The 72,089-nt window shown below is 40.6% G+C and overlaps 2 protein-coding genes and 1 non-coding gene across 5 annotated transcripts; 2 read left to right on the top strand and 1 right to left on the bottom strand.

Moving 5' to 3' along the window:
- Positions 1-426: 426 nt before the first annotated feature.
- Positions 427-12,780, bottom strand: LOC124143489 (low affinity immunoglobulin epsilon Fc receptor-like). Its single transcript, XM_046512491.2, has 5 exons — positions 12,290-12,780; positions 6,214-6,486; positions 5,543-5,634; positions 4,530-4,614; positions 427-1,068 (listed from the first exon to the last, which is right to left on the bottom strand). The coding sequence occupies exons 1-5, from the start codon at positions 12,684-12,686 to the stop codon at positions 845-847; spliced, it is 1,071 nt and encodes a 356-aa protein (XP_046368447.2). The 5' UTR covers positions 12,687-12,780; the 3' UTR covers positions 427-844.
- A 13,857-nt stretch (positions 12,781-26,637) lies between these two features.
- LOC124143488 lies at positions 26,638-66,442 on the top strand. 3 transcript variants are annotated; one of them, XM_046512488.2, is made up of 19 exons: positions 26,700-26,789; positions 31,941-31,994; positions 33,076-33,138; positions 38,344-38,611; positions 40,537-40,678; positions 42,261-42,382; positions 44,958-45,134; positions 47,641-47,838; positions 48,569-48,823; positions 49,676-49,870; positions 51,244-51,435; positions 52,617-53,042; positions 53,481-53,636; positions 54,778-54,939; positions 57,938-58,063; positions 58,799-58,972; positions 62,247-62,462; positions 64,249-64,422; positions 64,706-66,442. In XM_046512488.2, exons 1-19 carry the CDS (start codon positions 26,718-26,720, stop codon positions 64,855-64,857), a joined length of 3,324 nt encoding a protein of 1,107 aa, XP_046368444.2. In that variant the 5' UTR covers positions 26,700-26,717; the 3' UTR covers positions 64,858-66,442. The 3 variants fall into 3 exon arrangements, with proteins under 3 accessions (XP_046368446.2, XP_046368444.2, XP_046368445.2); XM_046512489.2 differs by lacking the exon at positions 31,941-31,994 and having other exon boundaries at positions 26,703-26,789; XM_046512490.2 differs by lacking the exons at positions 31,941-31,994; positions 33,076-33,138 and having other exon boundaries at positions 26,638-26,789.
- Positions 66,443-71,209: 4,767 nt separating this feature from the next.
- On the top strand, positions 71,210-71,402 carry LOC124143532. Its single transcript, XR_006862298.1, has one exon. It is a non-coding gene; the product is annotated as a U2 spliceosomal RNA (small nuclear RNA).
- Positions 71,403-72,089: the final 687 nt, after the last annotated feature.

The raw sequence follows: 72,089 nt of genomic DNA, 5'->3' as shown, positions 1-72,089 counted from the left end.
TCGAAACGCGAGTTTTCCAGAGTGTTGGATAGTTTGTAATATCCGGGACATATGTTTCAAATATACCAGATTCCTGATGCCTTTGAGGATTTATATCATCATAATTTGATTTGTGAACGGCAGATATCTGTAACGCCATTGAGCCTATATAGCCACAACTAATATGACTATGTACTATCCCCGTTGGTTATACCCCATGAATAAACGATTTCCTTGATATTTGATGTCAAAATCATTCAAGCGATAGAACGATAGTCAAGCAAAAGCTACATGTATATGACTAGTTGTAATAACATTATGTATATCGTTGCTTTGGACATGCATCCTCGTCTTTAAACAAAAAATATATAAACATTTTACAAAATAGGAAAACCAAACTGACATTGACTTAAGGCAATAGTACCGTCAAAAATGAACAGCAAAGCTAGGGTTTTGTGTAAGCATTTTGTTCAGTGTGTTCAACGTAATATGTCATCGGGAATATATTTACCCTCATAACGTGTTTAAATTATTTAAAGCAGCGAGATATATGATGTGTAAAATGTGTATGTTTGTGGCAAATGTGCGTGCGTGAATGGGTGAATGAATTGAGTTTAACGCCGCTTTGAACAGTTTTATGTCATGGTTTGTCAGCTTGATTTAGGTGGAAAGCCCGAAGTGGTGTTTCTCACTTTGGGGAAACCCACGAACATACATAGAAATGTAATCAGGCCGAATCGGATTGGAAACCAAGATCATCGGTTTCTGGCACATCAAAGGGACGCAACTCTGTTTCGAAAATTGAGTCTAGGAGAGGAACATGTACAATGAAATTATTAATGATAGGTGTAGGCTGATTAAGAAATCAGTTTTTGATTTTGAACATTCTGCAAATATATCCAAGTTCCCGTCCACAGTTTTTGTCATCAAGGGAACGCGTTTCGGGGAGGAGAAAGCCGCAATACTTCCTGCCTCGCCCGCTCAGGTGGCGACCTCCGAATACATCAAAAGACACTTCGCTTTTACTTCCTTCCCAAAACCACGTTCCCTTCCGTCCAATTTTGGCACCAGTCCATATCTCTGATGTATCTGCAAAACAGGAATTGAATTAAACCAGTTATGAAGGGAAAAAGTAAACCGTGGACGAATCAGGAAATCGAACCAACGATAAACTGAAAATTATATCAGGGTTGATATACATAACATAATACCTCTTAACAATTTATACATTGTGTGGATGTACACGAAGAGATATCATGTGTTCAGAAAGGGGACTTGTATCAGATGAACACTATCAGTTTGATGTTAGTCGACATCGACATGTACAAATGATTAGCTGGGTAAATTATTCGGGGGGGGGGGGGGGGGGGGGCAACAAACCGACCCGACCCTTTGAGATACTGATGAGATGATGATAGACTAATGAGGCTGGGGTTTTTAAATTTGAGACCTGTCCAATTGTGAGTCATGATGCCCCGACGGCGTGGATCCCTGCCCACATTGTCAAATATTGGTTTGCCGGACCCATGCTCGATAATCTCATTTTACCGATCGGCCTGAAATAGCTGTTGGATATGGCGTAAAACAACATTCACTCCCTTCCATCAGAGCGAGAGTGAGCGCTTCCACTAAAACAACTGCACAAGAGCATATACTAGTAATATTAACCTACCATATAACATAATCGGTCGTGGTATTATCAAGCATTGCCATATAGAGGACGGTAGTGTATCCTGAAGAATAATTTCATGACTTTGTACGAATAAATAGGACACATAGGAGTTTCTGATATACAGTAAACTACGTATATAACGTACACGCTTATAACGAAGTGACGGTTATAACGAACTATATTTTTGGGTCCTATCCATTTGCTGTATATATTCCGTACATTTGCTTATAACGAACTACGGCTATAACGAATTAAAATTAGTGGTCCCTTTGGGTTCGTTATAACCGTAGTTTACTGTAGTAGTGATCGCCACGGTATGCCCATGTGGGGAATTGGCGCGAAGAATGAACGGTTAAAACTGATACACTACCAACCACGATATATATATGTATAGAAGTGAACGAGTTAGAAGACTTGATTTATTGGTAGGTGAACTGGCCAACTCCAAACATTAGAAAAAGTTGTAATTTTACATTCTAAAGTGTTTGAGCAACCCATTTTTCTAAAATAAAACATTCATTAAGAAAATCCTGAAAACCCCTTCTCACATAGCTGCACCTATTTCAATGGCAGTGCAGGCAGCTTCGGGTGTATTATTACCAGCCGTACTGTTTGAAATAAAGGAGTTGATCAAACTATTTTATATTCAAATACTATTTTTTCAAGCGCAAAACGGCTCTACAGACACTATTGTAATACCGTTATGACGTGCCACCATTGTGGACGTTATATTTATGAAGTCATTTACAGCGGCTTCCTTTGCCAAACACACTGCAAATAATTTAGTGTGGACACTAACGATGTTATTCCTTCTTTGAGAGGCATCGCTCCTAATTGTAATAAAGAAGTTGTGTATTCATATATATTACCCACTCAGTACTATTAGATATAGTACTAAGTTTGTAAGGTTTATGAATGAACATCTTCTTTGGTACAATTTTATCCTTACTTAACGAGACTATTACATTCATACGAACGTTGCGAAATAATTCATACATTTCTATTGCACTCAAAGTACTCGTTCTTAAACTCGTAACGTCGCATTACACATACGGATGGCATAATTTCTATTTTACTACCTAGCGCATGTCAACTGTCATCTCCTGATTTCGTGAATAAATAAGGTACCCAAGAATGACATCTTCCCGAGGCAAGGGCGTTAACTGACTACAAAAGTCCAGTCCAATCAAAATCGCGCTACGAAATCGAAATCCGGTTTGTGAACTGTCATGCAGATTTCCGTCGATTGCAGGATTTGCAAAGCACCGCCAACCCGTTGTTAACAGAACTGATATTTTGCTTATCTTTTCATGTTTTAAATAAAGGTGCTCACGTGATTTGATGCACTTCGCGATGTAAGATTTATCACAATATAGGTCTTGATTATCAATCAGATCGTCTTGACTGGGCGCTATCATTTTGTTTGAAGCAAATGCAAGTGATACGAGAGGTGGAATCTGATTGGTCCATAGGAGAGGCATAGAAGGGACATAACTCGTAATAGCCACTGGTGGCACTACGATCGAGTCCAGGAATTCTAGCCCAGTTCGGCAATGGTGGAAACTGGACGTTTAAGTCAGTTTACTCTCTTGCCTCGGGAAGATGTAATGACAACAGATTTGCTAAACATTCAGACGTGTTTGAGGTTGGTAAAGACTGGATCATGATGAAAAATTGGACAAAACCATGATAAGCATGTTCAAGAACTACGGCTTACAATAAGTAAAAGTGGTGAGCTCGAATGCAAACGTTGAAGGAAATTAAAGAAAATAAAAGTAAATTAGAGTTATGATGTTGATTTCAAATATGCAAATGAGTGAATGAGTATGGTTTTACGCCGAATTTAACAATATTCCAGCAATATCACGCCGGGAGACACCAGAAATGGGCTTCACACATTGTACGTCGGGAATCGAACCCGGGTTTGCGGCGTGACGAGTGAATGCTTAAACCACTAGGCTACCCGACCGCCCGAAATATACAAATGAGACTGGTAGACGCGTATATATATATATATATATATATATATATATATATATATATATATATATATATGATACGACCCGTGAAGATCCGGGGTAGCATAGGTCTCCAGCTACCCATGCTTACCGTAAAAGGCGACTATGCTTGTCGTAAGGGGCGACTAACGGGATCGGGTGGTCAGGCTCGCTGACTTGGTTGATGCATGCCATCGATCCCAATTGCGATGATCGATGCTCATGATATTAATCACTTGATTGTCTGGTTTAGACTCGATTATTTACAGACCGCCGTCATATATATTATAACTGAGTGCGGCGTTAAACAACAAACCAACCAACCAGTAGATGGTACGGGTCAAAATAAGGAAAAGCATCGAACATAATTGTTGTCGCTGATGCACAACTTTTGAGCAAGACACCTGATCACAGTCACCAAGGATGCATTCTTAAATGAACATGTTACACGGCCTTGCATCTTCTACACGTGCAGTTGTAAAAGTCTTTGAAGCGCTTATGAAACACCCCTTAAGTTAGTGAGTGATTTGAGTGGGTTTAACGACGCTTTGAAAATCATTCCTGTTTTATCATGGCGTGTCAGCTTGATGTGGAGGAAGGCCTGAAGTGATGCAAGTCTCAAACGTTTACCACAATGGTGAAACCCATGAGCACTAGTGCCAGACCCGGAAACAAAATCCGGGATTCGAACCGACGATCATAGGTTTCTGGCGTGCCCAAGGGTCGCAACTCTGCACTTCGAATAGCAGCGCCTTAGACAACATGGCGACACATGCTCACTAATAACCCTTTACTAAACATTAAATTGTATTAAATCTATCGTATATTATTTTCAAAAACCCCTACTTTGTTTTAACATATATGTTAACTTGAGCAATTACCGTTTCCTGGTATGTTTGACACAAACTCGGCCTCTTCTTGTGAATAGATTTCAACCAGGAAAGCGTTCATCTCTTTACACATAAACTGAATAAAGAAAAGAAACATTTGTTAGATGTATTGTATAAGGTTAAACATCAATGAACGTAAAGTTGAAATACTGTATCACACGACCTGTGTTGGTCGCGAACCTTGTGGAACGAAGTATGTATTACGAGACTGACCCGACCTCATGGTGAGCACAACAAGGATCCCCTGCGAATATGGCACACTATGAATAGCATTGCGTGTTCAAAATGACGGAGGTGAGGTGAGGTAAAATTGGTTTTAAAGTCGCGTCCAAGATTATTGCACTTATATAGCGACGTGCATGCACGTTTGTGTGTGTGTGGCTGCTTGTACTAGTCCGGACTGCTGCCAATTTATAGTGCTAGCTCACTTATACCATGCCGCAGTTGAATACTCAGACACAGTATACTGACTCCGAGCCGACCAGTCCTTGTTTTAGCCCCTTAATGCCGAGCGCCAGACAGGGTAACAATAGGTACCATCTTTTAACGTCTTTTGGTATGACGCGGCCGGGGATCGAACCCCGGACCTTCCGCTCTCCTCCAATTGTCGGAATTCACTTCAATTAGTTATATGTACCACATGAAACTGTGATAATGAAACGTTTACGTTCGATTGTAGTACTGTGTTTGTTCACAGGCTGTTATATATTATACCAGCACCAATGTTTTACATGAACACCTAGGTAAGAATAGGTTTTAAGCAACCCATGTTTGCCGTAAAAGGCGACTATGCTTGTCGTAAGAGGCGACTAACGGGATCGGGTGATCAGGCTCGCTGACTTGGTTGGTGCTTGTCTTCGTACCCCAATTGCGTGGATCGATGCTCTTGATATCGATCACTGAATTGTCTCTCCAGACTCGATTATTTACGTGCCGCAGTCATATAGCTGGAATATTGCTGGGTACAAACAAACAAATATGATCACTTGAGCGCAAAATCTTACCTTTGCTATTTTCCACGAGGAGGGTTCAGTCACATGCAAAAAACACGAGTTTCGAAACCTCTTCCAGTGAAGGGGGCAATCGTTTTGGATACCTACAAAATAGACATTATATTTTCCTGTAACCCAAGGGTTTTTGCACAATGCATACGTGTCAATGAAACAGTACATTTACACTATAAATGCAGGATTCGGGGGCACGGGTGGCCCAGTCGTCTAAGGCGCCGCGATTCGCTGTGCAGAGTTGCGTCCCTTGGGCATGCCAGAAACCTATGATTGTGGGTTCGAATCCCAGTTCGCCCCGATAATGTTTCTAGGTTTGTCAGCACCCTACCCGTACCCGTGGGTTTCACCGAAGTGGTAAACGTCTGAGACCTGCATCACTTCGGGCTTTCCTCCCACATTAAGCTGACACGCCGCGATATAACTGGAATACTGTTAAAAGCGGCGTTAAACCAAACTCACTCACTCGTAAATGCAGGTTGCAATAAAATAATGTCGATAATGTCAAATAAGTACCTAAACTTATGTCTCAGGAAATATTATGGTAAGAAGAGAAAGAAATGTAAATCTAGAGAAAAGCCCAAACCGATAAAAATCTAAATTACTCTTTTCTGAGATTTAATATATATATTGAATGTGTAATATCCGTAACAATATAAGTATGATATTACCTATAGAATTAAGTTTCTCTTTGAGTATTGCTATTTCTTCGACAACGTTTAACATGGCTGTGTGGAGGGGGCGCACTGCGTACTTGACCACAACAGTCAGATCCTTGGACACATTGGTGATCTTAGTGGACAGTTCCTCCTTGTTGATGTCAACCTGTTCTAGGACTGACATCACGCTGGCCTGAACATTCCATAATGTGGAGGTCCTCCTCTTGAAATCTTCGTAATCATGTTTTATTTCCCCAATGGCATCCGCAATGGCTTCACTTGTTTCTGTTGAAAGATAACATTTCATTATTTATTGGGTTCAAGATGAGCGTGCTGTAAATCAATACATTGCACACGCGTTGTAACTAATACGCTACCAACATCGACGTTGACGTAATGCAAACAAACATTTTGGCGTAAAACGAACACACGACGTGATAATGACGTCATATGAGTAATGACGTTGTTGATGACGACAAAGAAGCATACTTCGTCACTCTATATGTGATATATATATTTTTTCATTTTTCTCATTCACAACGACCGACTCCTAACCGTTGCCTAATAGATACAGCGTCTGTCTGAAGAACGGAAGGTGGGTGATTCGATCCCCGGCCGCGTCATAATCAAAAGACTTTAAAAGATTGTTCTTGTTGTTACCTCCCCGGAACGCGGCATTAGATGGATACACTTAGGGCTGGCCGACTCGGAGTCAGTATACTGTGTCTGAGTGGGATATCCATATCAAAACTGCATGGTATCTCAGTAGACTAGTACTGTAAAACCTGCAAAAGTCCTTATAAGTACAAGCAGACACTATATACTGTATACTAATACTGAACGCTGACGTTACACCCCATTTCACCCGACCTTACCTTCTTTTCTGGACCGATTGCTATTAGCGGCATGTCTCAAAGACACTAAACGTTAAGATAAAATTACTCAGGCTCAAAGACATGTAGCGCACAGCTTTGGCAAAGTGACTTACAGCGTCCCCCCGTCCCAACCCCCCCCCCCCCCCCCCCCCACACACACACACACACACACACCACCACCTTCAGTTATGAGCCAGAAGGATGTTTGAATTTTGTCATTTGAACACTGAGTGAGTGGGTTGGGTTGAACATCATTCACGTCCACGGTGTATCATCTTGATGTGGAGGAAAGCCCGATGTCATGCTGATCTTGGGCGTTTTGTACACGGCAGAAACCCTCGGGCATGGCTTTGGTGCTGACAAACCGCGAATTGTGGACCCTTTGACGACTGGGCAACCCGTGCCCCCGTCATCGGAGAAAATTTAGAACTGTTTTCACATCAGTCTTGGTTGTTTGTTTGCCATCTAACACCGCACTTAATAACAATCAAGCGGTGTGCTTGTCACATGTACGTGGAGTGTTTACGTGCATGTTTTCTTTTAACAGTGTTATGTTTCGTGGACATGACATTATAACTTGAGTTGCATATCCTGTTACCGTTCCTGGGATAGTGTGTAGCACCACATGCCATTAACGTACTCTCTGTAATATGCGTTGTTAAGAAAGTTGTTGACATAAAATTGTTTGTTTACGCCATTACAGATAAGGTTCAAGTACATTGTCGAGTAATGTATGACACGAGAGCCTATGAAGCGCGGATAAATCGTTCGCTCGTCACAACGATGGCCCGGGCTCGATTCCCAACAATGCGTGAAGCCCATGTCTGCTGCCCCCCGCTGTGACTTTGCTGGAATAAGGGAGGCGAAAACCAATATGTTTTCTCACTCAGTCACTCACGATTTGCTTTTAGTTCCATACTGACGCCATTCCCTTCAGAAATCACTACCAAGGCATATGAATTTACTGTCCGTCAACCTGTTAAGGCGACTAACGGGATCGAGTGGTCAGGCTCGCTGACTTGGTTGATGCATGTCATCGATCCCAATTGCATGGATCGATGCTCATGATGTCAATCACTTGATTGTCTGGTCCAGATTATTTACAGACCGCCGTCATATAGCTGGAATATTGCTGAGTGCGGCGTTAAACAACAAACCAGCCAACCAAACACCTGTATGGTTTAAAAACTCGGCGCTCTTTATTGTTAACGGTGATCGTGTTGGACACATATTTATCAAACGTCTTTCTTTTGGAATGTTCTCCTGTACTGATCTTTAACTGAAGATGGAATCACTATCTTCTGAAATACTTTTGGTCCGATCAAAATGTCCGCAAATAACTGCCAGATTTCTGAAGTGGAATTAAACAATAATCACTCACTCAGTTAATCAGTCAGCAGGTAAACACGAATAATGCCTTGAACTTTCCAGGCTCTTCCCGCTGTTCCAAGTGAAATGTCCAGTTGTTAATATTCTCCTTTAAACACACAGCACTTTCAGTGAGTGAGTATGATGTTGCGTCGCTTTTAGCAATATTCCAGCAATATCATGGCGGTGGACACCAGAAATGGGCTTCACACATTGCACCTACATTTGTAGGTCGGGAATCGAACACGGGTCTTCGGCGTGACGAGCGAATGCTTAAACCACTAGGCTACCCGACCGACCACTTCAGGATTACTGCACTTTTAAATTCATGTTCCCATTTCTGCGGTATTTACTTATCTCGGTATGTCTCAAAATATGTTTGATGATCAATCTGGAAAGTGAGTAAGTGAGTGAGTGAGTTAGGTTTAACGCCGCTTTTAACAATATTGCAGTTATACCACGGAGTGTCAGCTTAATGTGTGAGGAAAGACCGAAGTGATGCAGGCCTCTGGCCTCACTTCGGTAAAACCCACGAGCACGGGTATGGTGCTAACAAACCTAGAAACATAATTTGGGCGAACCGGGATTCGAACCCACAATCATAGGTTTCTGGCGTGACAAATGGACGCAACTCGGCACAGCGAATCGCGGCGTCTTAGACGAATGGGTCACCCGTGCACCCCAATCTGGAAAGGGACATACTTATATCATCCTAATTATTTTAGTTTTCAGCTATCAATAATTCTATATCTATAACTTAACGTTTTTAGTTTGACTGGCTCTAATACTGTTCTTGTTATTCTTGTACAACATTTAGAATCGAAACCGGACCATAATAGGCTTGACGAGCGAACGCTTTTACCACCGCGCTACCCCACCGCCCAATCACGAACAAAGGGATGATTCACAGCAAAAAAGGGGCGGTCGGGTAGCCTAGTGGTTAAAGCGTTCGCTCGTCACGCCGAAGACCCGGGTTCGATTCCCGACATGGGTACAATGTGTGAAGCCCATTTCTGGTGTTCCCCGACGTGATATTGCTGGGATATTGCTAAAAGCGGCGTAAAACCATACTTACTCACTCTCTCACTCACAGCAAAAAAAGTGTAGGTTTCCGTCTGCTGGAAACCTTCCGGAAACCTTCCAAAAAAAATGTCAAAACTTGGGGGGTGCATTTTGTTCACTTAAGTGTTAAACACATAAAAGATTATCTGGAAAATACCAAGAAATTTGAAGGTCGCGCTACACCACCGCCCAATCACGAACATAGGGATGATTGTGTCATTGTTTAAGAATGACATTCACTCAGGTTGTTATATTGCATAACTGACTCTTGTCTCACAGTCGGACAGACCATGTGTGCCGACCCTGTGACGTGAAGTTGACACAAATCACTGGCTCCCGCTGTGTCATCTGGCTGGGTAGGCTTGCATCATGGGTATCTGGCTCACAGCAGGAGTGACAGTGCGTTAAGCCGCACATGTGAAACATAACATATCTGTTATGCAGGTGAGGTGAGGAGAAATGGGGTTTAACGTCGCGTTCAAGATTATTGCACTTATGTAGTGACGTGTGGCTGCTTGTACTAGCCCGGACTGATGCCGATTTATAGTACTAGCCCACTGAGATACCATGCCGCAGTTTAACATGAATACCCCACTCAGACACAATATACTGACTCCGAGCCGACCAGTCCTTGTTTTAGCCCCTTTATGCCGAGCGCCAGACAGGGTAACAACAAGTACCATCTCTTAACCACTTTTGGTATGACGCACCCGGAGATCGAACCTTCCGCTCACCGGGTGGACGCTCTACCACTAGACCACGGAGGCGGTCTCTGTTATGCAGAGGTCAGTTAGTGCATTACCTGCATTGAATATAGTTTAAGAATATTTATATTGATTTTAAGATATACGTTGATTTTGTTAAATTTTGTTTAACGCCGCACTCAACAATATTCCAGCTTTATGACGGCACGCTGTAAATAGTTGAGTCTGGACCAGACAATCCAGTGATAGACATCATGCGCATTGATCAACGCCATTGGGATACGATGACATTCATCAACCAATTCAGCAAGTCTAACCACCAAATCCCGTTAGTCGCCTCTTATGACAAGCATGGTTTTGCTGAAGACCAATTCTTTGCCGGATCTTCACGGGTCGATTTCACATTAGCCGATGATCTCAATATGTTATGCTAATACACATAATAAATAGGTTTTCATCTGCCAAATATTTAATGTTTTTTCATCTTGTTGTGTTTCGGGTTTAGTACAGGTCCACAATTTTTATTTTTTTAAATTTTTATTTTTATTTCAATTCAGTAGACATAAATGAAACATTGGCACATGAGGTATATAAGTGTAGCAATTTATAGAATCTTATAACATGATCAGATATGGATATGTACATATATTGGATTGACTGAGAAATTATTTTAAGTATGCTGGTAATGCCTTTATTAATACTACTATTTTTGATGGCGATTAATTTTTCTATTTTACATACATCTTTCAATATTTTTTATGACGAAAAGAAAGCATAATGAAGTTTTCTTAATGCTGGACTACAGGTCCATAATTGCCCATGTTTGTCGGAGAGTGTCGGAGAGCTGGTTCTCGAGCTCTCAGTCAGTGGTTTATCGCTACGGCGATATGGTTGGAATATTGCTGACTGCGTTGGAAAACAACATTCACTCACTTACGAATGAGTGTGAGTGAGTGAGTTTGGTTTTACGCCGCTTTTAGCAATATTCCAGCAATATCACAGCGGGGGACACCAGAAATGGGCTTCACACATTGTACCCATGTCGGGAATCGAACCCGGGTCTTCGGCGTGACGAGCGAACGCTTTAACCACTAGGGTATCCGACCGCCCCACTTACGAATGGTTTGATGTGTTGAACAACTGCGTGAAAATCTATGTTGTTGATTTTTCCTCCGCTTATAAGCACTGACGGGCTTCATTTCGAAGGAAATATTTTGTATTAATGTATAATATAACAGTTAATAATTGTGTATTCGATCCATTTCCTGTTTCAGCTTGGTATTTGATATATCGTATAGATTACAGCACCATATCACAGACGCAGACGGAAGTGATCACTTAAATATACGCCGTTACACGCCCAGAACACAATGTGAGATATGTGTACCAGGATATATGTTTATAACCCCGGCTACTCGACATATGTCGCCACAGCCGGTAGTGTGTACATCTGGTGTTGTGAATGAAGAGTTAAATAGTTACCTAAACCACACTGAAACGAGAGTCAGTGATAAAGTTTAACATTTAACATCGCATCTTGCAATTTTCAAATGACGAGGTAATTGCAGTTACGTTTATTTCAATGATGTTTGTTTGTTTGTTGTTTAACACCGCACTCAGCAATATTCCAGCTATATGACGGCAGTCTGTAAATAATCGAATCTGGACCAGACAATACAGTGATTGACATCATGAGCATCGATCCACGCAAATGGCATACGATGACATGCATCAACCAAGTCAGCGAGCCTGACCACCCGATCCCGTTAGTCGCCTCTTACGACAAGCATAGTCGCCATTTACGGCAAGCATGGGTTGCTGAAGACCTATTCTACCCCGGATCTTCACGGGTGCCCGAGGACACGTACATTGTGTCCTTCACGCTGCATATATGACTGATTGATCAGTCCCTAAATATAATTTAAATGCCTTCCCCCCACCTACAGCTGCGATAGGTTTTGGCGATCCCACTTTCGCCGTGTCATTTATTCATGGCAGCGCTATCCATAACACGCCCCCTTCCCTCCCCCCTTCCCCCAAACATTTGTTTCATATTATGGCGTTACCCTTTTCACCGACCTTGTGTTCTGCTAATCCCGGCTTGCACTGTGGCGGCGTCCTTCTGCATACCATGCATTTCACCCTCTACTCTTGCGAAACGCATGTCAGTGAGTCGCTCCGCTTCTTTGACGTGAGCGTGGGAAATATTGAGTCCAGTGTTGAGTTTATCTTCAATTTCGCCTGTTTTGTCTTGAAGTTGGTCGAGGGAAGTGTTTAAGCCGCTGTTGATATCCTCCAGTTTGGAATTGAAATAATCCAACCCTTCAGCGAATTTCTCAAACGCACCTTTCATTCTTTCAGAAAATGTGTCCATTTCAAACCGTAGACTCTCAAACATTGGTTGATGTGAGCTGCAGATGTTTGCAAGTCCTACAATGATGAGCATGAACAAGACGGGCTTCTGTGAGACCTCCATTCTGTGAGATCCCCGCGGATGCACGTAGACACTTGCCCGGGCTTCAGAAATGAATGCTCTTTACATTAAATATACGAGAGTTTCCAGACCCGGAAGGAGTTTGTTACGATTAGAGTCCCGACCCGGTAGTTCGGTTAGCTCAAATTCACAGTCATACATGTAGGGGCAATGAGCTACTTATTCCGGGGAAAGAAATAATGCTTCAACACTTGTCAAAATGACCATTCACGTATCCCTATCACATGAAAGCTTAAAGGCTCATGAAAGTGTTTACATACACTTGTTTGTAAAGTTTACTAACTTAGTGAATTTCACTGTCCACTCAGACACTAACATCTAAGTAGATTTTACTAACCAGTTAGTATTTTGTTTCCCCACAAAAAGGTTTAATGGGAAGTAATTTCTAGTGTAAGTGAATTTCGCTGCCCACTCAGACACTAACATGTTAGTAGACTTTACTAATCAGTTAGTATTTTGTTTCCCGAAAAAAGGATTTAATGGGTAGTAATTCAGAAAAGTTTCATGTATGAGAGAAATACTATGCCCCATCAGCTTGGTTTATTTGTACATTGTTATGTTAATATTGTACCATGTTCGTTTTAAGTCCTGGTCGAATATGTGTTATGCAAGTGCCGGTGAATCTGATTTGCACATTTTGATAAATATAATTTATTATACTCTTCAAATAAGGAAACGCACAGGTAATATGTGGAACATTGAAACTAACTACACAAAAAATCCGGTATATAAATTGAATATGCGTTATTGGATATGTGTTGGTGGCTTGATATTCGTCAAATGGTGAGTCAAAACGCAGCCAATATCGATTTTGATGTCTTAAAGAGCATTGTTTTCACACTTGTTAAAAAATGTCATGAAGGAAAAACAGTAAAGCAAAATGCACGTGCAAGTTATGGCATTCGTAACTCGTGGTAGTGGCTATAAAAAGGCAAGCACAAGAAAGTTATGGTAGTGGTAGTGGTTATAAAAAGGCATGAGCCAATAATTTGTCAACATTTTTCAAGTTCGAAAATACCGGGACTCAACGCTTCCGATCGGAACATCGCCAAGGACGTATCCAAAGAGGGGAATCGCAGTCTTCTGTTGCAGCAAATCGCTACATGCATCAAGTTCGTCAGCCTCACCTTCTTCCAATCATTGACCGCGAGAGGGAGCTGTTTCAACAGAAAAAAACACTCCACCGCACACAGCTCGTGTCACGGTAGACTACCCTCATAATGCCAACATCAATGCCTTGCCCTGGTCGTCGAGATGTCCAGATCTCAACCCAATCGAACACCTCTGGGATGAACTCGATCGACGTCTACGTCAACGTCAGAACACGCCGCAGACACTCCAACAACTGGCCAACGCGTTACAAGTAGAATTCCACAGGACAGAATTCGTACACTTATCAAGTCAGTGCCGAGGAGATGCAGAGCCGTTATTGCTGCCCGGGGCGGTCACACGAGATACTGAGTTCAGAGAAACCTTGTTGCCTTATGTGACATGACAATAAACAGTTTTAATGCCTTTGTACAACGACAATATGTGACTACCGAGGGCCAAAATTTAATATTTGTATCTATGATATTAAATTAAATATATCGACTTTATTGGGTACAATACGTTTACTTAAAATCTACCTGTGCGTTTCTTTTTTTGAAGAGTGAATCTGTTATACATCTCATCCATATTTGACGTATAGCCTGGTTACATGCAATTTATTAAACATGTTTATATTCTTAACGTGTTTAAAAGTGTTAACTTTGAATTCTAAACATGCTGGCAGGTGTTTAAATGCTAAACATGTTTAAAGGTGTTTAAATTCTAAACATGCTGGAAGGTGTTTAAATGCTAAACATGTCTATGATATAAGTATGTCCCATTCCAGGTTGGGGGGCACGGGTGACCAAGTCGTCTAAGGCGCCGCGATTCGCTGTGCAGAGTTGCGTCCCGTGGGCACGCCAGAAACCTTTGATTGTGGGTTCGAATCCCGGTTCGGCCCGATTATGTTTCTAGGTTTGTCAGCACCATACCCGTGCTCGTGGGGTTCACCGAGAAGTGGTAAACGTCTTAGACCTGCATCACTTCGGGCTTTCCTCCCACACTAAGCTGACACGCCGTGATATAACTGGAATAATGTTAAAAGCGGCGTTAAACCCAAATCACTCACTCACTCATTTTACAGTGTGGAATATATTACTGAAATGCCTGATATTTACCTATCTTTAGCATCTTCGTATAATCTACTAGGCAGGATAGTAAAATCGCTGTTTTCTAACCTTCTGGCCGCTGTTTCTAATTAAGTTAATCGAAGTCACCAGGCGTTCTTTTCAATGTAAATACAACCGGTCTTATAGGGGACTTCCGTATGTGTATCGTTCATGGGTAACTTACATAATTAACGAATATAGATGACAACCAGAAAAAATAAACTTCCACTTTTGATTAAAGAGTGATCAATTACACGATTAATTGATGTTAAACAACTAAGGTCCGAGATACTGTTAGCACACGTTAGTTCCAATAGTTCCCAGTTTTATGATCGCAACATCCATCATAAGGGGTATTTATCGACACACTTATACAACTGTCAGACGAATCTGCAAACTTATATATAAGAACAAAAGAAGAACATGTGAATTTGTGCTGCATATTTGAATATTTAGCATTGTGCCGTTTGAGTTTGTTGAAAGCCATTAACGTTACGAATGAAAGCCATTAATGTGACAAGTGCTATATGTCAAATGAAGCGACTCTCGACGGAGGTGATATTTGTCTTGCGCTATCATCCAACATTTATATAAGCACGTTTTTATACAAGAAAGGATCTTTTATGACGTCATCATCGAAGTACAACCATTTTAAGTTTAGAAATAAACATAGGCGAGGAGTATATTGTGTAACAATAATGGTTGACTTCTCTCATGATTATTATACTTCTTGAAGTCTCTGTTTGTTTGTATGTTTGTTGTTTAACGCCGCACTCAGCAATATTCCAGCTATATGACGGCGGTCTGTAAATAATCGAGTCTGGACCAGACAATCCAGTGATTGACATCATGAACATCGATCCACACAATCGGGATCGATGACATACATCAACCAAGTCAGCGAGCCGCCTGAGCACCCGATCCCGTTAATCGCCTCTTACGGTAAACATATGGCAAGCATGGGTTGCTGAAGAGCTATTCTACCCCGGATCTTCACGGGTCCTTCCTGAAGTATTCAAAGTCGTATTCGTTAATAAGACGTCAAACTTCATACTACAAATACGATATTAATAGCCCAGTGTGTCATGAACATTCCACGACACAAGACGCTGATATACTGATATACATTCAGCCTGCCTGGATCAGACGCGATTATGTTCAGACTGCTAGCGTAAAAAACAAAAAAAACGCTCACAGGCCGTAATGTTGACTCTGCCATGGCGTTTCTTCGTATTTCTTTCCGGAATGTATACGTATTACAAAAAAGCATCGAGCACATATGTTATTCTAGTTTGGCATTGTACCGGAATTCAGTGGTGTTTATGTGACTGATAAGCTTGATCATATATTCATTGTTAAATTATACTTCATGTGTCGCATAGATGTATATGGAAGTCTGTGAGACATTCGAAAATATAGTAAACTACGGTTATAACGAACACGCTTATAACGAACTGACGGATATAACGAACTTACTTTTTGGTCCCGACTACTTGCTGTAGTCATGCTGTATATGTACATATAACGAACTACGGTTATAACGAACTAAAATTAGTAGTCCCTTTGAGTTCGTTATAACCGTAGTTTACTGTATAGCGATTTATCCAAAAGCAAACTCATAAGCGCTGAAACGATTCTGTTGAGACTAAAGATTCGCCCTGAAATCCGGTTCATGGGGTTTGAATCATATGAGTGGAGATTTACTGTGTGTATTACAATGTAAAAAATGTGTTTAGAATGTAAACACAGACAAGACATGTTTAAATCTAAACATGATCTGGACCCACTTGCACAAAGCGATCTTAGCGCTAAGATGATCGTAACTCCCATACTTTAACATAGGCTTACAATAGTGTTCAAATCTTAAACCGAATACACAGTTGGTGGGTTCTATCTAAACGCATTTAGGCCTAAACACATGAAATGAGCTTTCGTCTCACAGCCTAAACACCACCTAAACGCAACATCCCCATAATCTAAACATGTTCAGAATTTAGATTTTAAACATGTTTAGATTTTAAGCATGTTTAGGAGTTAAACACGTTTAGCCAATTTTTTTATAATTATTATTATAAACCTGATGCAATGCAGAGCATATCATTAGGCAATAAGTCAAATATGTATATTAATATATATTAGATAATGGTAATGCATATGTGGAAAAGAGGTATATTAATATATATTAATATAGACTACGAAAATTGACACTTATAACGACAACGTTCTCTAAGCACAGGTGGTGGCGTGAAGGGCTACCAAGCAGGGTTCGTATCCCGCCGAGGTTTATAAATCTATATGTTCATAAATCTGTTGTAGCTGTGTGCCTTACAGTATTTCTCTTATACAGGTGAGTGAGTGAGTTGGGATTAACGCCGCTTTTAACAGTATTCCGGTTATATCACGGCGTGTCAGCTTAATGTGTGAGGAAAGACCGAAGTGATGCAGGTCTCAGACGTTTACCACTTCGGTGAACCCCACAAGCACGGGTATGGTGCTGACAAACCTAGAAACATAATTGGGGCGAAACGGGATTCGAACCCACAATCATAGGTTTCTGGCGTGCCCAAGGGACGCAACTCTGCACAGCGAATGGCGGCGCCTTAGACGACTGGGCCACCCGTGCCTCCTCTCTTATACATGAAGCTGACAATGAAATCATATATAAATACTACGATATACCCGTAATTTCATTTAGTAACTAACTCCCACCCGCCCCTAAATTAATCCATTTATACTGCTAAAAAGTTTTACCCTTGACTTTAAACACGTTCAGCTGTCAAACACAATCATGAACATGTGAAGACCTAAACATGTCAGAATTATTGGACAAGGAGCGTATCTTATTTTGTGTTTAAGATCTAAAGACATGTTTTACAGTGTACTTGCCTTGAAACAGAATATCTAATGCCATACTACGGCAGCTGTGTTCCAGAAAATAGAGGTTATCACGCGAGTGTGTGGGATGGTAAATATCCTGTATTAGGAATAAACCTTCCGGTTTAGCGTGCAGAAGTGTTTCCGAGTGAGGTGTTTTGCAATAAACAAAAGGGTTTTTTTTGCAAATTGTGTGCGTGGCGGGTGCTGTCGGTGGGACAGGGCATGCTGACCCTTGGCGAGAACATCTGGTGTCCTGGAATGTGCTCATTAAGAAAAACGTCAAATGGGAAGCAATTTGTCATTCGAACAGTGATTAGGTAATGGCATTCAAACTGTTACTTATATTTCAGACCCTGACGTGACTACCGCACTGGCAAAAGGACAAATGTCTGTCCATCATTTTTCAAAGCAATTGTTAAAGAACAAAAAACTGCGATAAAATATACGAAGTAAAATTGGTACATATTTCGGCCAAATCCAACTAATTCGTGAAAAGCCCTAGCCCGCACAGGTCTACTTGTTGTAGGTGAAGGTGAGGTGAAATTGGGTTAAACGTCGCGTCCAAGATTATTGCACTTATATAGCGACGTGCATGCACGTGTATGTGTGTGTGTGGCTGCTTGTACTAGTCCGGACTGCTGCCGATTTATAGTGCTAGCTCACTGAGATACCATGCCGCAGTTTAACATGAATACCCCACTCAGACACAATATACTGACTCCGAGCCGACCAGTCCTTGTTTTAGCCCCTTAATGCCGAGCGCCAGACAGGGGTAACAACAAGTACAATCTTTTAACGTCTTTTTGTATGACGCGGTCCGGGATCGAACCCTGGACCTTCCGCCTACTTGTTGTAAGAGGTGACTAACGGGTTCGGGAGGTCATCGTGCCAGGATCCAGGTTTGCCAACACCATACCCGTGCTGACATACTGTTCAAAGCGGTGACATTTGACGGCGGTCTGTAAAATAATCGAGTCCAGTCGAGGACCAGACAACCAGTAATTGAGATCATGAGCATCCATCTACCCAACTGGGATACGACCATGCATCAAATCAGCGAACCTGATCACCCGATCCCGCTAGTCGCGTCTGTAATAATACACTGCTGTGGGATGTTTCTTAAATAAAATTAATATATCTAAGTTTCCCCCTTTGTTTGGTTCTTATATCCACAACTACGGTCTTTATCAGCTGCCACGTGTTGCGTTACATGTAAACAGTTTTCGAAGGTCTTCCTGGCACCACATCTGTTATGTATCTGTATTCTTGGAAAGCTATCTTCGAGACCGACCAATTGATATTCTGGGGGGGGGGGGGGGGGGGGGGGGGGGGGGGATAATTGTGTCGCGGGGTTTGCAATGCTGGCGGACATGCAGTATGGCATATCGCTTCCAGGATACCGAATAGTTGTTCCCATCGCCGAAGCTGAAATCGGATTCACATCCACTGTGATAACGTATTCTTCAAGATTATGTTCAGGGATGGTAATAGTATCCGTTAGTTAAAATTACATCACTGTGCAACCATGGGTCTAAAGACATCATTACATAGCTTTCCGAACAGGCTTTTCAAAATCAATGTTCCTTTTTCTGCCACATGGTGAATATCGATTTCATTGGAACTTTGTAATTTGACGCTTACATTCTCTCAAATCCTTTCGGGCATCTATTTTTTAAGGGGCGGGCGGGTAGCCTAGTGGTTAAAGCTTTTGCTCGTCACGCCGAAGACCCGGGTTCGATTCCCGACATGGGTACAATGTGTGAAGCCCATTTCTGGTGTCCCCCGCCGTGATATTACTTGAATATTGCTAAAAGCGGCGTAAAACCATACTCACTCACTACCACTCTACTTTTTAATCCCACAATTGTTGGACTGATATAACGGTGTAAATGCATGATTTTCGAATCATGATATCATCGAGTCCGTTGTTTGTTTTCTCGTGGCACCATGATCATCCTCAAATCGTCATCGTCAACTGTTTTGTCATTTTGTACAGAGCTATCAAACGACATTCATGTCAATCACCACGATAAGGATGATGTCTTAAATAGGCACATTACTTGATTAATCAACCCAGAAAGTTGGTCTAGCTTAGTTTGTTGCTTGCGGCCTATATTGTTATAGTACTTGAAATTGTTAGTTTTGAATGTGCTATTTGCGATGGTGTAGTCCGTTGTCGTAGATAAAATTATGTATCTACAATACTGTTCTCGACATTATATGGCTGAGATACCGCTGATGTGACTTTGAGTTGTAACTCATCCCCTCACTCGATTGTAGGTCTTCAGCAACCCATGCTTGCCGTAAAAGGCGACTATGCTTGTCGTAAGAGGCGACTAACGGGATCGGGTGGTCAGGCTCGCTGACGTGGTTGATGCATGTCATCGTATCCCAATTACGTGGATCGATGCTCATGATATTAATCACTGGATTGTCTGGTCCAGACTTGATTATTTACAGACCGCCTTCATATAGCTGGAATATTGCTGAGTGCGGTGTTAAACAACAAACCAACCAACATCACCCCATTTATTTATTAATAACGAATTTAAAATACTTCTATAACTTCATAAATCACATCTATACTATTAAAACGGGAGTTGAGGAATCAGCTCGCTTAGCAGATGTACCACTGTACACGACCAACCCAAACAACAACACCAGACCTGAGTGAATAAACATTCACTTTATTGGACGGCCACAAAAAATTATATATAAACAGTATATTATATATGTAATCAGTCAACAGTAGAAATGTTAACAATCAGTTATTAGAGCATGTTGACAATCAGTTGTAGAAGTACATATCTGCGAAGAACATTAGATAAACATGACATAGAATCATTACGGAACATATATACTACATTAGTTACGTGTGAGTGAGTGAGTTGGTGTTACGCCGCTTTTAACATTATTCCAGTTATATCACGTGTCAGCTTAATGTGGGAGTAAAGCCCGATGTGATGCAGGTCTCAGACGTTTACCACTTCGGTGAAACCCACGAGCACGGGTATGGTGCTGACAAACCTAGAAACATAATCGGGGCGAACCGGGATTCGAACCCACAATTATAGGTTTCTGGCGTGCCCAAGGGACGCAACTCTGCACAGCGAATCGCGGCGCCTTAGACGACCGGGCCACCCGTGCCGCTCCCCCCCCTCCCCCCCCCCCCCCCCTACATTAGTTACGATACAAAGTCGAAGGTACACACGTAATTAAACAGTTTACATATGACTGAATCTGGTATACCCGACACACTCTAACCAATACAATACCCGAGTGGGCATCCACACTAGATACATTCAGTTCAGCCACAATACATATTCCAAACGGTAAACAACGTAATACAATTACCAGAATTGGCATAATCTATACACAGAAGTAGTACAATGGGAATGTCTAAGGTATACACACAAGTATGACACGTTCAGTCACCAATTAAACTGTCAGGGATCGTCAAGGGTAACAGCATATAGTTAAGGTTTTAACGTAGTACAAGATATTAACGTTTCTTACCTGAGTGAATAAACGGTCAGTTAGTTAGACAGCCACAGAAAGATCTGTGACTGCCTGGCGTCCGTATTGATACCTATACTAGCTACTACAGATAGACCCGTGGAGATCCGGGATAGAATAGGTCTTCAGCAACCCATGCTTGCCGTAAATGGCGACTATGCTTGTGAGAGGCGACAAACGGGATCGAGTGGTCAGGCTCGCTGACTTGGTTAATGCATGCCATTGTATCCCAATTGCGTGGATCGATGCTCTTGATGTCAATCACTGGATTGTCTGGTCCAGACTCGAATATTTACAGACCGCCGTCATATAGCTGGAATATTGCTGAGTGTGGCGTTAAACAATAAACAAACAAACAAATACTACAGATAACCTCATTTACCGATTGAACCTACGACAAAGTGGTTATTGTAAAATTTACTGGCGCTATCTTGACAGAGTTACATTTAGTTGGACCGACGCATTGATGATACAGGTGTTTATGAGTGAAGCTTAGTAAGAATAACAGCTTACCAGCCGCTAGTATGCCACGAATGTATACGTGTTACGTGTGTTTTGATAAGGGTGGGCGATAAACAGCTGTAGATAGAGATAAAAAATTAACGCCTTACTTGTGTTTACCTAACTCAACCTGACCAGCACAATGATAGATGCTGGTCCCGTCCGGTATGAGTTAACGTTTTGACCCTTGGCAGTTTAAAGATAATGGAACGTGGTCGTTATTTGTAATATTCCCTTATTTCAGAAATTTCCAATTCTTAATATGAGACATTTAACGTGATAAAATATTTGTCGAACTTTGTCCATTTTCCCCATTTTAATAAAACCAAATACAGCCAAACGTTCGCGCAAAGTTGGTTGGTTGGTTAGTTTTCTAACGCCGCACTCGGTAATATTCCATCTATATGACAGCGGTCTGTAAATAATCGAGTCTGGACCAGACAATCCAGTGATTAATATCATGAGCATCGATCCACGCAATTGGGATCGATGACATGCGTCAATCACGTCAGGGAGCCTGACCACCCGATCCCGTTAGTCACCTTTTACGGCAAGCATGGTTTGCTGAAGACCTATTCCACCCAGGAATATTCACGGGTCGCGCAAAGGATACGTCACTTACGGTCGCCACATCTGTTTACAGGAAGCATCGTCACCTTCAGTTGAGGCCAATGGTGATTTGAAACATCCTGGCTGAATATGCATTACTCTACACAGACGCTTTCAACATGTTTGCCTCGAGAACAAAACTTAAAGTTAAAGCTCAAACATAAACAAATGAAGCTGTGTTATTCAAAACTGCATATCACAATAATAAAAGCGACACAACCGTTTCCACAGCAACAAGGAATATGTGCAAAAGGCAGAGTCGACTGATCGATTCCGGCTGTATGCAGAACATGTGTTAATGAATAACTATCAAATTATGATGATACCAGCCGTTTGCGAAAAGCTGGCACCAGTCACAAACACATACAAAGCCAAGTCAATTGTTTACTTGTGAAAACGCCTGAAAAAATCACATACATGCAAAAATGGCTAAGTAGTTGGCACAAACACATACAAAACCAAGTCAATTGTTTACTTGAGAAAACGCCTGAAAAAATCACATACACGCGAAAATGGCTAAGTAGTTGGCATGTATGAAATCTTTCAGATCAGGTTTAGAGCCAGATAATATCTGAAAGTATTTGCTATGAGCTTTCAGGGGCAATGTTCAAAATGGCCGTTGGGATTCAAGATGGAGAAATAAGACTGAACAACCTATTCTTGTCTTAAGAGTCAGATAAATGGATCCGGCGGTCAGGCTCGCTGACTGGTTAATTTCATGTCATCGTATCCCAAGTGCGTGGATCGATGCTCATGATGTCAATCACTGGATTATCTGGTACAGACTCGATTATTTACAGTCCGCCGTTATATAGCTGGAATATTGCTGATTGCGGCGTTTAACAACAAACAAACAAAGGTATGAATGTATTTCCAGCGATGTTCTACTGCTGATGTCATACCGCCTTGTGGCTTTATGCAAGAGGGTTTCAATGAAGTGACGCCATAGCTTAAGAGCTGTAGGCAATATATAAAACGCCGTACCGTTGGTGTTTTGATTTCTTGTATTAGGGATCAGGGCAATGACAGATTTCCCTCCACTAATTATGCAGACTGCTTCCCCACCAATTATTGCCTTGGCGTGACGATTGCCCACCACCCAACTATGTCGGTATGATCATGAGGGTATACATGTACGTACCATCAGATCAACAAAGGTTTCTTGTTAGTTCACTTAGTTGGGCAAACAATCTGGCATACCTCCTACCTATGATATATTATATACTAACGGGATACACTAACGACCTAACAAAAGCAGGCAAACAAATAACCTTCTTGTGGATCCCCGCCCACGTAGGAATTTACGGCAACGAAAGCGCCGATAAAGCAGTTAAATTATCTCTCAAAATACCAGAAATAAGCCTAAACCTGCCCATCTCAAAATCAGAAATTAAAAGTGTAAACAAACAAAAAATGGCATAATCAAATTCAAAACTCAAATAGCCAAATAAAAAAGTACTCAGAAAACCACTAGCCAAACCTAAAATCCTACACCCTTCTAAAAAAAATGACAGATTAATTACAAAACTCCAAACAGGACACACGAACGTAAATAACCACCTAAAAAAACTTAAAAGACACACCACAGGCAACTGCCCCCACTGCAAACAACCCGAAACCACAGAACACGCACTCATCCACTGCACCCACTACCAAACACACAGAACCACACTATAAACCACCCTCAATCTAAATAAGGTTCCTACTCTAGATGAAATACTATACCCTCAAAATAAAGTAGAAAAAAACTTCAAGGCCCTAGGCGTATTTCTAATCAAAACAGATCTAATTAAGCGCATCTAAAAACTCATTAATCTATCAATCCAAAATCCAATAAACATACAAACACCCACCTCACCCGGCTTCCTTAGTTCCCTCCTCCACCCACTTCGGCATTTATTCCAAATTAAAAAAATTCCAAATATTCAATATAAGCAACCCCTAAAAGCCCCCTCTTTGGCTGCACACACCACTTTCACCCTTTTCGCAATACACTAAATGGCCCGGCCAGGCCCGTGTGCGAAATACTCTACAGTCGGAAAGCGCACGTTAAATCTCCTATATCAGTCAGTACACTCGACATATGGGTAATTATATCCTGGTCAGTAGCTCAAATTTATTAGTGGGGGAGCAATCTGGCATACCTCCACCCCTGATATATACCAACAAACTGGATCTATTGGCAAGCATACAATTACCCAGATGTTGAATGTATATCGTTGCATGGACAATGCACCATGGGCTCTAACGTTGTTGTGAAACCCTTGACCATAACTTTTTTGTTTTAATATAATTATCAGGGATGGGGTGTATGCCAGATTGCGCCCAAACATAATCAGACACTGAAACATTATTCGCCCTACGTGTGAATGACAAGTCTTTAACACAGCCCACCTAAGAGCGATGACATAATTGTATCACCGCCATTCGACACAAAACCAAACATTTACATTGATAAGATCTAACATTACTTCCATATTGTACAAAACATTAATATATCTTTCAATATGTCATGGGCCACAGCGACTTTCTTTAGATGCTATCTTGGAACATCATATTATAAATGTATTTATTTATAATACAAACATTGACGAGAATGCAGTTGAGATTGTTGCCGTATTCCGTGATATATTAAAAAGGTCTAGCTGGTTCTTGGACAAGTATGGCAGTGAAGATATAATTAAAACTCTGCAAACATATATGTTTATTTCTAGTCGATTTGAGAGAACGAAACGTATATACTTTCTACTTGGAGGTTCTTGTTGCCTGTGAAATTGTAAAAAATAATAATAAACATACTGTAAAATACCATGAAGATCGAAATCTCAATACCACGGGTGATGTCGACTCCATGTGCTAAGACTCATCACTTCCATACTACGTCTGTGGGATGCAGGTATTATATTCCATTACCCTCGTACATACTTTTCTTATCACAATGTTGAATCAATTACACACAACGAGGTATTGAAACATGTGTTTTCTATTTCAAAACAGTTGTGCTCGTATATGGATAAATCTACAGCTCTGTTTGTCACAACTGCTGGGAATGGATCGAAACATATATACTGTTTCAAAATATTTTTAAAAAAACATATACTTGAGATTGTTGAAAAAATAGAAATTGTCAGGCACAACAAAGACAAAGACGCTTTTTGAATTTAATGAACAGAATATTTAGGCTCACAGTTTTATTAAAGAAAATATCTGGGTTTTTTTGCAGGTGTTGCCGCAGCTGAAAATTATCTAATCTACACACAAAGTGCCAGACCCCCTCCGAGTGTTGCATAACAAGGTAAAAGGTCAGCAACCACGTATATGTACACACGTAAGTTCCGGCGAGGTAGGGAGTAGATCGCGCTGGGGATAAGACGACTGTTTGATGAATAAATAAAACAGACAGGGAGGACAGAGTTTTAGCACTTTGCATATATATTTGAAGCCATTGGATATTTTAGATAATAAAGTTTTAAAGAAAACTATTCAAGTGGTTTCCACCATGACACTCCGACGGAAAAATTCCAAGCTCGCTCGGATTCCTTAACGTTTATATTACATTCTGTCGGTCGCGTATAATCAACTATACTGCAATATTTTAAGAATCACAACACTGAATTTTACAACGTTCCAATGCTCATGGTATCCATCGATTAATTAAAAGAAGGATGTCGCTGGACCTATAACAATGCCTCTTCTCACACCTCTCGACTTGCAAAGGCTGCTGTGCAACAATGAGGGTTGGAAGAGCTTCTTCAGCCTCCATACTCGCCGAACCTGGCGCAAAGTAAATTCAACCTGTTTCCTAAACTGAAGTAACACCTTCGAGGAAGGCGTTATGCCAACAACGATGACATCAAAGCTGCCGTGAATGGGGTTTTCAGAAAACCTCTTCCTAAATGCAATTGAAAAGCTTCACTATCGATAAGAGAAGTGTATTGACAAGCAGAGAGATTATGTTATGTCACAATTGTTGGTTTTGTTTGTTAGGCTAAGAACTTTTTGACAAGCCCTCGTATAGCCTATACATTACTGAATGCGGCGTTAAACAGCAAACAAACTCAAAGTGTGAAATTCTTAACAATCAGGATGGTAATGTCAAAAACAACAGCTTTAATCTATAATTCTGTTTACAAGAACGATAGTGTGTTTTGTCGGACAGCCGTGACGTGCAAGCTACTCACTTTACCAATGTAAGTCGTGTGCATGCTGCGTGATATCAGGGAGAATTAGCCACGCGCAGATAGCGGAGATTGGGTTACCTAACAGTGTGGTATAAAGGCGAATGTGCGAAACGCCCCCCGACGTTGTGACGATGGCCGGGGTATCAACAACGTTGGTGTTGTTGTGGATATGTGCTGTGGCTGTTGTTTATTCTCACATAGAGGTAAGAGTTTTAATGAATAATTCAGCAACTTGATGTAATGTGTTGCGCCCATTAGATATGTCAGCATCCGTTTGCCAGGCGCCTTGAATAATGACTAATTTATCAATGTGTTAAATGCCATAAACTGCGAGGCGGGTCGATTTTCTACCACAGCACGCTCACTTATAACCGAATGCTGCTCAAACCAGAGTTAAACCTCACTCACTCACACACTGAGAAAGAAAGGTATTTGTTGTCTAGTGTATCTAAATGACAATACAGTGAAAAACAGATCGATCGTCCGGAACCCGTTAATCCTGTTAATATACAAAGTGACATTACTCCATTGCCATGGTTCACTAAACCGGATATTTGTTAATATTGACCATTTTAGTGGGAACACCTTACAGTCCGGGTTACCTTGGTCCACGGTATTCCCAGTTAGGCAAAATAGACGTATGACAATAGAGAACCTATCAATAAGTAAGGATCTCACAATTTGCGTCGAGTAGAATAGCTTTCAATCATAATGAAATACCAGAACTCTTATCTCTCTCAATACATTTGTACTTGCATGTGCCTTAGATAATTTTACGCTATATTAACCAAGTACACATATTAGGTTTTTGTCAATCTGTTAAATATTATAATTCCACAGATACACATAATTCATTGTCAAAATGGTTTGGGAGAAATCTGAGAAAGTATGATCTATACCTTTAATATTTAATCAACGTACTAAATATGGTCGGATAAACTGTTGTTTATCATTCCGGGGGCGAAGTGGTAGCTAATTCTTATACCGTTTGTTCGTCACGCCGAAAGTCCGTATTCGATTCCCCACATGGGTACAATGTGTGAAGCCTATTCCAGGTACTCGCTCCCTCGAGGGCAGATTGGAAATATCTGTCCTTAGTGAATTTATGTTGTTAGTTCCAAACCTTGGCGCTATTACCAATAGTCTTTGTAATGGAGAAATAATGAGAATCTGTTAATTCCGAAATAGTCATGGCGCTCTACACCAAGAATCAACAGATTCGAGAAATGACTCCGACTTCGATCATGACTTACATTGTAGTCCTAGGCGACGCACAACAGTAGTATTTGTGGCGTCCCAATGCCTATGATGTAACAGTGAGAATAGAGGGAGAAGTAAAACGTAGTCCTAGGCGACAGCCAAAGTTATGCTTTTGACGTCATAAAGCAAATGACGTCATAGTTAGTGATAATTGTGAGGGTCATGAATACATTATGAGTATGAGGTATGAGTGCACAAATACACATTGAACTACATGGGGCAGTTTTGAAAATTATACTTCTGAATTAAGCTTAGGTTTCAAAAGACTAATGATCATCTGTTCTTTTTCCATTCGTAAATGTTTGTCATTGTTAAACAATTTATAAAACGGAAGGACAGTAAAATGACCACTCCCGCATTCATCAATGCTTACATTTATACAACGTACATTTGGATCTCGAATTTGTTGTCTGTGTACAGAGATTCGGTCATTTAGTTGCGCACCAATTTCTCCAACATAATGCTCACCACATCCCACACATGTTAAAACATATATAACATCTTTACTGCGACATTTCATGTTGTTTTTGTCAGTAAATAGTTTATCTTGGCAAAATTGAAATTTGCAGTCTTCATTATTATTGGGAAAGTTCCACATCGAGGTTTGTTACACTTTGTTACATTGAAGGTATTTGTATTTTGTGAATATGTGGATGGACAAAGAATTTGACGATTGTTAGGCTGTCTAGTGCTGCGCATAAGTTTACACTTAGATAAACATGTTTTCATGGTTTTACTTTGATGTGAAATTGGAAGATTGGCTTTTATATATATATGAGGGACATCATTTTACTGTTTCTAGGAGTGTAGGTACACACAAATGGAAGAATGTCCCATGTCTGTATCTGTTTCTCATGTCTTCGTTAACGTTTCTAGTGGCATTTTCATTACATATACAGCGTCTTGAACCACTCCACACGCCAAATGCGGTGCCGTTTTCGCCAGAGAAATCGGTGACGTTTTGCTGAGGTGCCGTTTTAGCCTGCACCCCACACGGATGTCCTTGTAGTTTATTCTTCTAATCTTCGGTTTCGTCTTGTGTCCACATCCTTGCTTAATAACTTTCACGTCCAAAAACGAAATCGCATTGTGGTCACATTCCATAGTGAATTAAATCAGGGGATGGATCGAATCCAGAATCTTCCGGAAATTGTGTAACTCTTTCACTGTTGAAAGCCAAACAATAAAACAGTCGTCCAGATATCTTCTTCATGTTTTACTAATGTGTTTAGCTGTATTTACATCCATCCAGTGTTCTACTTTGGAATGTAACATTTCTTCTATGTATCCCATTACCAGAGTGGCGTATGGGGGTGCTACTTTTTATTCCCATGGCTGTTCTGTTTATTTGCTGATAAAACTTGTTGTTGAAATAGAACGTGTTGTTCTCCTGTATAAGATTCAGGGAATGTTTTGCGACCGTTTTAATATGTTTTGCGAACGAGACTCAATCGCAAAAATTAAAAACGCAAAAATAAGTATAAATAATACATACATACATTATTCATTGCAACACGTCATCAAATGTTGGAATAATCAACCAGAACTACAAGTTACTCAATAAGTTAAAAACACAAATGAATGCAAGAATGGTCACACAATACATCACAAATGACAGTGTAAACATACCAATTAGTGTCACTGTTACCTCACAGTAATCCTGCCTTCTTCCAACCTCGCTTGATTGCGTCAGAAGAAGAAGAAGGAGAAAAAGATTTTATGAACGTCTCACTTATATACCACATTTTTGTTCAAACAAATTCAAAATATAGTTACATTAAAGTTGTATACAACCAATCGCACAGCGATTTATGAGAGACGGTACATTGTAAACAGGCACATAGTAAAAATAAGCAAAAGCTAAATATTAAAATATACATACATTAATATACAATACAGTTTAAGACTCAATGATATAAAATATTCATCCGGGTATATAAAATGTCATGGCAGGTTCTGGCACAGTAAAAGTCAGTGTCCTTTCAGAATCAAGCATTGTTCAATGTCATGGTAGAATATGGACAGAAATCAAACAATGCATATGTACCTCATTAATACCAACAACAGTTTGTGGGTACAGCTGACATTATGGCTGATGACTAAACCACCAAAAGAAATCATCATTTGAAACTTAGTTCAACTTGTTGCATAATACAAGGAACACTGCATAATACAAGGAAAAAAGTAATTTTATTTCTAACGATCCTTATCCAACGCGACGGACGGACCGCGTTTCTACATCCCCTGCCAAACTTCGTTCGGGTGGGGATAATAAAACGTTGTTCGTTATTTGTAATTTTCCCTTATTTTACAATTTCCAATTCTGAATATGGGACATTTAACGTGATAAAATATTTGTTAAACTTTGTCCATTTTTCCCATTTTAATAAAACCGAATACAGCCAAACGATCGCGCAAAGCTGGTTGGTTGGTTGGTTAGTTAACGCCGCTCTCAGCAATATTTCAGGTATATGACGGCGCCTCGACGAGACAATCCAGTGATGGACATCATGAGCATCGATCCACACAATTGGGATACGATGACATGCATCAACCAAGTCAGCGAGCCTGACCACGTTAGTCGCCTCTTACGACAAGCATAGTCGCCTTTTACGGCAAGCATGGGTTGCTGAAGACGTATTCTTTACGGGTCCATAATAAACACAATCCATTGAAGTTGATGTGTTAAAGTTAAAATTTTGTACTTAGGTATACAGTACATACTCAATACAGAAACGGCCCTTATTTTTCATGCAATTAAACTGCATATAATATAACTATTACACTTCCCTTGTTATCATCCATGTTTCATGATATAACCCTACATCTGTGTATTTGTTATCATTCAACTGATGCTCAGAAAATGAATTTATTACCGGTATAATTAGCGGTAGCACCACTCAGATTACCTAACAAAGGTTCACATTTGGCATTTCTTGTGTCTGGGGTATTGTGTGTGGTGAATGTATTACTTATGTTGTAATATGCACTTGATAGCGCAGCAAGAGGAGAATGAACAGTTGTTAACCCAAACACCCATCCCCGCCCACACCCCACCCGAAGCGAAAAAATATTTTAAGCAAATGGTAATTAAAAATGGAATCACTTATGTCAGATTTAAACTCCCACTAACGCAAATGTCAACTGATAAAAGGGTGACCACGAAAGCAATATCTCCTAGGATCTCACATGAGCGATATCTCTCTTGGAAGTCAAAAATGAATAATAAATAAATTTGTTATCCAAAAATAAACGAGGTTCTGAAATACAAATGCAGAGGTATATATTCTTCTAAATTGTGATAAAGATATCATTATACAAAACATATCAGAACATTTGTTCATGAAGTTATTATAATCGCTTTCGACAGTAATAGTATTACATGCTAAGACAATGAATGTTTATATTTTCGAAATATATTGTTTGGATATTTAGCAAAACAAAAGTCAAGTAAGGGTTCATATCAAAGCACTAATAATAAACTACTTATGAAGTAATGTCTGATACCGACATAATTAAACTATTTTACTCGTCACTTGGAATAGAACTACGAAATACCGTTATTAGTCACTACGCAGATAGCATTTTACCGAGGCAAGTGAGTTAATATAAAAGTCATGTGGGAACTGGACTTTTGAAGTCAGTTAACTCTCTTGCCTCGGGAAGATGCGCAGATAGCTGCGTGTGAGATAGTACTTAGGAAGTGAAAACAATTAAGTCATTCCGGCGATAAGGAATATTACCTACAGTAATGAAAACTATTCCAAGTGCACTTTTTAAGGAAATGACTTTTTAGCTGGCGATAAACATCATCATTGCGTTTTTATCTCTTGGTTACATTCCAGATCCGGGTCTGTTTCAAATATCGTGGACTGCAGTGGTCAAACTTTAAGCCAAAAACCCGTTATTGTGTTTTTTGCATATGTGTCTCGTTTCCAAAAGTCGAGATCGCGAGAATGTCCCAACAGTATTCCATACCTTTCCCTTCACAAATACACTGGCTCTTTTTGTTGCTATTTCATGTTAAGTTCATCTCGATGTTGACATAGGAAATATATTAGCTCGTTACTAAAAATATTCCTGCACACTTACAGCATCATCATCCCTATCAACCCAGAACGCAGACAAGAGCTAGGCAACATCAAAACGTGTGTATATTTATTCAGAGCATGTGCTTCTGTACTGAATAAATGCAGTTAACTGGAAGCGTATTCGATACGTATGCCAATGTTAGAATGCACAGTAACTAATTCTAGAGTTTATCATTTGTAAAGCTTCGGGAGTGTATGAAACGTTTATTCATAATATCTTACAGATTGTTTGAAAAAAAACATGTGATGCATAAAACAAACTGCAAATAGGCCAATTAATATAAAACTTTAATTAATGTTCCGATTTTCCGGAGTGTCGACTACCTTGAAGGACCATAGAGATATATCGTTTGAAACGCAGTTTCCTGGTATACGATATTATCTTGGTTTTAAAAATGTTTATTTTCGTGTAGCTTTTATACATATTACTGTTTACTGTTTTTAGTTGTAGACTCATGATATATTAAATTGTAATTTTCAAAAGAAAACAAATCAATCGATAAAAAACACAATCTTGGTTTCTAAGCTGTATGAAATAAAATTATGTTTCCTGATGTAAAAAGTAAGAATGTATTTCCTGGCGTATATAATACGCCTATGTTGCCTGACGTATTAAGTAAGTGTTTTTTTAAATGTTTTAGTTTCCTGGATTAAAAAGTAAGGTTGTGTTTCCTGGCGTATAAAGTATGCTGTGTTCCTGGCGTATAAAATTAGGTTATATATCCTGACTTGATGCTCTATGTTCTTCGTCGTATTACAGGTTCCATTAAGCGTCATGTCATAGCGACATGTTACATAGCCATCAGAAATTCCTAATGCGCAAAATGCGACGACAAATCTGTAAGATACTGTGAATAATACATGTATGTTTTTGTGTGCGTGTATGCTAGCGTGCGTGTGTATGTGTGCGTGCGTGCGTGTGTGTGTGTGTGTGTGTGAACGGATTCTAACCCTCGAGGTTGCAGTTTCCAAAGTTGCGTGTATGATTCTTTACAGAGACAGCACAACTACCAAGGTATGTGTGCGTGCGTGCGCGCGTGTGTGTGTTTGTGTGTTTGTTTGTGTGTCTGTGTGTGTGTGAACGGATTCTAACCCTCGAGGTTGCAGTTTCCAAAGTTGCGTGTATGATTCCTTACAGAGACAGCTCTACCACCAAGGAACACAGAGGAACCCTCAATACAGTTGGAATACACAACGACATGTAAATATAGTTGCTTATATACATGCACGTATTAGAGTCTTATATATTCGGTTGATGTCGTGTATCGTATCGTTTGTATTTAACCTCGTGTTGCACCGTTGCGTCGGTTACCCTTTTCAACTTTTACAAATGTGTATTGGATATGCCTTGTTTACAATATAATCGGTAATTGTGTACTATATACATATAAGGACGTTTTTCAGTTATCAGCAATGTCATTTTTCTGAATCGCTCATCGTCTAATTGAAATGTGTACATTGTCTGTTCAGGGGACTATGGACTAGTTTCAGTTAAGGCTTTTCTGTCAATTTCAATTATTGTATGTCTGAATCATATCCTGCCAAACATAAACGAAGATGTATTATCAAAGCTGGTGACCACGCCACCTATTTCTGCAATGAAGGTCGTCTGAGACAGTTATCTTAAAAGTGAAGGTCAAATCAAAGGCTGTGAAAGTTGCCGTGCCAGATACAGTTATGTTAAGCAGTTATAATTTTGGTTAACATGAAAGGCTCCAGAATTTGCTGTGGTTAACGTCTAACGAAGAGGGGTTAGTACTGGTAGATTAATCCATGTTAATACAGTTTGGGCAGTTCTGTGTATTCTTCGTATGTCGGGATTACTTTGTCCCTTTCCTGGGCAATGACAAGAAAAATCGATTGGCGTTGGTGAATTTTATAGAGTGAGTGAGTATGTTTGTACAGAACTTGTAGCATTGTTCCATCAACACCACGTGGCGACACCGGCAATGGTGTATCCTCGGTGAAACGATCCCGCGCGAATGTTTATCATTTTAGCTCCCCCGCTGCCTTGCACTAATATAGTGATAGAAACATAACAGTAGGCACATAGCATGATTAATGTTAAACATATATGCAAATGTTCAAGAAGAATTCAAGGAATAAATGGATGGATTAAAAAGAGAAGTTTATTCTACGTATGGTTGTTTTGTGTCGGGTACATGAGACACGCTGATTCTGGGGCATGTTTCTATGAGTTGTATTGATTTTAGTATGTTGTGTGTGTGAGTGAGTGGGTTTTGGGTGGGTGGGTGAGTGAGTGGGTGAGTGAGTGAGTGAGTGAGTGAGTGAGTGAGTGAGTGAGTGAAACGCCACTTTAAACAGTATTCCAGTAATGTCAGTTTAATGTAGGGTTAAAGGCCGAAGTGATTCAGGTCTAAACCGTAATGTACATCCAAATAATTTTTTAATGTGACGTTTACGCGATATACGGCTTTTCCATTGGACGAGAGGTCGGTCACATGACCGCGAAATTGACGTTCATAAGTGTATGAACATATTACATATTATCAAAACAATGCACCAGTGACTGTCACTTATGAGCTCCCACTACCTTCAGTATGAATGGACTCTCCCACTATGAGAGACTGAGAAAAAACCCTTGTTAAGTGATAACAATTTTTTCATATACTTTGCAACAAGACAAACATAACAAATCGTGACATTGACATCACTTGATATGACCATGTCTCACTCATTAAAATAGCACATCACTGCGTCAGAAAATTAAACAAAATATTGATTACTTACTTACTTACTTTGGAGATTTAACGTGCGCTTTCCGACTGATGCGTATTTCGCACACGGGCCCGGCCAGGTCATTTAATCGAAAGGGGCGAAAGTGGTGTGTGCAACCCAAGAGGGGGCTTTAGGGGTTGCTTATATAGAATTTGGGAATTTTGAGATTTGGAATAGATGCTGATGGGGTTGGGGAGGAGAACTAAGGGAGCTGGGTATGGTGCATGTTTGTTTGTTTATGTGATTTTGATTTGGTAGATTATTGTGTTTTTAGATGCGTGTTATTAGTTCCGTTTCGATTAAGAATACGCCTAAGGCCTTGAAGTTTTCTAGTTTATTTTGTGGGTTTAGTATTGCTTCTAGAGTGAGAGCCTTGTTTAGATTGAGGGTGGTTTGTAATGCGGTTCGATGTGTTAGGTAGTGTGTGCAGTGGATGAGTGCGTGTTCTGGGGTTTCTAGTTGTTTGCAGTGTGGGCAGTTACCTGTAGTGTGTTTTTTTTTTTTTTTTAGGTGGTTATTTAGGTTGGTGTGTCCTGTTTGGAGTTTAATGACTACTCTGTCGATTTTTTTTGATGGATGGAGAATTTTTGGTTTGGTTAGTGGTTTGCTGAGTACTTTTTTGGTTTGGCTGTCTGAGTTTAGATATAGGTTATGCCATTTTTTGGTGATTTATTGCTTGTTTACGATTTTGAGATGGGTAAGTTTAAGCTTATTTCTGGGATTTTGAGGGATAGTTTAGCTGCCTTATCGGCGTTTTCATTACCGTATATTCCTACGTGGGCGGGTATCCACAAGAAGGTTATTTGTTTTCCTGCCTTAGTCAGATCGTTGGAGCCTTTAAGTATTTGATTTATTAATTTAGGTCGGTTTTTGGTATTATTGTTTTGGAGGGCTTGCAGTCCACCTAGGGAGTCGGTAAGTATTAGGATTTTTTTTGTGGTTTTTGGATTCTTGATTATGGAGGGCTGAGGCCATGCCCATTAGTTCTTCCCATATTGATTAAATGTCCACTCTTTTTATAGCTAAACTCCAGTTTGAGTCCTTAATCCCTATTACTCACTGTAGCTGCATGTGTGGACTAACCAGTATCGTCTTGTATGGCTGAGTCTTCATACTTGATTAAATGTTGTTACTGATATTATACATTGTTGTTAATTATATGCTGGCTTCTCTCTTCTGATGGGAAATACACAGGTAAATACATTGTAACAACAAGATCAGAGAGTTACAAGTTTTATCTTGATATGTTGTTACAGTATCTTTGTTTGAAATTTTTAACCTGTAACGAGACAGTGAGTGGACTAATCCATTTGTCAGTTAGGGATGTATTATTATGTAGGCAAATTACCACACCATGCTACAATTCATGTAGGCAAAGTGACTGTAGGCAAAGTGCACTATAGGCGATAGTAGACTCCACCGTCTTGAGTATATTAATCAATGGGAAGGGGTGCTAATTGGGATTGTTCACTTGCCAATATATTAGCAAATATCGCTGTGGGCGCCTATTACGTCGAACACGGTATACGCGTGTAACACGGTATACGCGTGTAACACGGTATACGCAGTGGAATACACATGCTTAAAGGACGTTAAACGTATGATGCAAGTCAAGTAGGGAATTGCATCGGACATAATTTGTGTCACTGAAGCGTTAAATGTGGATGTCCTTCGCAGATACAGATAATGATAAGAGTTACGTGTCTATATTCAGAGGTTCAGGACAATTTGTAAAAAAATGAAAGCAAATGCTATCTGACGTTTACTGAGAAAACAATATGTACAAGGCTGTACGACAAGAGGGATGACATCGTCTCTCCAATAGTCAACTTTCGTTTCATGTTAGACCCGTGAAGATTTCGGGATAGAATAGGTCTTCAGCAACCCATGCTTGCCGTAAAAGGCGACCATGCTTGTCGTAAAAGGAGACTAACGGGATCGGGTGGTCAGGCTCGCTGACTTGGTTGATGCACGTCATCGATCCCAATTGCGTGGATCGATGCGCATGATATCAATCACTGGATTGTCTGGTCCAGACTCGATTATTTACAGACCGCCGTCATATAGCTTGAATAATGCTGAGTGCGGCGTTAACCAACCAACCAACCAACCCTTCATGTCAAGCAATTTGTCATCCGCTCCAGTCAACCTTTGAGATACAATTGAGCATGCTCTTTCGACCAAGATTTCAAAGAGCATCAGAAGCTGCTTGATCAAGGTTTACAACATACAAGTCATACAGTCTCGGGTAGAGTTTGTTTTAGTCTGAATCTTTATGCACAAATATGAAACAGACGATGCTTGTTCAGGTGCAAAAGTCAGTGGAAGGGAACTGGCTTTAGATGGTTACTGTTTCATCGTTCTACCTAAAGCTTAAGCTTGGCCTTAACTTCTTGGCCAAATAATCTTGCTTTGACACTGCCATTCCGAAACGTGCAGGTCAATACCAACAATTCTCAGGATTTAAATATGAGAGAAAAAGACGCTTTCCATAATCAAAAGATGATGCAGAATGATTTCACAATTCCGATTTTTTCAAAGTATTTGTTTTTGAATCACTAAAATATTGTGTTTGTCACAGTAACTATGCTAAATGTAGGATCAGTTGATAACCAGCGAGCATTTGTTGTATTGCATAATTAAATAAATGGACGAATGACTTCTTTGATTTGTCCGTGACCCTGTCTTTCTTAAGTTTAGAACTTGTAGCCATAATCTACCTATTGAAACTGGGAGATGGACAAAATGCCTTTAACCGTATGGAAATGCAAACTTTGTAAATTATCTGACATAGGTGATGAATTCCATTATTTGTTTATTTGTCCACCTTTAGAAAACGAAAGAAAACATGTTTTTACACAGACTTTACTACATCAAACCCAATAGGTATAAAATGAATTTACTTTTCAATAATTCACGATTTGGAGAAGACTGTCCAAATTCTGTAAAGTCATCATGTCATTGTGCAAACCTTTCAAGTAACTCTCACTCTTGTTGAGTTGCACATATATTGCTACCATAGGAAATCTGTATAAATATGCATGCATGCTCGGCCAAGATGTTTTTGTATATATTTTATTTTCATATGTATTTGCATTACTTGTTGAAATAATTTTGTACCTCTGATGCCGCCGATAGCGGCATGAGTGTAAATAAAAAATCAGTTAAAAAATAAATAATAACAGTGATGATACCAGATGTTTATGACAAGGTGACCGTGTGCATGCAAAGAAATGAACTAATATGTGACCTAGGAGTACTTAGCTTGTTTTGCAAACCATTAGCTGAAATGTATTAATATTGTTTCGTTATGATTAAACTGATGTTATACATAAACATTATTTGAGTTCATGGCACGTGCAACTGACGCTCTAAACCAGATTAACGCAGCCTAAACGTTAGCCGGGAATTAAAATAGTGTGTGTCGTTGGGGATAACAAAATGATTACATTTATTAGTTTACAGATTTACAGAATTATAAAATCATTATATTTATGATTCCCATGAATAAGTTATGTGCTTGACAGCGACTTTAATAAATTAAAGGAATTAGATTAATTAAATTTCTTATAATTAATGTCAGATGGAATGAGAAAGAGCTTCTACATGTACACCTGTTCTAAATAAGTGAATTGTTTTTTACAACCAAAATGCATTGACTTTACAGGGAAATGGACAACAGAGTGGAGATTCGATTGACGCCAAACCCGACATGACAGCTGAGCAAAAGAAAATATTTGTAGTTGAAATCTTACCTCCCAGTGTTGGCAATGTTAATATTCCCTCGTTTCTACTGGAACGTGCACCGGCGATGGAGAGGGCATTTGACGAGGAGGGAGGAATATATGGATACCTAGAGAGGAACGGTTTGCTTGATACCATATCGAAATTTTTTCACATTGCATGGGACAAGTTGACGTACCACTTTAAAACAGGTAATTTTTAGCATAATGATGAACATGCTTGTACATGGAGCTTATCAGTTTTGGTAAATCTTAATAGTATACACACACAGATGTTCAATGATGATTTGGGGCGGTCGGGTAGCCTAGCGGTCAAAGCGTTCGCTCGTCACGCGAAAGACCCGGGTTCGATTCCCGACATGGGGACAATGTGTGAAGCCCATTTCTGGTGTCCCCCGCCGTGATATTGCTGGAATATTGCTAAAAGCGGCGTTGAGCCATACTCACTCACTCACTCAGTGATGATTGTTGATTAAGTGACTGTTACAGAAAATTCAGGGAATGCTCCCTGACATTGTATTCTGTGAGGGATCACCATTTTCTAAACATTCCAGTATCTGTTTAGTTATACAATTTTCAATTGAATACCTGCAGCCACATTTTTTATATTGTCATGTAATGAAAGGGATGTCTTCGATTAAATATATTTACTTGTTCTAAAAGTGTACAATATTTATAACCTGCAAAGCAGCATTACATTTGACAAGTTAGAAGCCGTCAGTTGAATAGTTAAATATAGTGTTGTTGTGCAATTATTGTCACGATTTTTCGGGAACTTTTCGTTAATGTGCGTAATATGAAAACAAGAACGTTGACAAGCCATGTGCTTCTAGCCGTGGTGCCAGTATCAGTGATACAGTATCTACTGATATCTCGCGCACCGACCAGTCACTCTAGATGACGAATCTTGACACTAGTAATAGCACTGGTATTGGTAGCAGTAGTAGCGGCAGCATTGATAGTAGTAAAAGTTGCAGTTTTGTTATTTTGAGTAGTAACAGTAACATAATTACTAACAATAGTATTAACAGCAACATCATTGTTTATTTGATTACAAGTAGTTATAATAACAATAGCAGCAAGAGAAGTGGTAGTATCGTGGTAATAGCAGCGATGGAAGTTGCAGCATACGTAGGTGTTATTTCATTAGCAGATGCAGCAGCAGCGTTAGGAGTAGTACTACACATACAAATATGTTGCACTGTTTTGGTCTCTAAGTTTAGTTCACATTTCCAATGGGGGCACGGGTGGCCCAGTCGTCTAAGGTGCCGCGATTCGCTGTGCAGAGTTGCGTCCCTTGGACACGCCAGACACCTATGATTGTGGGTCGAATCCCCCTCGCCCCAATTATGTTTCTAGGTTTGTTAGCACCATACCCGTGCTCGTGGGTTTCACCAAAGTGATAAACGGCTGAGACCTGCATCACTTCGGGCTTTCCTCCCACCTTAAGCTGACACGCCGTGATATAACTGGAATACTGTTAAAAGCGGCGTTAAACCCAACTCACTCACTCACATTTCTAATATGATGTAACAGTTGAGTCATGTTCGCCACCCAGCAGTAAATAGTCTAGTCGTTACAAGCAAATGTCCTTCAATGAAATGTTCTGTTCTGGTAGTCTTCAGTGGGGATTTCGAGGAAGCATATGTCCCAAGTGTTCCTTGCTGTTAAGGCCCACTAAACAGGGTGGGGAGATACAGTGACTTAAATGTGTCATCGTGCCCCGATGGTGTGGGTTGTTGCACATGCTTTCAGGAACTGGTATGTTTGATTCAGGCTCGAATATCTTACATGTCACTGTGAGTGAGTGAGTATGGTTTTACGCCGCTTTTAGCAATACTCCAGCAATATCACGGCGGGGGACACCAGAAATGGGCTTCACACATTGTACCCATGTCGGGAATCGAACCCGGGTCTTCGGCGTGAAGAGCGAACGCTTTAACCACTAGGCTACCCGACCGCCCCTCATGCCGCTGTGAGGTGTAAATACCGACTCTGGCTCGCTCAGTGTACATGTTTACTGAATGACGTGTTACGTTAGCACTGTATCCATCTCCACAATCCGCAAAACGTTTAATTGCAGGTACATATCCAAATATTCTTCTTCTTTTCGGCAGAGGTAGTGAAACCAAACATGCCACCGGTAATATCTTGTCCTCGAAGTTTCGAAGTACTTAGCGACCCTGGTAGGTCCACGGCATTCGTCACCTGGACGGAACCGGCAGTCAGTGATAGAGAGGATCCACGGGAAAGACTCAAGTAAGAAACTATATATTTGCCAGCAAATAATCATTCACCTGCGAAGCTTTACGAATCATCTGTCTCGAAAGAACAAATGGTGCCACAAGCTCGTTGGGGGAGATGATGTGTATTTCCGATCGTTGAGTGTATTATTGAACCCAATTGTTATTATAATAAGGAAATGGCGAAATATGTCGACTTTCAGTGGAGTCAATATATTGTTTTATTACTTGCCCGTGAAGAGATCTACTGTTTAATAAACATACAGCTCTATTACACATTGTGTAATACCAAAGCGCGTGTTTATGTACTGCGGGAACAAGTTCCACTAACAAACATTGAAAGCTCTCAACATCTCTTGGTTAATTCAACGACATTGCATGAGGAGATGATATATCATTGAGAGGAGCTTATGCACACTCAATGACCCCGGCATCCCCGTTGCTAGATGACGTCACATGGCATTGTTTCGCTGTGGATCATGTCATAAAATTCCACGAATCACGTCATAGAATATTGTGACGTGATTGTAAACACTGTGGTGCAGATCCCGTTCCACAAGGCGATCGGATTGTAGCACAACGACAGTGGAAAGGTTCTGTAAAAGTATGTTGAGTTACGATAACTTTGTGGAACAGACGCCTGAATTCTAAAGGTGGGCTGTTCTATGTTATTAAATTAATATGTGTCAACGTTTAACGTGTTTGGAGTATTGTTCTGTTAAACTTATTTGGATTACGTTGTGGATCGTGAAGGTGTCTGCCAATTCATACACGACAGTGGAATTCTAAAGAAAGTTAAAACGTAATAAATAAAATACTAAACTTGCTCCCGTGTAACACTAAATTCATGAAATAGTTCTGGTTTCTTCACTCGTCTCATAAAATTGATATTACACGTGAGCTCGTTTAGTTATGTAATTACCGAGACATTATCGATGATGCACTTATACATAATGTTGCAAGTGCCCACCAATAAGCTTCTACAATGTATTATACATACACATATCAGAACGTTATTACACTTTCAATATTTATGGTCGGCACTATTTATTTTATTACATAGCACGGTATCAATATTGCACTTCAGATTTCTAGGGACCTGCACCTTATCGGCAATAAGTTATAAGCTTATTCCGCATACTTCTATCTTTAATTACCAACATGTATTTCTTATTTCCATATCTTTCATAGTTTTATTTTAAAATTAATACTTCATCAGGCTTACTTGTTTACTTTGAGTTTCAGTTTTTTTTATATTCTTGTGTGAGGTGGGTATGGCTTATGGTTGGGATGTCATTGAATAAATAATCTGTTCACGAAATTGCTGGACAAAATATATATAATGTCCTCAGGTTTTACAAACCGTTATGCAGTTACTACGGTTATTACGAACTCAAAGAAACCACTAATTATAATTAGTTATAACCGTAGTTCATTACAAGCATATATATAGCAATTCGTTATAAGCGTGTTCGTTATAAACATAGTTGACTGTATTTTCAACCGACATCTTTCGAATCTTTTCCAATGTATTTCTGAATTCAAGTAGATTTTCGACAGGGTATTGCAACACTAAGTGTATTGTATTGTTTTTGCAGTTTGCAGCAAGTTTCGGGTGAAAGGAATGGTGCAAGGATGTCCGGCCACGTTAATGTTAAATACACAGTGGAGGACTCTAAAGGTCGCTCGGACTTCTGTACATTCATCGTGACGATAAAAAGCAAGTATACAATCATTTGCTCGCGTCGTTTCGTCACAGTGCACGTTCGGGATCTTTTTTCAATATTACCACTTTCATTCGGAGCAATGGTGAAGAATTGGATTAATTTGCTGTGCACCGGGCATCTGACAACCATAAAATGTCACAATACATATATGATTTCCCCAAAAGTCCCTTTAATACAGTCAGGTTTTAATCATATGAAACACTGACAGAATAATTCCATTCATTGTTATATGTTCCATTTACATAAATACATGAACCTCTGTATAACAATAGTTTACAAATGTCACATGTTTAAAACAGCATAGACGTGAACATGATACCGTGACACATCACTCACGAACACATGTGACCTGGGAAACATCACTCACGAAAACATGTGACCTGGGAAACATCACTTACGAACACATGTGACCTGGGAAAAATGACTCACGAACACATGTGACTTGGGAACCATCACTCACGAACACATGTGACCTGGGAAAAATGACTCACGAACACATGTGACTTGGGAACCATCACTTACGAACACATGTGACCTGGGAAACATCACTTACGAACACATGTGACTTAGGAAACATCACTTACGAACACATGTGACTTAGGAAACATCACTTACGAACACATGTGACCTGGGAAACATCACTTACGAACACATATGACCTGGGAAACATCACTTACGAACACATGTGACTTAGGAAACATCACTTACGAACACATATGACCTGGGAAACATCACTTACGAACACATATGACCTGGGAAACATCACTCACGAACACATGTGACCTGGGAAACATCACTTACGAACACATATGACCTGGGAAACATCACTCACGAACACATGTGACTTAGGAAACATCACTTACGAACACATATGACCTGGGAAACATCACTTACGAACACATGTGACTTAGGAAACATCACTCACGAACACATGTGACCTGGGAAACATCACTTACGAACACATATGACCTGGGAAACATCACTTACGAACACATATGACCTGGGAAACATCACTTACGAACACATATGACCTGGGAAACATCACTCACGAACACATATGACCTGGGAAACATCACTTACGAACACATGTGACTTAGGAAACATCACTCACGAACACATGTGACCTGGGAAACATCACTTACGAACACATATGACCTGGGAAACATCACTTACGAACACATATGACCTGGGAAACATCACTTACGAACACATATGACCTGGGAAACATCACTCACGAACACATATGACCTGGGAAACATCACTTACGAACACATGTGACCTGGGAAACATTACTCACGGACACATATGACCTGGGACACATCACTCACGAACACATGTGACCTGGGACACATCACTCACGAACACATGTGACCTGGGACACATCACTCACGAACACATGTGACCTGGGACACATCACTCACGAACACATGTGACCCGTAAAATATTACACAGGAACACATGTGATCCGTTAAATATGTGCTCTTTTCATAAACACGAAACATATTTTTCAAAAATGTCCGGCGTCACATGATGCAGAGTCTGTTATCCCCAACATGAATAAAAACGACATTGACAATGTCTAAATGCTCATGATGTCACTCACTGGATTGCCTGGTCCAGACTCGATTACTTACAGATCGCATTCATAACAGACCGCTGTTATATAGCTGGAATATTGCTATGTGTGTATTAAAGAACAAACAAACACAACTGAAAACACAATTTATCATTTGACGTGGATGACAATTGGTACTGTAGGGGAAGCGAGGATTCAAAATAGGAATTAACACTCAGGTTTTACAAAACTGTAAGTGGGCATAGTGGATGCCCTGAACAGCAATGTTTTGTTGGTCAGAGGAAGAAATTGCATGTCTTAAAAATAGGGGCGGTCGGGTAGCCTAGTGGTTAAAGCGTTCGCTCGTCACGCCCAAGACATGGGTTCGAATCCCGACATTGGTACAATGTGTGAAGCCCATTTCTGGTGTGCCCCGCCGTAATATTACTTGAATATTGCCAAAAGCGGGGTAAAACCAAACTCCCTCACTCACTCTTACAAAAATTCCATTCTGTCTCCCAATCTTCAAATGAATATCAAATGGTAGATCCATTGCACAAATGTAGTCAGCAATGCCTCATTGTTTGTTTACAAAAGAATGTACCCGATATGAACATAGTTACCGTATTCGACGTAATAAGCGCCCTGCTCCAATAAGCGCCCACGGCGATATTTGCTAAGATACTGGCTAGTAAACAATCCCAATTAGCACCCCTTCCGATTGATCAATGTACACAAGACTTATTTATTCGCGTATAATACGCACTCGTGTATTATATGCACCCTTAATTATGGGCATTTAATTTGAAAAAATACATATGTCGTACATAAACATTTCAGGCTGTCAGCATAAACCACAAAATTTATCCTTCACCAAAATAACGTTCTAATAAGAGCTCCCTATTTCTAATTTTGAGAGCGCCCTGTGCGCTTATTATGTCGAATACGGTAAGTATTAGCAGAATGTGTGTTCTATTTTCTGGCGTTCCCATAAACTAGTATTTGTGTTTCAGAGGTCCTGTGTCAGTCATGGCCGATACCCCATGGGTCTAATAACTGCAGTACAAACTATGTTTATCATGGTAATACTTGTCACTTATCCTGTGAAACGGGTTACGAGTTGACTGGACCTTCCACCATAACCTGCAAGGAGAATGGACGCTATTCCACAGAAAGTACACAGTGTAAAAGTAAGCCACACTGTTTACCAGCATGCCAATGTTGAATGTTGCATCATGTTCAGTCTCGGGATACACGGAGGCTATATGTCTCACCTTATCAAGTAACAGGTGTTTCTCATCATATATTTGTTTTGATGAGCGGTGCATTTTGGTTGTGATCTTCAATTATCATCGAGGAAGACTAAATTATGTACAGGAAATATCAAATATTAAGCCATACGGCGAAGTGGTAATCAATGTAACGTTGCATGATGTACGAGGGGCGTTCAATAAGTTTTGCAACTTGGGCATTTGTGTTTACACAAACAATGTCAACTTGTGGCAGGTGTGACACCAGCCATAACATCAGGTTGACAGGTGTCATAACAAGTTCCAGACACAACAATAAGATAGATGTGGTGGCTCCATTCACCTACGGGTGGTCACAATCATGGATTCTCTCAAACATGAACAACGCACTGTAATTAAGTTCCTTACATGCTCCGGTCCACAAGTCGAGACATGCACAGGCCGCAATATATGAATGCGGGTTCGAACAGTTAAATCACACACCCTACAGCCCAGACTTAGCCCCCAGTGACTATTTACTGTTCCGACAAATAAAATCTGCCCTACGTTGAAGACGCTTCCAGGATAACGAGGACATAACGGCTGCCACAGAGGCGTGCTTGGAGGGCCAATCTGCGGATTTCTATAAAAGTGGTATTAAAAGCTTGAAGGACAAATGGAATAAGTGTATTGAGGTGAAGGAAGATTATATTGAAAAATAAAAGTGCAAAATATATTCTGCGACTTGGTCTTATATTGAAGCTGCAAAACGTATTGAACTCCCCTCGGCATTCTCATAAGACCCCCTCTTGAGTTCGTAACATTGATATCTGTGTCGTCGGCTGTGCTACGAGAATGTTTGCCATTTTTAATTCAGTTAACTGATGGGCACATATATAATTGCTACAACCAATCATTTTTATTTTGTTTTAAAACATTCAGTAATATTCAAGCTTTATGACGGCGTTTGTAAATAATGGATCGTTGACAAGACAAGCCAGAGATTGATATTATTAACATCGTCCGTCGGACAAGTTAACACGCAAGCAAACGAACATGATAATTCCACCAAGTTAGTGGCCTCGTACAAGCACAGATCGGTGGAACCTATTACAACCCGGAATATCCAGGTCGTTACGACTGATAAATGCACGTAGTAACTTGTATCAGTGTGCAGGGTTGTCATTTATGGTTGTAGAGTGCGCCAGGTTCGTATATCATGAGAAAGACACAAGGAATGAAAATATGAACGTCGTGTAGAATAGTGAGTTCCATGTAGACGAGCCACGTAGAAACGTAAATGACAGTGCTGTTGAATTTCCGGCCCCTATAGGTTATACATTGTGGAACAAACTGTTGAGTACATTCTTTTAATGATTCCATTGCCTTCATATCCTATACTTCACAACTACGTGTCGTTTCTGGCACAGACATATCAGCGGATAATATTACAGGCACTGTTCGGATAGATTATGTTGCTACCGTTTTGCAAAACAAAATACCTGATACTTCAACGTGTTAAAGGTATGCTTTATCAGAATTTAATTAATCTGCGACACATGGACCTAGATGTGTGTAATCTATTACTACAGACAACAGAAATGTGTTTCTACCTTTAACATTGCATTAAGGGTATTACTTGTACCATCATCTGTTTCAGCATGTACAGGTTTGTAGAAATATAGGGTCTGTGCCTGTCATCATGAACAAATTAATTGACCTGGAAGTGTTAAAGTACTGTCGGAAATTAATAAATGTCTGGCTTTTAATTCGTAGCGTTAACAATATATTATCACTCATGGAAACAACACATTAACAAAGTTATAACTGCAAGCAAAAACTGTTTGTTGAGAATAACAATACAAAATAAATGTTCAAAGGACAATTTACAGGTGAGAAAGTTTGGTCAAATTTAGAGTTTGAAGTGGTCCTTCAAAGGAAAATACTGAAACAAGTTACAATATTTAAAATAGATGATGGAAAGAAGAAACTGACTTCTAACATATTCGAAATGTTATTGAATAAACGAGAGACTAATAAAAAATATGTACCTGTTTGCTTACAAAGAAACAAATATATATATTAGTGTGATTGCACAAATTGACTTATGATGTATATTGTGTGTGTCTTTTGAGACCGGGGAGAGGGGGGGGGGGGGGGGGGGGGGGTCACACCTGCCAGGTGTTACGGCACATCATCCAGCGACTGTAGTTTGTCACCACATACTGTGACCTTTTCTTGCTTGGGTAGCTAAAGACAAATAGTGAAAAGCAATATATATTAACTCAGTACAACAGTACTTTTGGACAAGCTACTCGCAGCGGGTATTGGTTGGAATGTCTCTCGTGTCTCATAGTTTCTTCAAATGGGAAGGGAATTTGAGATAGGTCACGTTAAGGATTTCGATAATAGAGGTTCGAAATGGGTTTTTTTAAAAAGTTATTTAAATGTTTGTATGTATTTGCAGCCATTCAGTGCCCTGTCCTTCAACTGCCGGAAAATGGAGCGGGGTGGTTCTGTGGTGATCATAATAATTTCAGGAGTGGGTGCAGCCTAACGTGCAAGCAGGGTTTTAGGCTAGACGCTTACGATCGAGCACCTTGGCAGGTTGCAGGAACTAAGTGTCAGGCGAACAAGACATGGACGGAAATGCCTGTGTGCAAAGGTCTGTAGCAACTAATGGTCCACTTTTTCATCTTGGAAAAGTATATGAGACAATTAAATTCATTCTCAATATATAAGAAAATATTATCAATAAACTGTCGGCAAGGGTGGTTCAGTCGTCTAAGGGCGCTGCAATTCGCTGTGCAGAGTTACGTCATCTGGGTGTGCCAGAAAGCTATGGTCTTGGGTTCGCATCTACATCGGCCGTGGTTATGTTTCTAGGTTTATCAACACCATATCCTTGCTCTCGGGTCTCCCAAACCTCTTAGGCCTACATCACTCCGGCCCTTCCTCCAATGTAACAAAGACCCGGGTTCGATTCCCAACATGGGTACAATGTGTGAAGCCCATTTCTGGTGTCCCCCGCTGTGATGTTGCTGGAATATTGCTTAAAGCGGCGTAAAATCAAACTCACTGACTCACTGATGTCACATATAAAATGTGATTATCTATGACTGTAACTATAATTCGTTCAATTGTTGTATGTAATATTGCAAAGTATGGGTAATGTATACTAAATTGGAAATAATAACAAATATCCATTTTTTTTCTAGAAAAATAGTTCTACTCTTTCCCATGTAGAGATTCGAACGCACAATCATAGGTTTCTGGCGTGCCCAAGGTACGCAACTCTGCACAGCGAATCGCGGCACCTTAGACGACTTCAAAACATATTTTTGATATATATATTTGGTTTGACATACTATCTCAGTGTCTCATGATGTTATAAGATGTACGAGCACCACGGATCACCAACTGTCCACCGGGATTCATCAAACAATATGCAGAAAGAGGCAGAAACTCAGCCGTGGTGGTGTGGCCAGAAGTTGTCGCCGAGGATAACTCTGACAGCGATGTCGCAATTATTCTGAGGAAAGGATTCATAAGTGGTTCTCGTTTTGAAGTTGGATCGCACGAAATTACGTATGAAGCTGTCGATGATACCGGTCTAACGGATGAATGCTCGTTTATGGTAAATGTCGTAAGTAAGTACAACTACGTTCATCACACTTTCATTTGTTAAACGTTGATTTTTCATGATAAAACGTTCGTATATCAGCGTATATCACAAATAAGAGCACTCGTGAATAATAGTAATCAAACACTGATGGGTCAGGGTAGAGATCTTCAGAATGTAATTACATATTGATCTCTGTAACGCGAAAGTCGAAATAGAATGGTAGCAACACATTGGGTAAAAGTGATCTTGTGTTCACATGTGATTTCCACTTGGCAGTGTTTTTTTTATTTGTTTTGATTGGTTGTTCCAAAATGAAACTTGTGTGTTGCGACTAGTAATAAATAAATTACGGTATGTCATTCAATATGATACTGAATCGATAGGGACCGGCTATTTGATATCCTGGAAGGTAAGGGCGTAGGGATTTATCCCCCCCCCAAAAAAAAAAAAAAAAAATGAAAAAAAAAAATGAAAAAAATGTCTGACTGTTGTCATGATGACAAAAAGAAATTGTCAGTTCATACATTTTTTTGTAAATATCAAGGATAAAAGGTTTATTTTAAAAGCAAATATGTGGTTTAGCTGAAAAATACATGTAAATCTAATCTCCATACAAATCCCAACCCAACGCACAATCTCCACGAACAACCTCCTCCCCCCCCCCCCCCCCCATTCCCCGAATATGAAATTGTCGGTCCCTGAACACGCCAAGGTGTTGAATTAACAACGGGTTCATATCGGGAAATAATATAAATTGTATGCACACTTATACATAGTTTCATTATAGGTGTCTTGTTATTTGTTATACAGGGCTTTCGTTATTTTTGAAATGTTGATTACCGTGTAAAGACATATATCCCATCTCCTTATCCTCAAGCGAGAAGCTGCCGAGCCCCAGTGTTTGGGCATCCCCGACTGGAGGTCAAGTGTGGTGACCAATTTACACATGGTTCATCCTGCAGTGTATCGTGCACCCATGGTATAACTTTATTGGGTGCGTCCAACATTACGTGCGAGCTGATCAACGGCACTATGGCGTGGGACACTCAAGGCGGAACGCCTTCTTGTGACGGTAATTGATAAATGATACTATGACTTTGCTAGAAGCTTAAAAAACCTTTTTCCTTTTAAAAGTAATTTTGTTCCAGAAAAAAATTGTACTATTTTTTTCTCTGGATATGATGGATATTGTGAAAAATAGAGGGCGTGTTTTGAGTGAGTGTGTGAGTTGGGTTTAACGTCGCTTTGAACAGCATTCCAACTATATCGCGGCGTGGCAGCTTAATGTGGGATGAAAGCCCGAATTGATGCAGTTCTCAAACTTTTACCACTTTGGTGAAACCCACAAGCAAGGGTATGGTTCTGGCAAACCCAGAAACATAATCGGGGCGAACCGGGATTCGAACCCATAATCATAGGTTTTTGGCAGTGCCTCAGACGGCGGGGCCACATTTGCGCGTGTATTTGAATCATGTGTCCCTCGGGTATGTCAGGATCCAATGGGTTCGAATACCAGAGGGGTGATCAATATCGTTGATTCGTCAGGACCATCCCCGTGCTCGAGGGTTTTGCTTCGACGTTAGGGCTGACATGCCAGGACATTGCTCAAAGGAGTGTAAAAGCTAACGCACGCAATGTTTATGCGGGTAAAGCCACATCGTTCGAAGGGACACTCTTATGTTAGTATAGCCTTGCCATATAGCCTTGCCATGCCCTAGGACAGGTAGGACGTACAGCAGGTATAATCAACTGAGAGGTATCGATTCTTTTGCTCCTCAGTTTAGTAACGGAGTATGCCGAATTGTATGGGCTAAGTAGAGCTGTACGTCTCGTTATTCACGACTATTTTGTATTTAACCGAACAACTTACAAGGTCCTATTTAGGGGGAATATGGATATTAAATGTATCCCCGCTAGCATAAAACCCAGTGCAGTTACTCGAATAGCAAACATATTTCTGGCATCACATCTAGTGACGTGACGTCTAACACACGACGTCATGTTGACTGTACATTACTGTCATCCGACATGCACTGACGTTGATACAAGAGTGTCTGACAAAAAGATAACTAAATTGGAAACTAATAACATATACATTACATTATTACAGTATGGTTATATAGCACGGGATCGGGTGGTCAGGCTCGCTGACTTGGTTGATGCATGTCATCGTATCCCAATTGCGTGGATCGATGCTCATGATGTCAATCACTGGATTGTCTGGTCCAGACTCGATTATTTTACAGACGGCCGTCATATAGCTTGAATATTGCTAAGTGCGACGTTAAACAACAAACAAACAAATATAGCAGGGTACAAAGAGATCTTAGCACTTACGTGATCGTAACTCCCATATCTTAACCAAGTCGTAGCGCGGCACGCAGGCATATTGCTGCCTGGGGTAACACAACACCTATTAATTGATCCTTGATGTATCTTTTGCAGAAAAGGAATGTATCATCCCAGAGGATCCTCCTAATTCCAAAATGAACTGCGGAGAGTTCTCAGGAGGCCAGATCTGCAGTGTGCAATGCAATCTTGGAAAAATACCTGCCAGAAATGCCAACATGTTTGAATCCCTTATTTGTACTCCTGCTCAAGGCGTATGGTCAAACAACGACGACCCTGGCTGTGTCAGTGAGTATCATGTTATTACATCATATTTCCTTCTGGCCCGCCTCCGTGGTCTAGAGGCAGGCTAGGGCGTCCGCCCGGAGAGAGGAAGGTCCGGGGTTCGATCCCCAGCCGCGTCATACCACGATGGTACTTGTTGTTATCCTGTCTGGCGCTCGGCATTAAGGGGCTAAAACAAGGACTGGTCGGTTCGGAGTCAGTAAACTGTATCTGAGTGGGGTATTCATGTTAAACTGCGGCATGGTATCTCAGTGGGCTAGCACTATAAATCGGCATCGGTCCCGATTAGTACAAGCAGCCGCCCCAACACGTACATGCACGTCGCTTTATAACTGCAATAATCTTGGACGCGACGCTAAACCCCCTTTTCACCTCACCTTGATACTGGAGGGCACTATGAAGAGCTTTGTTACCTGTTAATGAGCGCGTTCAGCTCAAAATTTCAGCTCGACATTAATGCCGTCAAAACTACAGGTACAATACATTGAGTTAGTTCTCCAAACGTAACTATTCTTTGACATAAAGATGTATCATTACCACACAATACTCGTGAAGATCCGGTTGAGAATAGGTCTTCAGTGACCCATGCTTGTCGAAGAAGGCGACTAACGGGATCGGGTGGTCAGGTTCGCTGACTTGTTTGGTGCATGTCATCGTATCCCAATGGCGTGGGTCGATGTGCTCATGATGTCAATCACTGGATTGTCTGGTCCAGACTCGATTATTTACAGACCGCCGTCATATATATAGCTGGAACAAACAAACAACAACCACAAGCACACACTAATATAGGTCAGTGTACGACGTGAACTCTCACATTTGTGAGACATACATTATAAGGGATGGCTTCATATGCTTCAAGGGCGGTCGGGTAGCCTAGTGGTTGAAGCGTTCGCTCGTCACGCCGAAGATCCGGATTCGATTCCCGACTTGGGTACAATGTGTGAAGCCCATTTCTGGTGTCCCCCGCCGTGATATTTCTGGAATATTGCTATGACCATACTCACTCACTAATTCATTTATTGCATCCTGTTCACATTGATCCTTTTGAGGAAAAGCAACGTACGCGCTTTTGCCCTTGAGTATCCAGAGAATTATATCTCCATGTTATTATAATAAATACCATGCACGTCCCGGATGCAACATATGCTTATTATACAACATAAGCTTTCATGTCATTTCAGAGAAAAGAGACTCCTCCGTTCTTGAAACGTCTCTTGGTTATTATTGGTCTTCCACGTGCACAGAAGAAGATACACAAAATGTTACCGACACATTTGAAAATATATTAAGACTTGAAAGTTTCTATTCGAATTGTCCGATGTGTCACATTAAAAACATAAGGGCCGCATGCAAAGGAAATCGTCGAGGGCAGCTGTTCATGGTTGTAAAAATGGAAGTGCGAAGGAGACTCCTTGAAACCGACGCTACTGAAGTTGCGGACATCGTGATGAGAACAGTCGGCTTAAAAATAAACGACTGGCTTAAAGTTAATCTGAAGACACTCAACATTATTGGCAGGAGGAGTAGAAGAATTATATACAAGAAATATCCTGTAACCGCAATGTGTGACGCTCAATACGCTGCAGACAAGGCATCAAGAGGCTGTGGTAAGGCCACATCAGTGTAATAATAATTGATTTGTAAAGCGCCTAATATCCATCGACAGTTGCTCACTGGCGCTTTGACAAAGTTATAAAGTAATGTCTATGTGCCAACAATGGGGAGATCTATTGAAAAGCTGAGGTGAAGAGGTGGGTTTTGAGGAGAGACTTAAACGTTTCCTTAGAAGCAGAGTTTCTCAGATTCAAAGACAAAGAGTTCCATAATTGTGGACTGCAAAAGGAGAAGGCAAGGTCAGACATAGCAGAAGTAGACAGAGGCTGATGCATTTTAATTACTGTCAAAGTGTGCGATTCATAATTTTAACGGACTTAAAATAAACACTGTCACAGGTTTCATTTAAGTGCCACGCCGTAGTGTGTTGACTAATGACTGATCTAGCATGTTTTACATATAGAACTGTTACAGTTTCTAATCTCTTTCAGCTGCATGCGGGGTAGGCTATGAATATGACGGGCATACCGGTTGTCGCATGTGTCGTACAGGAACATACCAAGATGACACAGGCAATCTTACATGTAGAGAGTGTCCTGCAGGCACGTTCACATTAACCCTTGGAAGAAGCCGAGAAGACTGTAAAGGTAAGGAACACTTGAACATTCGGCCTCTTAAATGTACACGATCGCAGTTTAAGGAATTACATCGTGCCTTTCGACTGTCCCGTAGTTATGGTCCGGATAGTACAAAGGTTTAAATCTGGCCCAACAGTTTTGCTACGAGACTGGTCCAATAGTTGTGCTACGAGACTTCTCCATGTTTTGCTACGAGACTGGTCCAATAGTTGTGCTACGAGACTTCTCCGTGTTTTGCTACGAGACTGGTCCAATAGTTGTGCTACGAGACTGGTCCAGCAGTTTGGGGTTTGTTTGGCAGCAGTGCATAAATAACGTCGATTGTAAATAATAGTACAGCTTTTGCTGGGATGTTAAGGATCAATGTATTTTGGACACTAATTTAATACGTTCCAGCAGAACTTTGTGTATAGATTTATATGAAATTGTGTAATATTCGTCTTGTAGCCTCATCAAAAATAAGCGTCAATACATCTTGCAAACTGCTTGCATTTCGCCTGGAATTGCGAGCCAACTAATGTCTTATTACTGGTGAGCTCACATGTTAAAATATAGATGACAGCATATTCAATTGCCATGACAAATGTACCACTTTTTATATATTTATAACATCAACTTAAACGAAAGTATTAAGAAATTGCAATCTGTGATATCGATTTCCACATGCGAACGTGACATGCATATGACACGCTATTATCATGCTATAATTACAATTTATATAGCAGTTCCATTATGAATTAAGGACAGAAAGAACGGAAGGAAGAAAGAAGAAGCAGTTAATAATCAATGAAGGTTGCAGGAAAGTTAGGAATATATTAAGGCCATATTAAGGCGGAGGATAAACCAGTGATCATAATGACAATGTGGGGTTCGAACCCGGATCCTCGTACAGCTAAGAAACGCAACTCTACACAGCGAGTTGTGTTGCCTGAGACCAATTTGCAACCTATGCCACTATGAATGAAGAAGGGAGCATCGTCGGTTATCCAGTGTATGATAGGGCCATTTCATATTGATTGGATTAATGTTGGATGAAATGAAGAGTAAGATGTAATGTCAGTAAAGTTAGTCGCTATTGAATTATGATCTAGAATCAATTAGGTCACGACAAGGAGGAAATTCATAAACGAAACATTTTCTCCCCTGATAGCTCCGTGTCCTAATGGGTCTTACTCCGATACCGGGTTGGAGCCATGCACCAAATGTCCTATCGGTCAGTACCAAGCACTGGAGGGGAGCACGACATGCAAATCCTGTGCAGAAAAGGAAATCACTCCTTCCGTTGGTAGTGAACAACAATCAGACTGTTATCGTAAGTATAGTAACGGACATGTATTACCCATAGGGTTCCAAATAACGGAGTTCCTAAACCTCGTATGTGCTCTTGTGCAAATATTACTTCACGCGCACCAGTGTATTGTTAACATCATCTTGACGACATTGTTGTCATGACTCAAATATTATTGACATAAAGTCGGACTAACGTCACACTAGAAACGATGTCAGGGCTGAAGACTGTTGACGACATCCACGAGGTCTTATAGGCTGCGGTCGTGACCAGTGCATTTTCGAAAGAGAGTGAGTGAGTGAGTGAGTTAAGATTTTAAGTCACATCGGCAATATTTCAGCCATATCGTGACTTTCAAAAGTTATATATAATAAATACATGTAAACCATAAAAACCTGTCGACAAGGGACAGTAAAATAACTAGACTTATCACAGATTATTATTTAAAACTAGCAGGGAACCATAAAAATACATCACTAGACAGGACAATACATTAAAATGGGCTATAGATCGCCAGCAACTGAAGGTAGATCACCATACTGGGGACCATGGGGACTTACAGTACCTTTGCTACCTGCATGGACCCCAGCAGGATTTACATCATCCCTTCAGTTGTTGGCGACGATTAGGGAATGTAGCTGTATTTAAAAGAACATATATTCTACGATTAAAACTATGATAGGAATAACAGACGTCGAATGATATGGACTTACTATGCCCTCTCAGGGGGACAATAATTTTACAGTTTCGAAAGAGAGACTCAAAAACATGAAGAAATAATGGGGAATAAAGAAAGTATTACACTTGCTCTTAACCAAACTCGTGTAAGAATTCATGTATTACTCTCGCTCGTTTCGTAAAATCAGCACCACACACCATCTTCCCGAGGCAAGGGAGTTAACTGACTATAAAAGTCCAATTTCCACCCATGCCGAACTAGACTGGTATTATGGAGTTACAGTTTGGCTTGACTAACGAGCCTGTCCTTAGTCCAATCAAAATCGCGTAACGAAACCAACATCCGCTTCGTAAACAATATGGCTTTCAACGTGTAGATTTCAGTCGACTGAAGGATTTGCAAAGGATGTGTACTGTCAACTGGGCGTCGACAGATATTTTCCAAATCTTTTCATGTTTTTCATCAAGGTGCCCATATGATTTGATGCACTTCACGAGGTAAGAACCGTTCTTTTACAATATAGATCTTGATATAGATATCGATCATATCGTCTTGACCGAGCGCCGCCATTTTGTTTGAAGAGGCGGAATCTGATTTGTCAATAGGAGGGACGAAGAAGGGACATTACTCGTAATAGCCACTGGAAGAGCTACGATCGAGCCGAGAAATCCCAGCCTAGTTCAGCTGGACGCATATAGTTTGTTATCTCCCTTGCCTTGGGAAGATGACGACGACACACATAACTAAACTAGCGGACAAAAGAAACGCAACCAAATAAATAACGGTCGCCAGTTTTCAACAAATTTTCCAAACAGCTCGAAAACAGTTGGGAACACACACTTGGAATGCAACTTACCCATTCCATATGAAAATGTGCACGCGTTACACGTGATTTGCGAGAAAAGTGAATTTAATCACTAAAAATTGCAAAATGTGCACAAAGTTACCTGAATGAAATTTTGGTACAAAACATGAGCAGGCTTATACTCTCTCATCAAATGAAACCGTTTAAAACAACGAACATGCCTCCACTAACCGCAGAGCAGAGGGAGAGAGCCATCGGTATGTTGCAAATGCTTCAAGTTCACCATCGCCAGACTTATCTCACGTCACAGGCAAACTGGCAGTACTGCAGACAGCCGAGGAGTGGAAGACCCAAGGTCACGACCCAGATTCCTAACTGTGACGTCATCATCCGCAAACAGCCTTGGACATCCAGTTAGCAGAAGGACCGTTGCTAGACGACTCCACTTGTAAGGCCTCCGTGCCTATCGAACTTTCAAGGGCATGACGTTAACGTTTCTACACCGATGTCACAGAATGAGATGGGCCAGGACTCTACAGCAGTGGCAGCAGAGAAATTGGCGAAGTATGTTTCCAGCGACATGAGTAGGTGCCAGCTTTTCAAGTCTGATGGGCGGGTTCGAATCTACCGACGACGTGGTGAACGGACGGCACGTTGTTGCGTCCAAGAGGTTGTAGTGTCATGGTCTGGAATGTCATCTGCGGGGATCAGAAGCCAGATCTGGTCATCATCGACGGACATCTCACTGCACGTCGTTACATTGATGAGGTTTTGCGGCCTGTGGTACTGCCTTTCCTGCAACGACGCCTACGGACGCTGTTTCAGCAGAACAACGCCACCACTCATACAGTTCGAGTCACTAGCGACTTTCTGAACGCCAACAACGTGACCGTATTACAGTGGCCAGCCAGATCACCGGACCTGTCGCCCATAGAGCACCTCTGGGAGCAACTGGGACGCAGAATTCGGAAACATCAACAGACGCCATTGACAATGGATGCCTTGGCAATTGCCCTACAGGAAGAATGGCGTAGGATCCCTAATCAGGATGTCAGGAGACTCGTGTACTCAGTTCAACGTTGTGTTAGGGCCTGCATCGTTGCTGGAGGGGGTCACATCCGATACTGAGCCATGTGTGTAGCACGGGACTTTGAAAGAGATCTACGTCGATTCTGCGGGTATGATCGAATACTTGACAGTGCACCCAGCGTGTCTGCAGAACTTTAAGTACATGGTTTTTGATCTTGTCATTTTCAAATACCGTTTTTGAATAATTGGTTTTTTTTATAATAAAACATCAACTATTACTTAATTTTGCGTCTGTTTTGTTTTAGACCTGAAAATTGTTTGGTGGCGTTTCTTTTGCCCGTCAGTTTACACAAGTGAATATAAATATGAATTGTTATTTTGGTGAAATGCAAGTTGAATGCGTTTTTTGTGTAATATCTAGTGTTGAATAAAGTTGGGGGATAATATTGCTTTGAAAAGACAAACACAGCCTTCAATTTGTTCTTTTCATTATTCATTTATCATTTCAGAGCAATCCACACAGGTGTTTAGGCTGAGAAAAGCCGACATTGGGTCAACATTCGTGACATTGAAGTGGGCTAAGCCTAAAACTCCACGTGACACTCTCATCGGATACGGCAGCGCATTCCATAAAGGTTTGGAGGCTAACGAAACACGTTTTCTAATACCAGTTTCTAGTTTAAGCCGAGGTAGTGCAGTCAGTCACCGTGTGAGACGATGTCTACATTATTTGTATCACTACACTATTCTTAGATTTAAAAAGAACGACGTACATAAGATAACTTAGTTTCACCAGTATCATTTTACATGTACTTTAAAACATGCTTTAAGTCGTTAAAAGGCAAGGCTGTTTCTATAATTTAAACAATCTTATGTATTTAACATATATGTATTTCTTTCCGTCAGATTGTCTTTGTTGGACGATAGGTGAGACAGATTATGTATGGAATCAAGGATTGACATTATACATAGGAGACATTTGTATTTACTTGTCAAAAAATAGTTTTTCTCATTGAGTGACCCGATAGTTCCATGAGTGGCGTATTCAGGAGCGTAAATGTCAACTCTGTTAGGCTTTGTTTGTTTGTTGTTTAACGCCGCACTCAGCAATATTCAAGCTATATGACGGCGGTCTGTAAATAACGAGTCTGGACCAGATTTGTTATTTATGATGTGTCATGTAAGAAGGCTCATTCCTCCTTGAAGCACAGTAACCTCGATTTTGATTAACAAGTAACTTCAATGTCCCTAATCCTTATCGATAACTTGATCTAATGTCGACATGTCCTTAAGACTTCAATTCAATGAGGTTGTCAAACATAATGCAATACGAAAGTTGTATTTCATCTAAGGTATTTCATTTACTCCAGCATCTGACAGCGAAGACATACGGGAATATCTTAATGTCACAAGCAGTAATATCACCAGGGTAACGATTACTGACCTGGAACCCGTCACTGAATACACAGTGTACGTGTGGGCCGTCACCGTAAAGGGGCCGGGTGTGAAGAGGAGTGTGAATGTCACCACGGAAAATGTCACAGGTATTGTATAAGGAGTGGCTGAGTTTGGTATAATGCTGCCTTGAATAATGTTCAGTTTTATTGATCAAGGGTCTGTGATAAGCCTGGATGAGGCTCCATCCTACTTCAGGCTAAGGCGACAATTTTTTTATTTCTTGGTTTACGGATGCGCCGCTCTTTCAAAGTCCAAATGTTAAAAAAAAATAAAAATGAAAATTACCCTTTTTTTATTACCGCCGATATTTTCGACAAAAAGTTCAAACAAAAAAAAAGATTACATTTTCTCGTCGAGCGTAAAGCAAAGGGAAGTCACTCTGATATTTCTTGCTGGGATCCTTCTCTAATACCATCATAGCTTGTCAACGCAAAGCGCAGTGGTGACCAGTTTAACTATTTCAACACTGTTGGACGTTCAAAGCCACAAGTCACACCGCACGGTAGACCGTCCAAGTCACGTCAAAATAGTTTATAATTATATTAACCTACTTGTCACATCGAACATGTCAAACAGCAAAATAAAGACGTTTCACGTCCTGAAACGTCTTTATTTACAAAGAAATAAAATCTTCAAAAATGTATCTATAAAAGTTGCCAAACTGACATCTTAGTTATTATTTCCAACTTTTCGTGCGATCGCAAGTAATCGTCAGTCAAATGACATCTCGCCTTTCGTCGCCTCGATTTCTCGGCTCGGACACGATGTCTTAGTGCCAAAATATATGCATAAGAAATCTTTGTCATAGCTCGTAACCTAGCTCTATACATCCATAAAGTTCCATATTTTTAATATAGATCGCGATTCCATGCTTAACCGTTCAGAATAACATGATTTAACCCAAACCTTTCGCCAAAGTCTGAAAAATACCGTTGCTGTAATTTGATTGGCTGCGTTAGGTCACGTGCTTAAATTTGACCAATCACGAACCTTGTAGCAGATTTTGTCGGTGAAACAATATAAGTTTTTTTAATGTATACCGACATGGCAGCCTTAGACGTTTGTGTTATTCATACGAAGCTTTGAAAACGGAGGTATTTCATCATGTTAGTGAGGGGACAGCCACTATCATCGGGAAATGGGTGGTGACAGATATTATTTGTAATTCTTTTTAAAATAATGTTCCAACAGCGTAAACAAATGAAAATAAAAAAGAAATGGGTATGTGGATTTTATGAATTCTTATATTTGGCGAAAAAATCTTTAAATTTGCGCTTCATTGATCCTTAATCTGGACGTTATGAATGTTTTAGCTTACATTATTTTTATTTAAAACGAACTTTATTAAGTTGTTAATGAATTATTTAAATAATGTAATACACATAACTTTCATATTTATAAACAATAGGATTAATTAGACCTTTCAAATAGTGTATGGCCAAACATGTAGTAGCAAAGATATTAATTTCAGCAGATAATTTCCTTAATAAATGTTGGTTTCATCTATCACACAAGAGTCTCTGGTAACTTGATGTCACAGCAGTAATCTTCTGGTTGGCTGGTGTTGAAAGAGTTAAACGTTGCCCATGCTGCCAAAATAGCAGCGTCTTTCATGCATTTCCACCCATGACATGAATATTGTTATGTTACCATCCTTGCACAAGCTGAGTGCCAGGGATATAATAAAATGTTCTTGAAAAATTGAGTTATTTGACTTTTGTTACGCCAGGATATTTTTTTTCATACCTACCTAACTTTTTAGGACAAAATTCAAGTAAAAAAAATGTGAGAGGCTTTTTTTTCTTCTTTTTTTTTAAATTGGCCTGCCTGACTTTTGAAATGAGTTTGAAATCCGTAAACCAAGAAATAAAAAAAGTGTGGCCTAAGCGGGACAATACGGATTACCTCTTTGAGATGCATTTAGAACTTGGAGCACTAAGTGGTCACCTGCTTGATAACGGTGTTAGAACCTGCACCGAAACGTCGCTCCTAATTGTAATAAACTTGTTCATCCATAAATCCTATCCTTACTCAATACCGATTAGCCAAGACAAAGCGGCTTTTGTGTGGCTGTGCTTTCATTCTGCATTGTAACGACGCTTTGTAAGTGTTGCCATCATATTTCGCCTCAACATTTTTTTAACATGTGATGTTATTTTCTTTTGCTATCTGCTTTGACGAGAACCCTTTGACGAGCCTTTTAAATGTAAGGGAGAGGATTCCCATTTCAATTGAGCTGACGGCCGTTTTACGTGGAACCGGGCGATCGGAGGTTGTTGACATAGAAACTCCACCGACAGGGCACAGGCCACATTAAATATAATTACATGTAGCTCATTCACACAAAAGTGTCTTATATGAGTGTCTCAGACCAATACAGTCTGCGAAGGGAATATGTGGCAGACCTTGGACCTGTCCCAGCTATGCCCACACGAGAAAAGACCCATATAATAACCTAGTGGTATTAGTATACGTAGTTCCAGCATTCCGCAGTATCACATGGATACCCCATTCCGAACCAACCAGGTTTGCTTTATAACCATAATTCCCAGCGCCAGGCAAGGAAACAAGAAGTACCGATTTTCAAAGTCTTTAACATGACCAGGTTAAGGGATCGAAGCATTGACCTTCCGCTTTCTGTGCAATGGCTATGACAAGGTCACAGTTGTGAGTTGGTGGCACTGAGGTTATACAACAACATTTGGAACTAATCTTGTTACTTGTTATGAACAACTGCAGTCATGAGCCTGATACGTCAACAAAGGAGGCAGCCTTTCTATTTTATAAGATGATTTGATCAATAAATACCCTGAAGGGTTACTGCTGTATATCCAGTCATATGTTGAACATTCTCGACCATACCAATGCTCAATGTTAACAGTAAATGCATTTCTGACTGTGTCTGCCGAGTGTTTGCAAGATCAAGGTAATTTATGCTCGTGCTTATTAAGGTTACAACATTCAAAGAGTGTTATTCGACTCTTGCTCAGAAGTTGTTTGATCAAGGTTACAACATTGAAGGCCTAAGTGAAGCTTTCCAAAATTGTTAAGGCAGACAAAAAAATTGTCGCATCAGTGGCAAGAATGATGAGCGATGCAATTCCACATTTTGATATGTACCATATGTTCCCGTGTTTTTTCAGGTACCAAATGCCTTGCCTTTACATGTGTTTGTGATGAGTGCCACCGGTGGGGCAGGATACGCTCACCTTTACGCGAACAACTGGTATCCTCACTATTTGATGGTGATTCGTAAACACATGCACATAATATAGCCGGAATCGAAATACCGACCCCTGCTTGATTAAGAGCTTTCTATTGGATGAGTACATAAACAGTCTAAATTTCCCCTCCTTTCAGTCACTACAACACAGATGCCACCCGAGACGACAGTAGACCCGACACTGTGTCCACCTGGGACAAACTCCCGAAGTGGAAGGAAAGACCGCGATGGTACCTGTAGACCGTGTCAATATGGTTTCTACCAGGAACACGTAGGTCGAAAAAAGTGCCAAGTTTGCAAACCAGGCTTCACAACGTGGTACGAGGGGGCGACATCCAAGAAGGACTGTGTTGGTGTGTGTTCAGATAACTTTCTGCGACGACTCTCTTTCTACTCTCTATAACCACTCTCTATGACAGCTCTCTTTAACCACTCTCTATGTTCACTCTCTATAACAATTCTCAACGTTGAAGCTCTATAACCACTCTGTATGTTGACTCTCTATAAACATTCTAAACGTTGACTCTCTATAACCACTCTCTATGTTGACTCTCTATAACCACTCTCTATGTTGACTCTCTTTAACCACTCTCCATGTTGACTCTCTAAAACCACTCTCTATGTTGACTCTCTTTAACCACTCTCTATGTTGACTCTCTATAACCACCCTCTATGACTACACTCTATAACCACTCTGTGTGTTGACCCTCTGTAACCACTCTCTATGATGACTCTTTATAACTACTCTCTTTGTTGATTCTCTATAACCACTCTCTATGTTGACTCTCTTTAAACCACTCTCTATGTTGACTCTCTATAACCACTCTGTGTGTTGACCCTCTTTAAGCACACTCTATGTTGACTCTTTTTAACCACTCTCTATGTTGGCTCTCTATAACCACCCTCTATGACTACACTCTATAACCACCCTGTATGTTGACTCTCTATAACCACTCTCTATGTTGACTCTTTATAACTACTCTCTTTGTTGATTCTCTTTAACCACTCTCTATGTTGACTCTATAACCACCCTCTATGACTACACTCTATAACCACTCTGTGTGTTGACCCTCTTTAACCACTCTCTATGTTGACTCTCTATAACCACTCTCCATGACTACGCTCTATAACCACTCTCTATGTTGACTCTCTTCAACCACCCTCTATGTTGACTCTCTATAACCACCCTCTCTGTAGACTCTCTATAACCACCCTCTATGTTGACTCTCTATAACCACTCTCTATGTTGACTCTCTATAACCACTCTCTATGTTGACTCTCTTTAACCACTCTCTATGTTGACTCTATAACCACCCTCTATGACTACACTCTCTAACCACTCTGTGTGTTGACCCTCTGTAACCACTCTCTATGACGACTCTTTATAACCACTCTCTTTGTTGACTCTCTCTAAGCACTCTCAATAACGACACTCTATAACCACTCTCGATGATAACTCTTCTGTAACGACTGTCTAGCTGATCTGTACCATAGTAGGAATGACTCTTAATGCAAAGAGCAACACAATACATCGTATATTGTGTGTGGCTGTTGTCTCTTTTTCATAGTTGGCACTTAGCACTGATGACAACGTTCAGACTCTTCCCTCAAAAAGAAGCAGTGGAGCATACTCCCCCTTTAAATGTTTATCGAGATAAATTGATTGTCAGTTAACATTAAATGTACATAGTATTACTTACATTTTCGATATTATTAAGGAACTTTGTGTGAGTTCATTGTATGCATCTGGGGATAACAGGTTAAAAGGTTCGGCGACTTGATTCCTTGCGTAACATCGTACCCCGACGGCGTTGATCGTTGCTCACAGTGACAGGATATACACTCGTCCTATAGCTGGAATACTGCTGATTGCGGCGTGAAGCAACAAAATAAATCATATGCATCTTTCTACAGCGACATCCAAACTGTATGAACTACTTTGTAGGACTTATACACAACGGTATGTGTGAGCTCATGCGGACACTGCCATGGATGTAACTATCAGAACCCAGCGATCTTAGCGCTACGACTATCGTAAATCTTTGTTTAAGTATGGGAGTCGTAGCGTTAAGGTCGCTTTGTGCAAGCGAACCCAAGTCGATTCCTGGAGATATACCTCTCCTGACGATTTCGTTTCAGACAAAAGGTGGACAACACCGACGCCATCAACTACGACAGCCCCTCCAGAACCATGTGACGACGGCTATGTTTCAGAGACAGGATTCAAGCCAGAGTGCACCAAGTGTCCAGATGGAAAGATAAATAATGATGCTCGAACTGAATGTAATTGGTGCGACGACCCCTTCTGCCGCGGTAACTATTCTCATCACTTTACTTTATAAACCATGTGTGACGGCAACATTATTTTCTATGTCACATTGAAAAAAGAAGCGATGCTTAACGATGAATGTAATTCACGCCCGTTTCCGTCGCCGAAACAGATTTCATGGGGCGTAAAAGGCAAAAAAAATCATATGATCACACAATCCACTGATAGCAACCCCACTGATATTGTGCTTCTTCTGTGTGAACAATCAGTAAAATCATTCATGTTTCAAACTTTGATGCGAATAAGATTTGTCTTTCTTTGCTCCAGTCGCGACAACGACTCAACCACCCGCGACAACGATTCAGCCACCCTCAACTGCTGCCACGACAGATGGCGTAGTCACCACTGTTTCCGACGGAAGCAACAGAACGGACAAGCGTAGTACCGGGGTTACGGTCCCTCAACGAGGTACTGCCTAGCGTCCTACCTGCGACCTGCTGACACGAAACTCGCTCTGAAAAGGCTTGACATGGCTGTTGTCACGAAGTCCTGGTGGCTAACTCAAATATTTAGATACAGGCGAACGGCCTAGACTATGTAATGATAACAACCAAACCAATCCACATATATGCAGTAATGGCGAATTCATTGTTTTGTATTAATTGTGTATATATACACCGGCTACACTTCGTCAGATATTAACGATTTTACTACTTTCGCGTTTCTGTTTTGGCAGAGTATATGTTTATTTCATAACTGAATTGTTTGATAGGCATTACTTAGAAGTTGACGGATGACAAAGTAGACACAATTCATGGATAACAACTTCTTTAATCCTGTACCAGTCTTGTTTGACAACGATCCGGGATCTATACCGACACGTCGCCTTTACAGTATTAAAGAAGTTGCCATCCATAAATTGTGTCTATTTTATTTCAAAACTGTTTAAAACATGCAAGTGGTGGATACTGTAGTGTTGTAATTATAACTGAATAACTGAGTGGAACGACGGGTTGATGTGTGCGACAACTTTCATTGATACCATCTTTTCTGAACATCGAAAGATGCTGTTGTGAAAGTTATCTGTATTCATTCCTCCACGATTTCATATGGCAAGTTTAAACCATCACTTCACAGTAATGAAATATGATATTCTGAAATAGCCATGTTAAATGACGATATAGGCAAAGAAATGATAAGAATGCATGGATGTACACTTGAAATAATTGCTGTATTAATATTTCTCCGTCACGTCATTGTCCGAATTACTCTCTGTCCTGTTTTTTATGAATTGTCCGAATAGCTTGTACGTTCTGTCCTGTTATTGTTAATTTTCCGAATACCATGTACTGTCTTTCCTGTCATTGTTAATTGTCCGAATAATGTGTACTGTCTGTCCTGTTATTGTTAATTGTCCGAATAATGTGTACTGTCTGTCCTGTTATTGTTAATTGTCCGAATAACGTGTACTGTCTGTCCTGTTATTGTTAATTGTCCGAATAACGTGTACTGTCTGTCCTGTCATTGTTGATTGTCCCTAATAATGTGTACTGTCTGTCCTGTCATTGTTGATTGTCCGAATTATGTGTACTGTCTGTCCTGTTATTCTTAATTGCCCGAATAATGTGTACTGTCTGTCCTGTAATTGTTAATTGCCCGAATAATGTGTACTGTCTGTCCTGTAATTGTTAATTGTCCGGATAATGTGTACTGTCTGTCCTGTTATTGTTAATTGTCCGAATAATGTGTACTCTCTGTATTATACTCTTCAAGTGTTTCAATTGACGTTGCTTTGGCGTTGTCTGTTATATTATATATGTGTGAAGTATAACTCTGAACACCACTTCCAAATACAAGGTTGTTATATATTTAATTAGTGTAGTCTACAGATAGGCCATGACATAAGCTCAGCCCTTGTATTTGGGACTGGTGTTCGGGTCTTATGTGTTTTGTATGTATTGTATGTGTCAAATCGTCACCAGTCCCAATTTCATTGATGAATATCCCCCTTCCTATTCATGAATGTAATACTGGATGTTGACAAATAAAGAAGTATGGCGAAAACTTTTTTGTAATGTTGTGAAGCTATTGTTGTGTTACAGAATGGACACATTTTGAGTTTTATTTGGGTGAGATAGTGAGTATGGTTTTACGCCGCCTTTAGCAATATTCCAGCAGTATCACGGCAAGGGACACCAAAAATGGGCTTCACACACAGTACCCATGTGGGGTATCGAACCCGGGTCTTGGGTGTTACGGGCGAACATTTTAACCACTAGGCTGCCCAACCGCACCGAGTTTTATTTGAATAAAAAGAGGACGAGGTTTACTTGAGGCTACCTGTGTGTGTGTGTGTGTGTGTGTGTGTGTGTGTGTGTGTGTGTGTGTGATTTTATCGAAAAAAATAAACTGTCCCAGAAAATGCCTGAAAAAAACATGCTTCAGAATGTTGAGAAAAATATATTGTCTGTGACAAAAGATACATTGTTGCGATATGTTTTTGTTAAAAAAAGCATTTGCAGCTGTAGGGTTTAACGCGGCTTTTGACAATGTAGAGTTAAATGTGGAAGGAAAGTCCGAAGAGATGCATGACGGTGAAACCCACAATCATAGGCTTCTTTCGTGTCCAAGGGAGGCAACTGCCGGACGAATTACGGCGCTTTAGGCGACTGCGCCACCCGTTCCCCTATGAGTTCCAAAGGAAATGTAGGATAAGACAGTATACATGACGTCAGTCGCCCCCTTATAAAAAACATGCAAGTTTGGACACCGTAACGGCATTGTCTTTTACATGTCCGCGCATCATAAAAGACCCTGTTCACAAGAACCATTCCGAACCCACTGACAGTCGTGAGGCAGATCTGATATTGCCACCGCAAGCATATTTCACTGATAATGTCATGATAAATTCGTTATGTGTGTCTTTGATGGGGTTTACGGGATTATACGAGAGTAACATCCCCACACTCCGTTCACATGTAACTCATACTCCCATCTTGCATAGGACCGAATTTTGTTTTATTTTGTGTTTGTTTGTTTGTTTGTTTATTTGTACAGCAGTATTTCATCAATGTGAAGCCGATCTGTAAACAACTGATTATGCACCCGAAACAGAATACAGGTTTTTTTGTTTTTTTTTGTTTGTTTGTTTGTTGTTTAACGCCGCACTCAGCAATATTCTAGCTATATGAAGGCGGTCTGTAAATAATCGAGTCCGGACCATATAATCCAGTGATTGACGTCATGAGCATAGATCCACGCAATTAGGATACGATGACATACATCAATGTTAAATCCACAATATTCAAGCACATTGTTGTTGATGAAATTCATGAGCTGACCACTACTTGTTTTGTCACCTTAATACCCAAGCAGGGTAACAGGAAGTGTCACAATTTGAACGACTGTCATGTGTGTATGGCGCGACGAGGTTATCGAACTCCACGACACCACGGGACCCGTGAAGATCCGGGTTAGAGTTGGTCTTCAGCAGCCCAACCCATGCTTGTCGTAAGAGGCGACTAACGGGAGGGGGCTGACGTGGATGCATGTCATCGTATCCCTATTGCGCAGATCGATTCTGATGATGTCAATCAGGATTATTTATTTACGGAACGTCGTGTTAGCTGGAATAATGCTGACTGCGGCGGTAAACAACAAACACACAAAAAGTACTACGGAAGCGGTCTCACATAGACAAGCAGACAGACAGACAGACAGGCAGACACAATAGAAATACCATGAAACGATAGCAAATTGGTTTGACATAAAATTAATGAATAAACATGATTTTTTTTAAAATCAGCTCCCTCCCATCCCATCCCATCCCATCCCATCCCATCCCTCCCTCCCTCGGCTTGTTCTAACTGAGCATTGGCGGCCGGGTAGCCTAGTGGTTAAAGCGTTCGCTCGTCACGTCGAAGACCCGGGTTCGATTCCCGAAATGGGTACAATGTGAAGCCTATTTCTTGTGTCCCGCGCCGTGATATTGCTGGAATATTGCTAAAGGCGGCGTAAAATCAAACTCACTCACTCACTCACTCACTCACTCACTCATACTAATGAATATATGTCTGCACAAACCATACACTGTCGTCTACAGTCCTATTGCGTACAATACACACATTCCGGCGGCCTTCTTTATTAGCCATAAATATGGTATAGTGGGTTTCATTGCTGCAGACTAGTAGTATATCGAATTTATGATCCTAGTGCATTTAAAAAAAACATGACGTAAGCAAATAAATGTTTAAGAAATAGTGATGCGATCAGGTTGCAGCGATCAGGTTAAAATACCCGTAGCTCGTGCCTTGGTACGTGTTCGGCATCACTCACAAGGTTATTATGTAATGGTGGCAATTGTCCTCGTATGTTGACCGTGGCTACCGTGAGATGGAAGTCTGTTCACCCGTGTCGGTGAGAGTTTTATACACATTTATCTAACTAACTAACTAACTAACTAACTAACTAACTAACTAACTACAAAGTAGAACAATGGTGTAAATATGAAAATATGGACTATATCTTCAAATTTTCATTCGGATATCAATATTTCGTGTTGTATGTTCACTGTAACCCTCACTGCTCCCGTTTGGTTTGATTTATAAACCCTGGACGACCAAGGTGAACTCATGTTGATGTTAGGGTCAGTTAGGGTCAGTTGACCAATGGTAGTACATGTGAAGTGTTTACGTTGTACTTCGGTTAACGTACGGAGAACAAAGTTGACCGCTGAGGTGCAGTGCTCTAGTCACCTGCTCATGTGACGTCATTTATTGATCCAAGGGGCGATGAGGCAGCCTGGTTGTTAAAGCGTTCGCTCGTCACATGGGTACCCATTTTCCGGATATTTCTGGAATATTGCTAAAAGCGGAAAACCTCAGTCACTCAGTCACTCAGTCACTCACCCACCCACCCACCCACCCACCCGCTCACCCAACCACCCACTCACTCACTCGCCCACCCACCCACCCACCCGCTCACCCACCCATCCACTCACTCACTCGCCCACCCACTCACCCACCCGCTCACCCACCCACTCACTCACTCACTCACTGATCCAATCATGACTAAAGCTATTGTCATTTATGTACTTAACTAGGTATTGATATTACTTTTGTATTCTTACATGTGTTGTGGAAGTTTAACTTTCAGTTGTTGATATTAATACTTCACAATCAATAATACAACTTTGAGGATGATGTTGCATCTCGTTTGACGTTCGCGGGTGTATTTTGTATTTTCTTGTTTTTACATGCATTAGAAAGAATAGAGGCATACTGGCTGCTTTGAAGGCCATGTGACATACGTTAGCTGTGGTATTTCCTCTTTTCCTAGCAGCCATTAATTATTATATACCTGTGGTTGCAATGTATTTATAGTGTTTTTGGGTACTGCCGTAATACAGATTAACACTGGTTAACTTAGGTTAAACCTTATCACGTACGCACTGTCAAAAGCATGCACCACTAACCAATACTCACCTCTTTAAGTGAGTCGACAATTAAATGTGTCGACATTCGGCTCGGCTCGGCTCGACTCGGAAGGTTAGGAGGGGGTATACTGTATATTGAATGTGGCGGAATTACCCGAGCGTGCGCGAATACGTTTCCTCGGCCACGTGTCCTCAGTCTTCTGTGATGGTGAGTAAAAGTATGGTTTAGCAATATTGCAGCAATATCAATATCACGGCGGGGACACCAGAAGTAGCTTAACGCCTTGTACGCATGATGGGAGTTGAACATTCGGTTGTAACGCGTGAACTCTATTACCGATGGGCTCCGCTGAATATTGCTGAGTGCGGCGGTAAACAACAAACAAACAAACAAACAAACAACAGTGGAAATGGTCGTCTTCTACATACTACTCCACAGTTCATAGGAATAGTTTTACCTTTCCATGTTACACAAATTTATCTTTTTAATATGTCCATTGTATATTTAAATAGAATAAGAGAGTGAGTCAGTGAGTATCCTTTTACGCCGCCTTTTTGCACTATTCCTGCAAATTCACGGCGGGGGACACCAGAAATGGGCTTAAAACATTGTACGCATGTCGGGAATCGAACCCTTCGGCGTGACGAGCGAACGTATAAACCACTAAGCTGCCCCACCGTCCCTTACAAATGAGTACTGGGAGGTTGTTTAGCCGAGTGGGTTCGCCACACGGGTTTGAATCCTCACTTGGGTACAACGTATGAAGCCTGTTTCTGGTGTTCCACTCCCTGACATTGCTGGAAATAAAGCGGCTCAAAGCAATATTGATAATGAATACTCATACGCAATAGTGTTTGGCTGGTTGAGTGAGCGATCGAGTAAATAAATAGGTTACACTTTATTAGACATGAAATATGCCATATTCAACAGAACACATGCGACAAAAATCGCTCAATCCTGTAGGCCATTGGCAAGAGTTTGACGCGACAAGATGCCAAGCACCCAGTATTGCATTGAAGGTGAATAATGCGTAAATGATGGATTTTACTTTCGCTTCAAACAATAAATGAGAGAGCTCACGTAGTTTAAGTAGTTCCGTCAAAAATGAAAAAGCCACTCAAACATGGTTAGATTGACGATGTAAGTATACATCTCCTCATGCTACAACACTGACACAAAAAGTAATCGCTCAAGACGGAAATAAGCATACAATAAAGGCAATTCTTAGAGACTATTTCGCAAGATACTATTCCGCCTTCACTGGCATTTTAAAACGCTTCAAAAGCTTTGCGTGTGTTGCTGGTCAAGGATTATAAGCGCTTCATGTAAATTAATATCACCTTAATGGTATGTTGTGTTTGTAGATGTAGGTTGCCGGCGCAAGCCGGCAACCGGCATCGCTTCTCGGCCTTTCGGCTAAGATCAAAGTGTAGTATCTGTTCTTATCAGCTTAATATCTGATACGTCTCCTAATGGAGACATCGATATTAAACTGATTTTTAGAATGGGATGAGGTGCCACGGGGCTTGCTCCGCCCTCATCACGGGTTGACCCGGTATTGCAGTACCTCCGGGAATGGCCCACCACTCATATTTCAATCAAAAATTAGAACTGTCAGCTTTGCTTACATCTTCACATCCATGCTATTTTGCACTGCCGCTCCGTTTTTCGCCCGCACTTCTCAATAGATACTCCATTTTATTACTTCTTAACCTTAGAAATATACCTATACACACATGCAACCCGTCCTCTTACCACATCAACCCGTACGAGTTTGTTAAAATAGCATTTTTCAACTTTCAGCTACGTGTAGTCGCCCGTAACCAAGGCCGTCGGCCATGACGCCGCACGCCGGAAATGACGTCTAGACAATCACTCTGTCACAACAGCAGTCTGCTTCGTCACTACAAGACGTTATCAATGTCGCATCCCCCCTAAAAAGATGTTTCAAGTACCAAACACACGCCGGATGCATCATTACACTTCGTGCAAGTAAGTTCATTTCACATTTTTCCCCACAATTCATTCGTTTTTTTGTCTCAAATGCCATTTTTAGATGGAATTATTTCGGTTTTCACTTTGCCGGACACCTAAAGTATCTTTACCTTTAGTTCATTCAATACATTGGGGCAATTTGGATCGGATTTTCACTCTTGCCTACGCACGACTCTGTCAAAGTTGGGCGCTAGCTATTCAAAGTGGCCTGTCTCCCCATGCCTGCCCGACTCCGCCCATTAAGCCCTAATGTCGCGGCCGGTATTCATGTTGGACTGGGT

This window comes from Haliotis rufescens, unplaced genomic scaffold (assembly GCF_023055435.1).
Source record: "Haliotis rufescens isolate VD_foot unplaced genomic scaffold, xgHalRufe1.0.p SCAF_8, whole genome shotgun sequence".
Taxonomy (NCBI): Eukaryota; Metazoa; Mollusca; class Gastropoda; order Lepetellida; family Haliotidae; genus Haliotis; species Haliotis rufescens.
This window is presented reverse-complemented; position numbering and strand designations above follow the sequence as displayed.

Excerpts from the sequence above, each read along its gene's own strand:
- LOC124143489 (XM_046512491.2), bottom strand. The coding sequence starts at position 12,686 with ATGGAGGTCTCACAGAAGCCCGTCTTGTTCATGCTCATCATTGTAGGA. Across the intron at positions 5,635-6,213 it reads AGAGAAACTTAATTCTATAG|GTATCCAAAACGATTGCCCC; the intron begins GTAATATCATAC and ends TCTATTTTGTAG. Across the intron at positions 1,069-4,529 it reads GTCAAACATACCAGGAAACG|ATACATCAGAGATATGGACT; the intron begins GTAATTGCTCAA and ends CCTGTTTTGCAG.
- LOC124143488 (XM_046512488.2), top strand. The coding sequence starts at position 26,718 with ATGGCCGGGGTATCAACAACGTTGGTGTTGTTGTGGATATGTGCTGTG. Across the intron at positions 33,139-38,343 it reads GTTGGAATACACAACGACAT|GGAAATGGACAACAGAGTGG; the intron begins GTAAATATAGTT and ends TTGACTTTACAG. Across the intron at positions 54,940-57,937 it reads ACAACAATCAGACTGTTATC|AGCAATCCACACAGGTGTTT; the intron begins GTAAGTATAGTA and ends TTATCATTTCAG.